The following is a 63140-nucleotide window of genomic DNA, read 5'->3' as shown; positions in this document are numbered from 1 at the left end:
TGTGCCAAAGCTTTCCTAAAGGTAACAACATTATCAAGTTTCTGTCCTACAAAAAAATTTGACTTTGTACTATCACTCCGAACAACTCTCTGCCTTTTCTCACCTTGGGGTGGCATATGGTAATCAAAGTCATCATCATCCTCATTCTCACTAGGACTGTCAACATCACTTTCTCCTTCCCAATCATTGCCAAAGAAATCAACTTCCCTTCCTTAGATTCTGCTGCCCTTTTTAACATATCCATCTCATCTTCATATGTCTTCTCCTCCAACTTCTGTTGGCTTACCTTACTCCTAGCATTGAGGAGTTCAACATCATCCTCATCTATCCCTTCACTATCATAGTCCACATCAAACCCAAATTGTTCATTAACCCTTAGTAATAAACACCCTACCCCACCACTAGTAAGCAACTCAATGAAAGAACCATGACCCAATCCCATACCAGTAGTGTGTAATGTAGGCCCTAACTCATGTTCAGCGTAGACATGAATCACTTTGAACTCCAACAAAAGTGACAAGAAAGGATCAAATGTCTTACTATCAAAAGCCAAGAACCTATGAAAATAGTATAGTGCACCCGGGTGCACCATGCGCATGGTGCACCCGGTAAAACTAAAAAAGGCAGAAAGAACATACTACTGTTTGAAAAAGAACATATTAGTCAATTAGTGTTTGAAAGAGAACATACTAGTGTTTGACAAAGAACATATATGTATTCGACAAAAGAACATGTTTGTGTTTGACAAAGAACATGGCATTACAAAGATGATAAGTGGCATTTATGCCACTATTTAGATCCTCTAATCACGGTATTTTTCTACGTTTGTCCCTTGTTTGTACCCCTTTTGCTCCGTTTATCTCTTTATTATGTTTTTGTGCTTTTCCTCGTGTTTTGTAGGATTTTGGAGTTGATTTTAATAGAATGAAGAGCTTGGAGAATTGGAGTTCATTTGAAGAGCTACAAAGGAAGTTAAGGAGCAAGCAAGCAAGGCCATACGGACAGCGCGGGTCGCGCTTTCAGAATGGCGCGGGCGCGCCAAACCCAGCGCGGGCGTGCCTAACATTGGGGTCGAAAATATTGGAGGCAGAATGTAGGCGCGATTTGGGTGCGGCTTAGGCGCGGGCGCTCCTAAGATAGGCGCGGGCGCTCCTAAGATAGGTGCTGGCGCTCAAGGGCCTGAACTCCAAAACTAACCTTTGTTCACTCTTTTAGCCATAACGTTTGATCTACAAATTGGATTGAGGTGATTCAAGTTGCATTGGAAACTAGACTTAAAGAGCTTTCCAACGGTAGGTCGCACGCCCACAAAAGCCTCCTAGAACAGAAGTTATGGCTATTTGAAAATGAATGTTGCTGCCAGGCCAATCCCAGTGCGCGGGCGCGCAGGCAAATATCGCGGGCGCGCACGAGCAGCTACGGGTCTTTTAAACGCTTCTTCTTCTCCTCTTTTTGGAAGTTTTGATGGTGGGTTTTCTTTGGGGTTTTCTCTCTCCTCTTTGAGGGGTTAAACCCTAACATCTCTCCATCAATCTTCACATAAATTAGGCTTAGATTTAGTTTTAATCTTTGTTTTTATATTTTGTAATGTAGATTAAGAGTAATTTAGGGTATTTTAGAGAGAGACAGTGAAGAGCTTCAATGGTGGATTGAAGAAGATGAAGATGCAAAGTGACATTGTTTTGGATTCCTTTTCAATACTTCAATGAGCATTCTAAACTCTATCTCATTTATTGCTCTTTCTTAATTTCTTGCTTGATTAGAGTAGTTATTTAGTTTAATTGCTTCTCTTTGTTCTTCTTGTTGGGTTTTGTGTTAGTTGTTCATGATTAGTGAGTAATTCCCTTTACTAAGGGATTGGTGATAGCATGTGGTGAATCTTGAATGTATTAGGCTAGACAAATGTTGGTTATATGTGATTAAATATACCTTGTAACCATGTTTTACTAATTACTCCATGTGAATGGCCAATCATGTGTTGTAATTGGGTGGATTGAACTAAGTTATGACGATAGTGTAACTTAGGGATATCCATTAGGTGATCGATTCTATGCAAAAACCTTAACTTTCATAGCTTATGACGATAGTATGAGCATGTGTTAAGTTGGGAAAGCCTTTGACCCCGATAGGTGGTTAGATGGTATTGTTGGTATTGCCTTATATGAGATATTTGGTTTGCATGTAAACTCATTTCCATTGCCTAACTTTATTGAATATCATTGTCATGTTTGACCCTCTCCCTTGGTGTAAGTTTAACTTAATATTAATCTCATTTTGTTTATTGTTCTATCCATCCTATCTCTTTGACCTAGCTTAATTGGTGGTGGTGTTGATAGTGTTTATGTCGTCTCCGTGGTTCGACCCTCTACTTACCACTAAACTTGTTTAGTGTAGGTGTAGGTTTATAAATATTGTTTGGTTTAGGGTAGTTAGTCCAACGACCTAATTATCCTTCACCAAAATGGCGCCGTTGCCGGGGACGGCTTCCGTTATTGTTGTATTACCTTATTGAGTCTAGGTCTTTGCGAATATTTTCTTTTCTTTTTGTTTATTTTTTGTTTAAAAAAAAGAAAAAAAAGGAGAAATTCCAAAAATATTTGAGCTTTCTTATTTGGTTGCTATTTGTTTTGACTCATTGAGTCATGGATCAATTTGTCCAAAATGAAATGTCATGTCCTTCTTTGCCTCAATTTGAATATGAGCCCTTTTGGGTATACTTTAATAGGTTTGAAGACTTCTCTAATTACCTTGGTTGTACTTTATGGGAGTCTAGTGAGATAATTTATTGGGGTTTGAATGAGTACACTAGGGGGGTGGTTGAAAACATATTTAATGGTGAATTTCGAGCCACATCTTCGGATGAGGCTTGGGATTTCTATTTGTGGTTTGCTCGGGATAGCAATGAGCAAGATAATTATGATAATTGTTGTGATTTTTCTAACTCTTGCATAAACTCTAATGATGATTCTTATGTTCCCCATGATGATCCCTTGATGCGTGATGGCAACCCTTCCCTTTTGTATGCTAATTGTGATGAGATGCATCCCAATGTTGATAATGTTCATGATATTTTTCAATGTTCATCAATTATGTGCATGAATTCCAATGATGCTTCACACACCCCAAATTCTCAAATGCATAATTCTTCATCTTCCTTTCCTTTTTCATACACGATTCCTAATGAGTTCCCCTATGTGTCTAATGAGCCTTTTTGTGAGGGTAATTCAGTGGGGAGATCGAAGGAAGAAGAGTGTATGGAGATGCTTAAGGAGTTTATGAGAAAACAAGATGAAGAGAGGAATGAAAGGGAAGCTTGGATTAAAATTATGGAAAGTAAAATTTCCCAACTAGCCTCATCCCAAGAGGATGCCTTTCCTTCTTCTCCCTCCTCCCATTTGAGTGAGCCTAAGGGTAATCAAGAGAGTGAGACAACTCATTTGGACTTTGAGAATGTGATTGAGGATGATGATTTTGAAAGTGATGGAGGGAGTATGGATGGTGAGATTTTTCATGACTTCGTGAATACCAACCCCTCCACCCAATTTGAGCCTCAAAACTCTTCGCAACCCATTGACGATACAAAATTGATGCAATTAAACATTGATTTGAGGTTGCTTAGAGAAAAGTTTGGTTTAGGTGATGATGAGATACCGATGTTCATTCATGGTGACTTGGGGAATGTTAACAATGATGATCATGCTCTTGTTGAGAGTGAAATATCCCAATTGGTGATTGAGAATACATCGAAAATCTTTGAGGGTATTGAAGATGAGTTGGAAGAGAAAGCTTGTGATTCAATGCTAGGTGGTGTAATTGAGGTGGTGAGTGTGATCCCAATTCAAACCCCTTCAACTTACATCCCTTTTTCAAGGAAGTTTAGCAATATTCCTTCTTTTCCCATCTCACTACCATATTTTCTCAAAAATAAACCAATTGAGGAGCCCCTTGCCTCTCTATACCACCATGGCCTTACTTTTGATTTCAATGATGAGCTTTCACCTTCCAAAATGCAACTAAATGAGTTTGTTCCCTCTTTTTCTATTTCTTATTTTAATTTTTCTTTTGATTCTTTTTATTTTTCTTTTCCCCCTCCCCTCAAGCATAGAGTTTCTTTTAACTTTGTGCTTGCTTGTCATATGAGCATCACTTATGCTCTTTTTCATTAAATATTTTCCGATGCATATGACAAGCTTTTGCGTTCTTTGTCCGGTTATTTACTAATAAGGTCAATCTTGGACCTTAAACAAGACTTTCTCGGGAAGTAACCCGTGTTTTTATTGCTTTTACTTTTCCTTATTTCTTTTAATTTTGTTTTCCTCTTGTTTCTCTTTGTATATAGTTACTTGATGTCTATACTTTTGCTCATGACCTTGGATCGGGAACCATAAGAAGAAACAAACCAAGGAATGCTTGTGATTGGAAGTTGAAGCATCAAAGAAGAGTAATTAGATGGAAATGATGAAAATGATTTCATTTGCGGGTTTCACACCCACCTATCATTTGGTTCACTCTTTCCATTTTCTTTTTTTTTTATTGCTTTACCTTCTTATTTGCATGTGGTTTGAAAGATACATGTTTGTGGTTTTGTTGTTTCCTTCTTCCCTTTCTTGATCTCTTGATTGCTTGATTTACCCCCTCCATACATACCAAGGTTTATTTTTGACTTTGGTTATTCTATATTTGGATGGCCATGAGCGCCTTATTGATTTGACTTTTGGTATACATGGATTTGTTGATCATGCTCTCATCTTGCGCAACTGTATAAACATTCTCAAGTTGTTCTTGTCGTGTGAATATTTGCTTGTATGGAGTCTTTTCCTTTAAAAATAAGGCAAGTTTTCGTATGTGTTTTATTCATTCTTGTTTTGGACTTAATGTTTTAAGCTTGTGTCCTTGAAGGCTTTCCTTCCTAATTGGTAATGGTATGCACGGTTTGAGAGTGTTTTGGGTTGAGTTAAACATATTTTAATGCTAAGGTAGCGGTTTTAAGAACTTTGGGATACTTGTAGCCTTAATCCATGGTTGTGGTAAGACGGTGTCGCTCTCCATAGTGGATATGAACCCCTTAGGTCGGTAATTGCTATACAAATCCCGCGTGAGGTTTATTTGTTCTAGCCTTCATCAAAAGAACATAAAGTCTTTACAAAAAAAAAACATGATACTACATAAAAGAACATGTTTTTTTTATGGTTAATGGTAGTTGAATATGTTTGAAAAAGAACCCTATGTTTGACAATAGAACATATTTGTGTTAGACAACGAACATGGCATTACAAAGAACATAAAGTCTTTACAAAAAGGATATGATAATACATTAAGAACATGTTTTTTTTCATGGTTACTTAGATGGTTGAATTTAACATTTTTTTTATGTATATACATTAAAGATCATATTGTATAATACTATAATGTAAAGAACATATAACTCAAACTCAAAGAACATAATGATCAAACTCAAAGAACATACTATGCTCGCGTTCTTTATAAATGTCTATAATGTTTATTTTTTCGCCCATGTTCTTTAAAATATGCCAAATGTTCTTTCCAAGTGCACCAACCACGCATTAAGAACCTAATACCATCATTCATTGTTTTCCAAGGATCTAAGTAATGCATCTTCACAATGTCATCATGTCCAAGTAACTCAATTATGTTCTTCACATAAGTTAAATCCACACACTCAAGTATGTCTTCAAATACATTAATCCTACCCCCACTATATAACATTTCACCCCTAACCAACCATTCCCCACCATGATGAACCACAATGTAAGGGTTAAAGCCATATTTTATGTCAAAAAGCAATATAACACATCACACTCATAATTCAGTTTTGACCATAACACATCACACTCATAATTCAGTTTTGATCACACTCACTCCTAACCAAACAATACAACCAAACCATGATCATCAAACATATCCATAAACAGAATTTAAATAATCAAACATTTATGTAAACATTAACAAGATTGATTTATAAACAAAAACCATTAAAACCATCATATATAAACATCCACAACTAAAGCCAACATTGTTAATTATTTACAGAACCAGAGACAAATAAACTTAAACTAAACAATGTCATGGTAGTGATAAAATCACATGCACAAAAGGCCCTACATTTTGTCACTCCGAAAAACTACCTCCAATGACATTGAAGATTGACATAAAAACACCTTAATTATCTTAACAAAGAAGCATCATGACTATACATCCATTCCTAATCAGCTGCTCCAAAAACAGACCCCCCCTAGCTGCCCTACCCCCTTCCTAATTCCCCTCCTCCTCCTTGAACATCAGAGGGCATCCATCGAAGTACACCGTCATGTCCTTCGTCATCCATTCATGGAAGTCCCTGCCTCCATTGAAGACGATGTCCTGTAGAATCCACTTCGCCACATCCACAGCCGTTTTTGACATTTTGGAGGCCTAGAACAAATTGATATTAAAAAAATCATTTATTTATATAATTGTTAAATAGTTATGTAATTTGTTAATTCGTAAATAATTTTATATAATTTGTTAAATACTTTCTCCATTTCTTTAATTGTACCCTTTGGACATTTTCATTCACACATCTCTTTTGATCTTCTTTCGTGATTTATTCGTTAGAAAAAAAAATGAAATATCATATTTTTATACTACCTCCGTTTTTTGTTATTTGCAACAATTACTAAAATTGGGTGTTTCGTATTATTTGCAACAAACAACTTTATTTCCTTTTGTTGTAAGTTTTATAATGGTAAAATTACCAAATTACCCTCACTTAAAAATTATTAACACATAATACTACTCATAACTACAAATTATTATAACCATAATCTAACTTAATTCTTTAAGCTTTTTCCCCCAAAAAAATCAAATCAATCTCTCAGTTCATCATCAAATTCTTCATGTTCTTCGATCTTCATCTTCTTCCTATCATCATCTCTCATCTTCTTCCTTCTTTATCTCTCATCTTTCATCTTCTTCCTTCTTCATCTTTCATCTCTCATCTTGTGAATTTCGGTGGATTTTGGTGGTTCATCTCGTGACTTTCGGTGATTTGTGCGGTTCGTGGGTGGTGGTTTGGGTAAATCTCCCTTCGTTCATCATCAAATTCTTCATCTTCTTCCAGATATATGGGTTTTGTAGGTTTGGGTTCGTCTTTTTTGTGGGTTTGAATTTGTGGAATTGGGTTCGTTTGGTTCGTGGGGGTGGTTTAAGGGGTTTCAGATATAATTCGTGGAGATGAGTCTTCGTGGTGGGTGGGTTTGGTTTTGTGGGGGTGGTGTGGGTGGTTTCGTGGTGGTTATGGGTGGTGTGGTTCTGGGTTTCGTGGTTATGGGTGGTGATGGTTCTGGGTTTTGTGGTTCTTCTGGGGGATGGTGGTTTTCAGTGGTTATGTGTTTCGTGGTGGTTTTCGGTGGTGTGTTATGTGTATTGTGGTGGTTGTCGGTGGTGGTTCTGGTGGTTGTCGGTGTTGGTTCTGTTGGTGATATGCTTTTGTTTAAATGTTTGTTTGTTTTTTTTGTAAGTTGAATTAATACTTAACCAAGTCCCCTTATTTTTTAATAATCATGCCTTAAAAGTTTTGCCTAGGCATGCGTGAAAAGTACGTTTGTTGCAAATAACAAAAAACGGAGGTAGTATTTACTTAAATAAATAACTAGTAATCATCAATAAATAATAACCAATCAATAATCCATAAGTATATATTTCAATAACTATATACTTAATGACACACTAAAAATTAAAAATTCATTCGTGTTGATTCTTGGTGAGATAATGCACCATTCTTTTCATGCTTTTTTTGTCATTCTCGTATGGAAAATATTAGTGTAAAATAGAAATGTATATACAGATAATTAGTAAAAGGTAAGTCTAATATAATAAAGTAAAGAAAAAAATAACTGTAATAAGTCGAACTTTAGGTGATCTTTCAATATTAAGTCAAATTTAATGAATTAAAAATAAGTCTAACATTGATGTCTATATACCATAAATAATTTAAGTACTAGATTTGACTTGTGACCGATCAAACAAGTCATCAATTGACTTATACTATAATTAACTCTCAATTAACTAAGAATTGACTTAATTAAAAACAAAATATATCTTAAAATTAATTTTAAGTATGAAAAATTATTTTTAATTTTAACTATAATAAATTATTTTTTAAAAAGATTGGGGTGTCAGGTTTGGTGTGGAGGGCTGGGTGGTCATAGGTTCATGCCGACTAGGGTGGGTGGGAGTTGTGTGGGTTCGATCGATCGGCTAGGTTAGGGCTAGGTGAGAGTTCACCACATTAGGGTTTGGGTGGGAGTTTGCCATATAAGTGGGGTTAGAGAGTTAGAATTACGGTTTGGGTGGGTGCGTGTTCGCTGGACTGGTTGGGGCACTAGGGTGTAAAGTCAAAATGTATCTAATAAAAGGAATAGATGGAGTATTAGAGCAACTCCAATGGTAAGCTAATTAGCAAATTACTTTTTTTGGCCACATAAGATTTAAAGCTAATTTTTTTTGTAGCTAGTTTGTGCCCTGGCTACTAGCTTATGGTGTTTGCTAGAGAGAAGAAGAATGGATTTTGGAGTAAGTTCAATTATTCTATGGTTTTGTCCCACTCTCTTCGTAGTTTGGGTGACGGGTGGGAACATTGTTTTGGTAATTTTGGAGAGGATATGGTGAGATTAATTACCATGTGTTTGGCTATGTGGGGCGCAAGGAACAAATGGATGCTTGAGGGTGAAAATCCGAATGTGAAGCAAATTGTTGCCTATGCTTTGAAGATTAAAGGTGGAAAATTTGAATAGCATGGGGAATGGGGGAGTGGAAAGAGTGTCTCTGTGGGCAGGTCTCCTCCGGCATTTGGTGTGGTTAAAATTATTATTGATGCTGGTGTTTTGGGGAGGTGGGGACGGGGTTGGGGGCAGTTTGAAGGAATAGTGAGGGGGTGGTGCTTTAGGGAGCTACGGTGTAGTGGAGTGAAAAAATGAGAGATTAAGATTACAGAGGTGAAAGCGGTATTTTGGGGTATGAAGATTGCGAGACACAAGGGTATGAGCTGCATTGGGATCGAGAGTGATAACCTGGTGGTAATTGAGGCAATGAGGAAGCATTTGTATGGCTCCAATTCCTTTCATCTAATTATAAAGGATATTTTAGATTTTTTTTTCGTCTAATTTTACTAGTGATTCATGGTCTTTTGTAAAGCGATGGGGTAAATGTAGCACACAAATTGACTTACTTTCAACCATGGGAGTTTGGCCAATGGGTGTGGAGTGATGTAATCCCTCCTTGCATTTTGGAAATTTCTTCGGTTGATCTAGATGGTTTTTTTTCAAAAAAAAAAAAAAAAGTATTAAATTTGGTCACTTCTAAAGTTATTGACTAATAATTTTCTGTTTTACACAGATCACTAACCAACTCATACAATTAACTAACCCATACAATTCTACACTTGCTAGTTTGCAACTGTATTTATAATAAAATGTAGGTGACGATTAGCTAATGTTAAAACCGTAAAAGTAACACTACCTATACAATTGCATAGTTCACACTTGACATGACACAATCAATTTGCCATAATGGCCATGACAAAACAGTCATCCTAACCACATTTTTTTTAGGAAATTTGGCCTCATCCTAACCACATTTAAGACATGATAACTTGTAATTGACTTATGTTACCATACTTTCCCTTCGTTTATTGTAAACTCAGTTTAATTAATGTAATTTCAGCCGTTTTCAAAACTAAAAAAAAAAAAAAAACTTACAAACAAATTATACAAGTTTTGGTGTGTGAAGATAGTATTTGAGAAATGGAAGTGTAAAGATAAACTAATACTTTTTAAAACAGGTTTACTCTTAACCCTTAAAAGGTCTGCCCAGCCCCTTAATTGGACAATTGTATAAAGACTCAGCCCATTTATTTATTAGACAAATCTAACCCATTAATAACTGTGGCGGGTCATGGCTTTTAATAGGGATCCAAGGTGTCCAACCCATTGAATTGCTTTATTGAAGCGCATTCAACGTTCTCCATTGAAGCGCAGTTGCCGTTCTCCGTTGAATCTAGCTATTGTATCCCCCATTGAAGCAGCTTTCGAGGTAAGTTGTTTATATTTGTTATCATCTTATCAAATATCCCTAAAATTATGAGATAAGTGAGTCAAATATCCCTAAAATTAATGTTTTTGCACAACACTTTAATGTCAGCATTCAACTATGAAATCAGAGCTCTTTTCCATGGCCAAGGCTGCCGCTCCTCATGCCTTTCCTCAGCCGTATTTGCAAAGTATTTTGCAAAATGCATCCCAAACCATCTGAAACAACAACCCCACTCAACTTAATTCCAAAAAATGCACAAACTCAACGAAGAAGAGGATGCCGACTATGAAAGGACTTCACCATCAACAACAACAGCTTGGTGCTCTTCTCTCCGTTGCCCTCGCTAAAGACGACACTGCCTCTTCTGCCGCCGCACCATCTTCTTCTTCCTCTTCGTCGACGACTCAGGAAGCTGACGACTCCAATCGACTCGCCGCCATTAACTCGCTTCATCGTCTCCTCCTATTTCCTCCTAACTCAGTTCTCGTTTTTTTTTTAAAATCAGAAATTAATAATTTAAAAAATATTTATCCTAAAAACGCTGACTCAGTCAACGTTTTTAGATTTAGTTTTTTATTTTTTTTAAAAAAAATCTAAAATTAATATTTTTTTTAAAAAATAAAAATTATACTAAAAACGCTGACCGAGTCAGCGCTTTTAGTGTAATTTTTTTTTAAAAAAAAATTAAAAATTACGATTTTTTTTTTTAAAAAAGTCAACATGTAAAACGCTGTCTCAGACAGCGTTTTATACTTTGATTTGTTTTTTAAAATCCAAGGTATAAAACGCTGTCCGAGACAACGTTTTACCTAAAAAGCTTAGTTTGGTAAATAGTTTGCCACGCATCCATTTTGCAAAATACTTTGCAAATATGGCTTACTTTGGAAAAACGTCCGAGACGGAAAGCAAAGTGAAGGAGGCGCCATCAAATTCTCCACTTCTTGCACACCAGCTGGACATTCACTTCGTCCTCCCAGTCAATTTTTGTGAAAATTTGGGTGACAAGGAGGTCCTATTGGCTGAAGATAGGGTGAGCCTGACCAAGTGCGTCCATACCTAAGGCCACATGTAGGTACATATCAGTTTCTAGCTAGTTCAAGTGTTAACCCCTATTTTACCCACACACCCATTAACTCAAAACCCTAACCTAAAGTGCAGATCATATTACTCTAATTGATACAAATGAAAGGTTGGTACCTTATGTGATACAAATTGCAAAGTTTAGTACCTAGAAGTGTATATTACTGCTTATTGTTGTAGGGTAAAATACGGAATACTACTTATGTAATTTTTACCAATTGTAATTAACTTATCTAATTTTTGTCTAGCTTTCCAATTATAGTTGAATAAAATGCGCCATAAGTTAAAACATGAAATAAATTATTATTGCATACTTAACTACTTAAGTAAAGTTAAGAATGACATATTTCCTCATTTTTAATAGAACTAGATTAGTGCCCGTGCGATGCATGGTAGTAATAATATTTTTTCCCGATGAAATAATAAGGTAAAAATTATTAAAACTACAATTGAGAAAAAAATAAAATATTATTGCTGATTAGTTATGTTGAAAATGTTTTTAAAATAATATGCATTATATTACATTTAATGATACATGTTATCCTCAATAAAACTATACAATGTATATGCCGCATGACTTTTTAGTTATGAATTAATTTAGTTCCAAATAAAAAAAAAACAAAAAAATTATACAATGTACTTCCAAAAAATAAGCTAAGTAGAATAATAAAAAGTAAAATAAAATTAAGTTGTCATATATTGTATTGGCGGAAATTTTTTTAATGATAGCTTGACAATGTCCAAAATGATTGATGTAAGCATGATCTGTTTTAATAATAAAGGAAAAAAAAAAGTTATAAGTTGGTAAAATTATTACAGAAATATTGAATAGAAAACTAACTCAATTATTATTGTTTTATAAGAATTCAAATCAACACCATGAATAAAGATGTTTTTTTTTCCTCCATTGAACCTCATTATTGTAAAACTATGTATATAATGGTAATTTAAATGTTAATATTGTATTTTAGGCTCCTTTATTTTATACTCTCCACCATATTTAAAATGTCTTAAAATATTGTGCAACTATTTTTAAGTAAATAGGCTACGAAATAAAAAGAAATACAATTACTATAAAGATAATATATAAGATTATGAATAATATTATTATATTTGTATTATAGAAATATTTCAAAAATATAAGATTTTTGCTAAAAAAGAGGGGGGGTTTTGGAGGGAAAAAACATCACCAAGAAGTGATACATGTCAATTCTAATGTTTATTTTAGTATTATGTTATTGATTGTATGATGTCAGAGCAAACAAAAAATCACTATTTTTTTTTTTTTTTTTTTTGGGTGCAAACGAGGGGCGAAGCCCCAGAAAAACAATTAAAGAAAAAAAAGACTAAATGGGAACTAAACGTGGCATAGCCACCCCAACAACATTATTATACAAAATTCGACTCAATGGTAATGGGGGGACTTGAATCAACTCGATCTTGTTGTTCTGAGTAACTCCTTGGTTAGCTAGCCAGTCTGCCGCTCTGTTTGCTTCTCTATAGATATGTTGGACTTCCACTTCCCACTTCTCATCCTCTAGCATCTCTTTGCATCTGTTAATAATATGTATACTTTCACCTCTATAATTGCTATCCCCCCGTAATGCCCGTACTAGGCCTGATTATCAACTTGCACTTGGATTTTTAATGGACTAAGTCTTGAAACTAAGTCTAGACCAAATTCTACCGCACGAGCTTCGTCCACGAACGCATTAAATGTTCCAAGATTAAGTGGGAAGGCATACAACAATTTTCCTGTACAATCTCTGATCACCCCTCCCCCTCCGGCTGGTCCGGGTGTTCCTTTTGCAGCCCCATCCGTATTTATGGCTAGCCAGCCTTGAGGGGGACCAACCCACTTAACTAGCATCTCACTTCTTCCTCTAGTTACGGGATCACCTGAGCTTCCTCCATCACCTAGCACTCTCCATGCTTCTTCAAACTTTGCGAGTAAAAATTGACTAGCATTTACGGGGTTCTCATTGCTTCTTCCAAACGTGATGTTATTTCGCCACTTCCATATCCACCAACATACAATAGCAAAGTAGGTTGGCCAAATTTCGGGGGAATGATCGTTTCTAACCTAGACTTTTATATTGCGCATAATCCATTGTTTCAAGTTCCCCTCTTTAAAACTTCTTATACTAGCAGGACCCCCAACTTGGTTCCATATGTCCCTAGCCTAGTACAATCACGAAGAAGGTGAATAATGGTATCATCGTGCCTATTACATATTTTTCATCTGGGGTCATCCGTGAGATTCCTCATAAATCTGTTGACATTAGTCATGATACGTTCATGGAGCACCAACCACATGAATACCCTTATGCGTTGAGCTACTCTTAATCTCCAGACTAGCTCCCAACTACCATCATCTACCCCTTCATCTTCTTTCTTGATGATCCTCATGGCCGACTTAATAGTAAATTTAGCTTTGGGTGAACCTCCCTAGTAGAGGAGATCTCCTGTTCCGAAATCCGGTTGGATAATGTAAGCTTCAATCCTTTGAAGAGATTCATTAGGCAGTAAATCCGCAAAAAGTTCCCATTTCCAACCAAGATTGCTATCCCACATCTCACTTACCGTTGCCCCCTCTATCTCTGGAGGTACAGTATCAATGGCAAGACTTCTTAAAGTTCGGTCTCACACCCATTTATGATCCCAAAAAAGGGTACTAGTTCCATTATTCACAGCAACTCTTGCACCTTCATAAATATGCACAACATTTTCTGTTATCCCCTTCCACACATTAGACATGTTCGATTTTGTTTCGAACATGTCAAGATCACATCTCCCTTTACAATATTTAGCTCTCAAGACCGAAGACCATAAGGAGTGAGGCTCTGTAAGAACCCTCTACCCTAGTTTTGTCAAGAAGGCAGAGTTAATATTTCTCGTTGAATGAATATCAAGATCACCTTGCTCCTTTGGTAGTTGAATTTTATCCCAAGAGATGAGATGTATTTTACGTTGTTCTTCACTGCCACCCAAAATAAAACGCCTCGTTCTTTTGTCAATACCATCACAAATGCCTCTAGGAATTTTGGCAGTCTGCATAGCATAGATGCTCATGGTACTCAATGTTGACTTAGCTAGTGTTATTCGCCCCGCAAGTGAAAGGAACTTGGATTTCCAGCCCGACAATCTCCTATCGATCTTTTCACATAAATATGCAAAAGTTTTTCTTGTTACTCTACTAGTAAGGGTAGGCATACCAAGATAATTTCCAAAGTCCTCTGTTTCTGCAATTCCCATGGCTGAGCTAACTCTTAGTTTGTCCTCCGGGGACATGTTTCTTGAGAAATAGGTGCGAGATTTACCATAGCTAACCTTCTGGCTAGATACACCGCAAAAACGGGCCAGGCATTCATGGATAATAGTAGCTTGCTCAATCGAGGCTTCTGCAAAGAGAACAATATCATCTGCGAAGCACAAGTTAGATAATTTTGGGCCCTTCCTACTTGCACAAATCGGTTTCCATCTATTCCTTATAATGGATTCTTCAATGATGTGATTGAGACGCTCCATACAAAGCACAAATATATAAGGTGATAAGGGGTCCCCTTGTCTAATGCCCTTACCCGGATTGAAGGCTCTAGATGGTTCGCCATTCCATAATACGCGCATTGAGGTTGTAGTAATACATTCCATAATCATCTCAGTGAGGACAGGGGGAAATCGGATTTCATACAAGGTGTCACGAATAAAGTCCCAACGAAGTCTGTCGTAGGCTTTTTCAAAATCAATCTTTATAGCCATAGAGCCTACATTACCAAACTTGTTCTTCATGGAGTGAATAACCTCTTGAACAATAACTATACAGGGTGTCACGAATAAAGTCCCAACGAAGTCTGTCGTAAGCTTTTTCAAAATCAATCTTTATAGCCATAGAGCCCACATTACCATACTTGTTCTTCATGGAGTGAATAACCTCTTGAACAATAACTATATTATCAGTGATCTGCCTTCCTGGTACAAAGCTAGTTTGTTTGCTAGAAGTGAGATTGGGCATCATTGGTCTTATACGATTGACAATAGTTTTAGTTATGATCTTGTACGCTACATTGCAGAGGCTAATCGGTCTAAATTGAGAAGCCAGCTCCGGGGCTTCCACCTTCGGGATCAGCACTAAAAAAGTCTCATTCAAATTTTCTAGTAAGCCCTTCCCTGCTAGTACATCCAAAGCCATCTTGTAGACATTATTAGCCACGAGATCCCAGTGCTTCTGGTAGAGTAAAGCCTGGAAACCGTCTGGTCCAGGGGTTTTTAAGGCTCCCATCTCCTTAACCACCTTTTCAATTTCGCACTTAGAGAAGGGACGGGCTAGGAACTCCCAGTCTCTAGAGGAGAATTCCTGGAAGAAGTCTGAAGGCAGCTCTTCTTGACTAACATCCTCGTCATTCATAAAGAGATGTTGGAAAAAAATTAACAAAGAGTTCTTGAACTGCTATTTTGTCATGAATCCACTCTCCATCAGCACTTGCTTTAATCGCTGAGATTTTGTTCCTCCATCTACGAGCCACGGTGCTTAGGTGAAAGAATGTAGTATTCCTATCCCCATCCCTAATCCAGTTAACTCTTGCTTTTTGGTACCACAAGAGTTCTTCTTGTTCGAGTACCTCATCCTCAAGTCTTAATTTTGCTTCCAGTTTGATTAGGTCTCTTGATCTTTGATGTGAAAGGGCTTTTTGAACCCCTGCTATTCGAGCCAGCAGGTTTCTTTTTTGCTTGAATATATTATGAAACACTGATTTATTCCAACCTTGAAGGTCATTTGCAATTTTGTCCAGGTGAGGGACTAGAGGAGCTTGTTTATCCCATTTATCTTCAATATATGACCTAAACTTCTCATGAGTTAACCAAGCTGCTTGAAAGCAGAATGGCTTGTTCACAGAGGCAACCGGAGCAAAACCATTAGGTGAAATTAAAATAGGGTAATGATCCGATTGAACTGCTGGGAGGACTTTAGAGGCTGCATTAGCAAATCTAAGACTCCAAATCTCCATTACATAAGGCACGGTCGAGTCTTGCACTAATTCTCGTATTGTGTCTGTTTCCCCTAGCCCTATACGAGGGACCACTAAACTCCAACTCTAGGAGTCCTATATCCTCTACCCATTCATTAAATCTTGCAGCTCTCCTCGAGGTCTCAGCACTACTTGAGCTTCTTTCCCACGAGAATCCAGTGTCATTGAAATATCCAGCAATAAGCCAAGGTTTATTATGCGTGGAAGCAAATTCCTTAAGGTCACGCCACAATTCTACTCTTTTAGTCGGGTCTGGGCTAGCATAGACTGCCGTGAAGTACCAGGGAGTTTCTCCAATTCGTTTAATTTCCATAGAAATATGTTGGCCATGTTTTATAATAGGCTCAACAGTAACAAGGTCAGTTCTTCAATATATCCAAATACCTCCACTGAAACCTTGAGCATTCACTCTAGTGTGCCCTTGGTAGTTGATGCCTTTAGCTATAATCTGATCAGCTTGTTGCCCCCCCCCCCCCATATGGGTTTCAACTAAGGCAAGAACACACAGTTTATTAACACGGATCACTTCTTTTAGAGCCGAAAGAAAAGCTCGATTGCCAGCCCCTTGCACGTTCCAAACCTTGCAAGAAATCGGAGTAGAGTTTAGGCCTAAATTTGGAATTGTATCTCCCATAGAAACTGGAATAGAGGTGAGGGAGCTTAGATATGCATTAGAAATTAATCGGATTAACCGATTAATTTCATTGGGAATTTGTAGGGTGATTACCAATTCCATTGGTTCTGGAATCGGTTCCACCCAGGTGTCCATGTTGACCTCCAATATGTGAGTCAGGGGGTTTGCTATTCCCATGTATGGGATCTCCATTAGCTGTCCAACATATAGTATTTCCAATGGGGGAATCACATTCAAAGGTGGGGGAAATATGTGATTGTTCATTGTCAGAATCTGTTAATGGTACAATCTCTTGACTTCCTGAAGTTGCTTCTAAGGCTTCTTGATTTGACTTCTCACACTGACTGCTTGTTATGTTCTCTTCACCAGACAAAGGGAATTCTCTTATCACTTCTCGCGTGGCATCTTGGTTCGTGATAGTGGCAAGAGGTAATTTTTTATTTTTTGATACAATAAGTGTACTTTTTTGAGAACTTTTCGAGTTGTTTTTTGAAGGAGTCCAAATCTTTTTTCCATGGATATCTTTTCCCATAATAAAAGGATTATCTTTTGGGATTGAATCAAGATGATTTTGAGAATTATCTCCTAAACAGATTGTAGCAATATGCGGATGTTGGTTAGTCATAGGAAATAATTCTGTTTCCTTATTTTCCTCCCTTGCTTCTATATTTTTTTCCTCTTGGCGTTGAGGAGTCAACTTAGAATTATATTGGGATTGCATTTTATCAATATCTTCTTGATTAAGTGCCCTAAATCTTGACCCCAACCTAATCGGATTTGCTTGCTTTCCGGGCTGGCTTTGATCCTGTATTGGTAAATCTTTTTTTGAATTGCTACCGTCGTACTTCCCGATCACAGGAGCTGACTTTTCTGGTTTAGTGTATCTTTTACGGACCGGCTTTTTAACAAGCATCCACGAGCCAAAATCGTCAATTTCTTCAGGTTTTCGTTTCGGTGGTTTACGTTCCAGGCCTGAGAGGCTCAGTTGATCATTGGGCTTATCAATAACCATTTCTTCAGTTTGGTGCTTCAATTCACATTGGTCCTCAGCATGTCCTATCAAACCACATTTGTAACAGATCATTTTTATACCCTCATATTGAATCCTCCAAATTTTTCCCCTTAGCCAGAATTTGGCTAGGAGTGGTTTGGATAGATCGATTTCAACACTTAAGCGTGTGAATTGACCCCGTTCAGCATAAGCAGTTGAACGATCTACTCTAAGTACTTTCCCAATCTTATCTCCTATCTTTTTTAGAAATTCCGTATCAAAGTATTCAACAGCCAGATTAGGGATTCTCACCCACGCTGTAAGAACATTTATGGAAGCCTCCTCTGGGATAAAATTCGGTGTCCATTTCCTAATTGTGAGATATTTATCATCAATCAGCCATGGACCTTGTGTTAATACAAAATTGTAATCATCAGCATTATTAAATCTTGCTATGAAATACTTACACCCTATATCAGTAAGATTCATCTCCCCCTTGAGTTGCCACTTCTTCTTTAGACGCTTGATTAGACCCATATATCCAAGGCTGCCATTAGCACTGTCAAAACGGTTTGACAGTTCGGTTTCGGTTCGGTTTGAAATCGGTTCGGTTTGAAATCGGGTCGGTTTGAAATCGGTTCAAATGTCTTACGGGTCGGTTTCGGTTCGGTTTAAATAATTATCGGTTCGGTTCGGTTTCGGTTTATTCTTGAACGGTTTAAATTCGGTTCGGGTTATAAACGGTTCGGTTAGTAAACGATTCGGTGCAAACGGGTTGCGGTTTGTTAACGGTTCGGTGTAAACGGTTTTTAACCCGGTTTAAATTCGGTTCGGGTTGTAAACGGTCCGGGTTGTAAACGGTCCGGGTAGTAAACGGTTCGGTGCAAACGGGTTGCGGTTTGTTAACGGTTCGGTGTAAACGGTTTTTAACCCGGTTTAAATTTGGTTCGGGTTGTAAACAGTTCGGTGCAGACGGGTTGCGGTTTGTTAACGGTTTGGTGTAAATGGTTTTTAACCCGGTTTAAATTCGGTTCGGTTTGTAAACGGTGCGGGTTGTAAAAATTCCAGGTAGTAAACGGTTCGGTGCAGACGGGTTGCGGTTTGTTAACGGTTCGGTGTAAATGGTTATTATCCCGGTTCAAACAGTTTCAGGTTGGAAACGGTTCGGTTGTTTTTTGGTTTAGTTTTATTTTAGTTCGGTTATAACTGGTTCGGTTCGTTCACGGGTTTGGTTCTTCTACGATTTAACATTATTTAGATCGGTTTTATTTCAGATTTACTAAATTACGGTTCGAGTCTGTTTTTGATTTCAAAAAATTTTGTACTACTTTCTAACTTTTTGCTAGTTAACAAGTTTTATATCAAGCCGAGACTTCATCACTTCATATTGAGGCATCATATTATATGCAAATTCTCATTAATTTTATAAATACATATATGTTATGATTTAAGTTTAGCTATACTGATCAGAGCTCTTTAATGTCAGCATTCAACTATGAAATCAGAGCTCTTTTCCATGGCCAAGGCTGCCGCTCCTCATGCCTTTCCTCAGCCGTATTTGCAAAGTATTTTGCAAAATGCATCCCAAACCATCTGAAACAACAACCCCACTCAACTTAATTCCAAAAAATGCACAAACTCAACGAAGAAGAGGATGCCGACTATGAAAGGACTTCACCATCAACAACAACAGCTTGGTGCTCTTCTCTCCGTTGCCCTCGCTAAAGACGACACTGCCTCTTCTGCCGCCGCACCATCTTCTTCTTCCTCTTCGTCGACGACTCAGGAAGCTGACGACTCCAATCGACTCGCCGCCATTAACTCGCTTCATCGTCTCCTCCTATTTCCTCCTAACTCAGTTCTCGTTTTTTTTTAAAATCAGAAATTAATAATTTAAAAAATATTTATCCTAAAAACGCTGACTCAGTCAACGTTTTTAGATTTAGTTTTTTATTTTTTTTTAAAAAAATCTAAAATTAATATTTTTTTTAAAAAATAAAAATTATACTAAAAACGCTGACCGAGTCAGCGCTTTTAGTGTAATTTTTTTTTAAAAAAAAAATTAAAAATTACGAATTTTTTTTTTTTTAAAAAAGTCAACATGTAAAACGCTGTCTCAGACAGCGTTTTATACTTTGATTTGTTTTTTAAAATCCAAGGTATAAAACGCTGTCCGAGACAACGTTTTACCTAAAAAGCTTAGTTTGGTAAATAGTTTGCCACGCATCCATTTTGCAAAATACTTTGCAAATATGGCTTACTTTGGAAAAACGTCCGAGACGGAAAGCAAAGTGAAGGAGGCGCCATCAAATTCTCCACTTCTTGCACACCAGCTGGACATTCACTTCGTCCTCCCAGTCAATTTTTGTGAAAATTTGGGTGACAAGGAGGTCCTATTGGCTGAAGATAGGGTGAGCCTGACCAAGTGCGTCCATACCTAAGGCCACATGTAGGTACATATAGGTTTCTAGCTAGTTCAAGTGTTAACCCCTATTTTACCCACACACCCATTAACTCAAAACCCTAACCTAAAGTGCAGATCATATTACTCTAATTGATACAAATGAAAGGTTGGTACCTTATGTGATACAAATTGCAAAGTTTAGTACCTAGAAGTGTATATTACTGCTTATTGTTGTAGGGTAAAATACGGAATACTACTTATGTAATTTTTACCAATTGTAATTAACTTATCTAATTTTTGTCTAGCTTTCCAATTATAGTTGAATAAAATGCGCCATAAGTTAAAACATGAAATAAATTATTATTGCATACTTAACTACTTAAGTAAAGTTAAGAATGACATATTTCCTCATTTTTAATAGAACTAGATTAGTGCCCGTGCGATGCATGGTAGTAATAATATTTTTTCCCGATGAAATAATAAGGTAAAAATTATTAAAACTACAATTGAGAAAAAAATAAAATATTATTGCTGATTAGTTATGTTGAAAATGTTTTTAAAATAATATGCATTATATTACATTTAATGATACATGTTATCCTCAATAAAACTATACAATGTATATGCCGCATGACTTTTTAGTTATGAATTAATTTAGTTCCAAATAAAAAAAAAACAAAAAAATTATACAATGTACTTCCAAAAAATAAGCTAAGTAGAATAATAAAAAGTAAAATAAAATTAAGTTGTCATATATTGTATTGGCGGAAATTTTTTTAATGATAGCTTGACAATGTCCAAAATGATTGATGTAAGCATGATCTGTTTTAATAATAAAGGAAAAAAAAAAGTTATAAGTTGGTAAAATTATTACAGAAATATTGAATAGAAAACTAACTCAATTATTATTGTTTTATAAGAATTCAAATCAACACCATGAATAAAGATGTTTTTTTTTCCTCCATTGAACCTCATTATTGTAAAACTATGTATATAATGGTAATTTAAATGTTAATATTGTATTTTAGGCTCCTTTATTTTATACTCTCCACCATATTTAAAATGTCTTAAAATATTGTGCAACTATTTTTAAGTAAATAGGCTACGAAATAAAAAGAAATACAATTACTATAAAGATAATATATAAGATTATGAATAATATTATTATATTTGTATTATAGAAATATTTCAAAAATATAAGATTTTTGCTAAAAAAGAGGGGGGGTTTTGGAGGGAAAAAACATCACCAAGAAGTGATACATGTCAATTCTAATGTTTATTTTAGTATTATGTTATTGATTGTATGATGTCAGAGCAAACAAAAAATCACTATTTTTTTTTTTTTTTTTTTGGGTGCAAACGAGGGGCGAAGCCCCAGAAAAACAATTAAAGAAAAAAAAGACTAAATGGGAACTAAACGTGGCATAGCCACCCCAACAACATTATTATACAAAATTCGACTCAATGGTAATGGGGGGACTTGAATCAACTCGATCTTGTTGTTCTGAGTAACTCCTTGGTTAGCTAGCCAGTCTGCCGCTCTGTTTGCTTCTCTATAGATATGTTGGACTTCCACTTCCCACTTCTCATCCTCTAGCATCTCTTTGCATCTGTTAATAATATGTATACTTTCACCTCTATAATTGCTATCCCCCCGTAATGCCCGTACTAGGCCTGATTATCAACTTGCACTTGGATTTTTAATGGACTAAGTCTTGAAACTAAGTCTAGACCAAATTCTACCGCACGAGCTTCGTCCACGAACGCATTAAATGTTCCAAGATTAAGTGGGAAGGCATACAACAATTTTCCTGTACAATCTCTGATCACCCCTCCCCCTCCGGCTGGTCCGGGTGTTCCTTTTGCAGCCCCATCCGTATTTATGGCTAGCCAGCCTTGAGGGGGACCAACCCACTTAACTAGCATCTCACTTCTTCCTCTAGTTACGGGATCACCTGAGCTTCCTCCATCACCTAGCACTCTCCATGCTTCTTCAAACTTTGCGAGTAAAAATTGACTAGCATTTACGGGGTTCTCATTGCTTCTTCCAAACGTGATGTTATTTCGCCACTTCCATATCCACCAACATACAATAGCAAAGTAGGTTGGCCAAATTTCGGGGGAATGATCGTTTCTAACCTAGACTTTTATATTGCGCATAATCCATTGTTTCAAGTTCCCCTCTTTAAAACTTCTTATACTAGCAGGACCCCCAACTTGGTTCCATATGTCCCTAGCCTAGTACAATCACGAAGAAGGTGAATAATGGTATCATCGTGCCTATTACATATTTTTCATCTGGGGTCATCCGTGAGATTCCTCATAAATCTGTTGACATTAGTCATGATACGTTCATGGAGCACCAACCACATGAATACCCTTATGCGTTGAGCTACTCTTAATCTCCAGACTAGCTCCCAACTACCATCATCTACCCCTTCATCTTCTTTCTTGATGATCCTCATGGCCGACTTAATAGTAAATTTAGCTTTGGCTGAACCTCCCTAGTAGAGGAGATCTCCTGTTCCGAAATCCGGTTGGATAATGTAAGCTTCAATCCTTTGAAGAGATTCATTAGGCAGTAAATCCGCAAAAAGTTCCCATTTCCAACCAAGATTGCTATCCCACATCTCACTTACCGTTGCCCCCTCTATCTCTGGAGGTACAGTATCAATGGCAAGACTTCTTAAAGTTCGGTCTCACACCCATTTATGATCCCAAAAAAGGGTACTAGTTCCATTATTCACAGCAACTCTTGCACCTTCATAAATATGCACAACATTTTCTGTTATCCCCTTCCACACATTAGACATGTTCGATTTTGTTTCGAACATGTCAAGATCACATCTCCCTTTACAATATTTAGCTCTCAAGACCGAAGACCATAAGGAGTGAGGCTCTGTAAGAACCCTCTACCCTAGTTTTGTCAAGAAGGCAGAGTTAATATTTCTCGTTGAATGAATATCAAGATCACCTTGCTCCTTTGGTAGTTGAATTTTATCCCAAGAGATGAGATGTATTTTACGTTGTTCTTCACTGCCACCCAAAATAAAACGCCTCGTTCTTTTGTCAATACCATCACAAATGCCTCTAGGAATTTTGGCAGTCTGCATAGCATAGATGCTCATGGTACTCAATGTTGACTTAGCTAGTGTTATTCGCCCCGCAAGTGAAAGGAACTTGGATTTCCAGCCCGACAATCTCCTATCGATCTTTTCACATAAATATGCAAAAGTTTTTCTTGTTACTCTACTAGTAAGGGTAGGCATACCAAGATAATTTCCAAAGTCCTCTGTTTCTGCAATTCCCATGGCTGAGCTAACTCTTAGTTTGTCCTCCGGGGACATGTTTCTTGAGAAATAGGTGCGAGATTTACCATAGCTAACCTTCTGGCTAGATACACCGCAAAAACGGGCCAGGCATTCATGGATAATAGTAGCTTGCTCAATCGAGGCTTCTGCAAAGAGAACAATATCATCTGCGAAGCACAAGTTAGATAATTTTGGGCCCTTCCTACTTGCACAAATCGGTTTCCATCTATTCCTTATAATGGATTCTTCAATGATGTGATTGAGACGCTCCATACAAAGCACAAATATATAAGGTGATAAGGGGTCCCCTTGTCTAATGCCCTTACCCGGATTGAAGGCTCTAGATGGTTCGCCATTCCATAATACGCGCATTGAGGTTGTAGTAATACATTCCATAATCATCTCAGTGAGGACAGGGGGAAATCGGATTTCATACAAGGTGTCACGAATAAAGTCCCAACGAAGTCTGTCGTAGGCTTTTTCAAAATCAATCTTTATAGCCATAGAGCCTACATTACCAAACTTGTTCTTCATGGAGTGAATAACCTCTTGAACAATAACTATACAGGGTGTCACGAATAAAGTCCCAACGAAGTCTGTCGTAAGCTTTTTCAAAATCAATCTTTATAGCCATAGAGCCCACATTACCATACTTGTTCTTCATGGAGTGAATAACCTCTTGAACAATAACTATATTATCAGTGATCTGCCTTCCTGGTACAAAGCTAGTTTGTTTGCTAGAAGTGAGATTGGGCATCATTGGTCTTATACGATTGACAATAGTTTTAGTTATGATCTTGTACGCTACATTGCAGAGGCTAATCGGTCTAAATTGAGAAGCCAGCTCCGGGGCTTCCACCTTCGGGATCAGCACTAAAAAAGTCTCATTCAAATTTTCTAGTAAGCCCTTCCCTGCTAGTACATCCAAAGCCATCTTGTAGACATTATTAGCCACGAGATCCCAGTGCTTCTGGTAGAGTAAAGCCTGGAAACCGTCTGGTCCAGGGGTTTTTAAGGCTCCCATCTCCTTAACCACCTTTTCAATTTCGCACTTAGAGAAGGGACGGGCTAGGAACTCCCAGTCTCTAGAGGAGAATTCCTGGAAGAAGTCTGAAGGCAGCTCTTCTTGACTAACATCCTCGTCATTCATAAAGAGATGTTGGAAAAAAATTAACAAAGAGTTCTTGAACTGCTATTTTGTCATGAATCCACTCTCCATCAGCACTTGCTTTAATCGCTGAGATTTTGTTCCTCCATCTACGAGCCACGGTGCTTAGGTGAAAGAATGTAGTATTCCTATCCCCATCCCTAATCCAGTTAACTCTTGCTTTTTGGTACCACAAGAGTTCTTCTTGTTCGAGTACCTCATCCTCAAGTCTTAATTTTGCTTCCAGTTTGATTAGGTCTCTTGATCTTTGATGTGAAAGGGCTTTTTGAACCCCTGCTATTCGAGCCAGCAGGTTTCTTTTTTGCTTGAATATATTATGAAACACTGATTTATTCCAACCTTGAAGGTCATTTGCAATTTTGTCCAGGTGAGGGACTAGAGGAGCTTGTTTATCCCATTTATCTTCAATATATGACCTAAACTTCTCATGAGTTAACCAAGCTGCTTGAAAGCAGAATGGCTTGTTCACAGAGGCAACCGGAGCAAAACCATTAGGTGAAATTAAAATAGGGTAATGATCCGATTGAACTGCTGGGAGGACTTTAGAGGCTGCATTAGCAAATCTAAGACTCCAAATCTCCATTACATAAGGCACGGTCGAGTCTTGCACTAATTCTCGTATTGTGTCTGTTTCCCCTAGCCCTATACGAGGGACCACTAAACTCCAACTCTAGGAGTCCTATATCCTCTACCCATTCATTAAATCTTGCAGCTCTCCTCGAGGTCTCAGCACTACTTGAGCTTCTTTCCCACGAGAATCCAGTGTCATTGAAATATCCAGCAATAAGCCAAGGTTTATTATGCGTGGAAGCAAATTCCTTAAGGTCACGCCACAATTCTACTCTTTTAGTCGGGTCTGGGCTAGCATAGACTGCCGTGAAGTACCAGGGAGTTTCTCCAATTCGTTTAATTTCCATAGAAATATGTTGGCCATGTTTTATAATAGGCTCAACAGTAACAAGGTCAGTTCTTCAATATATCCAAATACCTCCACTGAAACCTTGAGCATTCACTCTAGTGTGCCCTTGGTAGTTGATGCCTTTAGCTATAATCTGATCAGCTTGTTGCCCCCCCCCCCCCCATATGGGTTTCAACTAAGGCAAGAACACACAGTTTATTAACACGGATCACTTCTTTTAGAGCCGAAAGAAAAGCTCGATTGCCAGCCCCTTGCACGTTCCAAACCTTGCAAGAAATCGGAGTAGAGTTTAGGCCTAAATTTGGAATTGTATCTCCCATAGAAACTGGAATAGAGGTGAGGGAGCTTAGATATGCATTAGAAATTAATCGGATTAACCGATTAATTTCATTGGGAATTTGTAGGGTGATTACCAATTCCATTGGTTCTGGAATCGGTTCCACCCAGGTGTCCATGTTGACCTCCAATATGTGAGTCAGGGGGTTTGCTATTCCCATGTATGGGATCTCCATTAGCTGTCCAACATATAGTATTTCCAATGGGGGAATCACATTCAAAGGTGGGGGAAATATGTGATTGTTCATTGTCAGAATCTGTTAATGGTACAATCTCTTGACTTCCTGAAGTTGCTTCTAAGGCTTCTTGATTTGACTTCTCACACTGACTGCTTGTTATGTTCTCTTCACCAGACAAAGGGAATTCTCTTATCACTTCTCGCGTGGCATCTTGGTTCGTGATAGTGGCAAGAGGTAATTTTTTATTTTTTGATACAATAAGTGTACTTTTTTGAGAACTTTTCGAGTTGTTTTTTGAAGGAGTCCAAATCTTTTTTCCATGGATATCTTTTCCCATAATAAAAGGATTATCTTTTGGGATTGAATCAAGATGATTTTGAGAATTATCTCCTAAACAGATTGTAGCAATATGCGGATGTTGGTTAGTCATAGGAAATAATTCTGTTTCCTTATTTTCCTCCCTTGCTTCTATATTTTTTTCCTCTTGGCGTTGAGGAGTCAACTTAGAATTATATTGGGATTGCATTTTATCAATATCTTCTTGATTAAGTGCCCTAAATCTTGACCCCAACCTAATCGGATTTGCTTGCTTTCCGGGCTGGCTTTGATCCTGTATTGGTAAATCTTTTTTTGAATTGCTACCGTCGTACTTCCCGATCACAGGAGCTGACTTTTCTGGTTTAGTGTATCTTTTACGGACCGGCTTTTTAACAAGCATCCACGAGCCAAAATCGTCAATTTCTTCAGGTTTTCGTTTCGGTGGTTTACGTTCCAGGCCTGAGAGGCTCAGTTGATCATTGGGCTTATCAATAACCATTTCTTCAGTTTGGTGCTTCAATTCACATTGGTCCTCAGCATGTCCTATCAAACCACATTTGTAACAGATCATTTTTATACCCTCATATTGAATCCTCCAAATTTTTCCCCTTAGCCAGAATTTGGCTAGGAGTGGTTTGGATAGATCGATTTCAACACTTAAGCGTGTGAATTGACCCCGTTCAGCATAAGCAGTTGAACGATCTACTCTAAGTACTTTCCCAATCTTATCTCCTATCTTTTTTAGAAATTCCGTATCAAAGTATTCAACAGCCAGATTAGGGATTCTCACCCACGCTGTAAGAACATTTATGGAAGCCTCCTCTGGGATAAAATTCGGTGTCCATTTCCTAATTGTGAGATATTTATCATCAATCAGCCATGGACCTTGTGTTAATACAAAATTGTAATCATCAGCATTATTAAATCTTGCTATGAAATACTTACACCCTATATCAGTAAGATTCATCTCCCCCTTGAGTTGCCACTTCTTCTTTAGACGCTTGATTAGACCCATATATCCAAGGCTGCCATTAGCACTGTCAAAACGGTTTGACAGTTCGGTTTCGGTTCGGTTTGAAATCGGTTCGGTTTGAAATCGGGTCGGTTTGAAATCGGTTCAAATGTCTTACGGGTCGGTTTCGGTTCGGTTTAAATAATTATCGGTTCGGTTCGGTTTCGGTTTATTCTTGAACGGTTTAAATTCGGTTCGGGTTATAAACGGTTCGGTTAGTAAACGATTCGGTGCAAACGGGTTGCGGTTTGTTAACGGTTCGGTGTAAACGGTTTTTAACCCGGTTTAAATTCGGTTCGGGTTGTAAACGGTCCGGGTTGTAAACGGTCCGGGTAGTAAACGGTTCGGTGCAAACGGGTTGCGGTTTGTTAACGGTTCGGTGTAAACGGTTTTTAACCCGGTTTAAATTTGGTTCGGGTTGTAAACAGTTCGGTGCAGACGGGTTGCGGTTTGTTAACGGTTTGGTGTAAATGGTTTTTAACCCGGTTTAAATTCGGTTCGGTTTGTAAACGGTGCGGGTTGTAAAAATTCCAGGTAGTAAACGGTTCGGTGCAGACGGGTTGCGGTTTGTTAACGGTTCGGTGTAAATGGTTATTATCCCGGTTCAAACAGTTTCAGGTTGGAAACGGTTCGGTTGTTTTTTGGTTTAGTTTTATTTTAGTTCGGTTATAACTGGTTCGGTTCGTTCACGGGTTTGGTTCTTCTACGATTTAACATTATTTAGATCGGTTTTATTTCAGATTTACTAAATTACGGTTCGAGTCTGTTTTTGATTTCAAAAAATTTTGTACTACTTTCTAACTTTTTGCTAGTTAACAAGTTTTATATCAAGCCGAGACTTCATCACTTCATATTGAGGCATCATATTATATGCAAATTCTCATTAATTTTATAAATACATATATGTTATGATTTAAGTTTAGCTATACTGATCTTACTAGTTTATTATGAAGTAGATTATAAAAGTTTAGTGCATTAATGTATTATTGTTTTACTATCAGATTATTATCTGCTTCTGATTTGATCATTTAGTTAATAGTGTCATAATCATGATTTGATGAGTTGTTGTGACATCGAAATTTGCAATTTGGTATTCGATACTTAATTAGTCAACAAGACTGATAATTAAGACTCGTTTATCATTATATATTTGCATAAAGTTATACATGAAGATATTACAGAGTAGTTTGATTTGTATAATGAAAGAAAACATTAATGAAGAAGAAGGTAATGTTGATTCCTTCAATCGATTATACAGATACATAACATATAACCATCTCATATTCTCATAGTTAGATATTATTAGTATAAAGGGATGAGAAACATAAGATTATTATATTTTTGTATATCCTTTACTGGTTTACCCTTAAGGCTTAAGTCACTAATTAGTAATTAGTAATTACTTAATTAGACTAACAAGTTAATCAGAAAGAGTAACTTTTAACTTGAGTCTAGTAGATCAAATACTGAAATGGTATTAGTATATTACCGAGTATGATAGTCTAGTACGCTGCTAATCTGTTATGCAGCTATGCTAAATTGACAATTGCTCATATAGTCATATTAGTCAATCACTCATGTAGACATAACTCATATCTAATTAAGTAATTTGTATTTATGTACTAATCTACTAGTCAACTATATCATTTATAAGTTTACACGATTACAAGTGTATTGCTTATAGGTACAGCTAAACTGATATAAATATAACCATATAACAAATCCGTAGTACTTCTAACTCTCTAAGATATGACATCATTATTTATTGAACAATTTTCGATTTTTTATTAATCGCAACGCCTAGAAATTACACGCTAACCGATTCACATTTTATAATTTAAAGAACTTAATATTTTAATGTGTGTGTTAAAAAAAATTATAAAAGCTGATATTATGAAGGTGAATATCGTTTTATCGGGATCCGAGAAATGTAATTAGTTTTTTTTTTAAGTCATGTAATTAATTAATTGTATAAAAGTTTGTTTAATGTTATTAAAATAAAATTAAAAATTTTGATTTTTACAAAGTGGAAAATTAATTTCATTTTTTTGGTTGACAATTTCAACAAAATATGGTGGGAAATTTCCCTCCAAAAACCAAAAGGAAAAACACATTTTAGATTTAGAATTTAGATATTTTGATTCTTTAATAATTAAATAAACATGTGGTTCATATATTATGCAAAAGAGAAAAAAAAAAAAAGTGAAACGTGAAACTGTGAAAGACTGAAAGGCAATTAGGTTCTTCATTCATCCTCTTCATTCATCCTCTTCATTCCACAGCATTCACCGTTCTTCTTCTTCATCCTCAAATCGAAGCGTTGAATCCTCACTCACTCTCAAGTTCTCAACTCTCAAGCTCTGAACTCTTAGCCTTCAATAGCTCAAAGGTAAATTTTAGTTAATTGTTTTTGTTTTCGTTTCGTTTTTTTCGATTTTTTTTTCGATCTCTCCATTCTCGTTTTTTTTTCATTCTCCAGTTCTCCATCTTCAAATCTTCCTCTCCTTCAAGTCGTCACTGCTCAAAGGTAATTTTATGTTAATTTTTTTGTTTTCATTTCGGTTTTATGTTGCTGATTCGTTGTTTGCAGGATTTGCATGTCTTTATTTTTTGATTTTTACTTCTGATTTGTTCATATAATTTCATATAATTTCTGATTTGTTCATATAATTTCTGATTTTTTGATGTTGTTCATGTAATTTTTAATTTTATTGTTCTTGTTGTTCATTTAATTTCTGATTTTTTAATTTTATTGTTCTTGTTGTTCATTTTTTGTTATATCTATTTGTGAGGTGTTCTGGCCTTACCAGCTTTGGCTATGCTCAGTTCTGATCAGGGTTGTGGTTGTAGTACCATGAGCAACAATTGAGTTGATTTGGTTACCTTATTCATGCTCGTGGTTTCTTTTCGTGTTATTAATTGTGCTTGGTTTTTTTCAGGCTGCTGTGTTGTTGTTGGTCTGCCTTTGTGACTGTTTGCTGTTTGTTGAGCATTTAAAATGTATGGCTTTGTCTATAATGCTCTATTAGTCTTCAAATATACTGAATGCTATCCTTTGTTCTATCAGCTGCATTGTTCTCTCATTAGTGTTTCTGTTTATGTGGGTTAATGCTGAATGCTAGCAGGATTTTTTTATTTAAGTTTGGGTTTTGTTTTGTTGCAAAAGTGCAAGTGCATTCAGATAGGAGTTGTCTAATAGTGTTTAGTATATTTTAGGACTGAATTGTAGATGGACTACCTCAGCTTAGAGCATGTAGTACTAGCTAGGGTCTGTCCTGTGCTGCTGCTGTTCTAATGTCTGGCCAGATCTGCTAGATGTACAAGGCTAGATTGTAGGATCTGCTGGGTGTTTTCTGCCCTGTTCAGAGCAGAGTCTTTCTGGCCATGGTTTGTGCTGTCCTAGTTGATGTCTCTGCTGCAGGCTGGGTGCTGGGGTTGGTTGCTGCTGGTTTTCTAGGGTATTGCAGCTGTGGTTTTGCTGTCGTCTTGTGTTAGCTGGGCTGTGTTGTCTGTCTGTTGCTGGGCTAGGTTGCTGGTGTGCTCTTTTGGAGTTGTATAACTTTTATTCTTCTTTGTCTTCCGGTTTTACATCAAGTACAAATGCTCCACCCTCCATCCCAGCTGTTATCGAAAATTCAAATAGTCACTTGGATGATGATATATTCAAGGTAATCAATTTCTGATTATTGTGGTTTACAAAATTAATAATTTTATGTTTTAATTTTATTATTTAATAAAAGCATTTTGTTTGAACTTTTCTAGTATGTTGATAATGATGATGATGAGGAGGATGACACATCAAATCGGCCATCGATGGAGATTGATTCTTATTTGTGTACTCCTCGACAACCAATTTATGAAGGGCAGAAGTACGATGTTCTTAAGTATTGGGAATCTCAAAGTAGTGTGTACCCCATATTAGCTGTTATGGCTAGGGATGTTTTGGCCATTCCTATTACATCGGTAGCCTCAGAGTCTTCTTTTAGCATGGGTGGTCGTATTTTAAACAAGTATAGGAGTGCGCTTTTGCCTAAGAATGTTGAGGCGTTGGTGACCACACAAAATTGGTTACGTGGTTATGATTGTGATATTGAAGAAGACGTCCTTGAAATTGGTAAAGTAGTGATAGATGAAAGTTTTGCATCTAATTAAGAAGACATGGATGTTGTATTGTAGTGAACTAGTGATGCTTAATATATATTGTGTTGCTTCATTGCTAAAATGTTTTAATCTCATAGAACAAGTATTAATAGTTTTAGTCACATTACATATTGATATGTTGTTCCTTTTTTTATCTCGAGTTATTGGTTATTATTTATGTCCCGCTAAATATTCATCTTGACCTGCAACCGACTCACTTCGTAAATGATCTGCATCGACCCACACTGACCCACCCAATAACCACTCCTAGTAGTAAGTAGTTTGTAAACGGTTCGATTTATAAGGATTCGGTTCATAAACAGTTCGGTTTATAAATGGTTCGGTTTATAAACGGTCCGGTTTATAAACGGTTCGGTTTGTAAACGGTTCGGTTTATAACGGTTCGGTTTATAACGGTTTTTATGCCAGTTTAAACGGTTTCGGGTTAGAAACGGTTCGGTTTATTTTCGGTTCGGTTTCCTTTCCAGTTCGGTTTAGATTTGGTTCGGTTCTAAAACGGTTTAACATTACTCGGATCGGTTCGGTTTCGGGTTTACTAAAATGCGGTTCGGGTCGGTTTTCGGTTTCAAAAAATCGGTTTTTAATCGGTTCGGTTCTCATTCGGATCGGTTTGAATCGGTTCGGTTTCACCGGTTCGGTTTGGTTTTTGACAGTGCTAGCTGCCATCAAACATTTGAATGATTAACGTATGCCTCCACGGCTTGATTAGACCCATATATCCAAGGCTGCCATCAAATCACTAACTATGACACTACATAATATAGTAGTCACCGAAAGTGTTCGTTTTATTGTATGATCAAAATATTATTTAATTAAAATAATTTGAATAGCCATCAGATAGATTAAACGTGTTTTTATAACTTTTTGTTTTGCATTAACATTTAACAACATTCGTCAACTTGTCCCCCCGACTTTTCACAAGTTGTGAATCTTGTGATGTTGTCTTTACTTTTTCTTTCCTTTTTCATATATTTTTTTTTATATTAATTTAATTTAGTTTGTAATTTTATTTTTAGTGGATAATGATATGATCTTTACCAACTTCATCAAATTTTCAAATGTTTAGTGGAATTTAAGCGGTACACCCGGAAGGAACGAACATTAGCCACGCATTGTTTATGGTTTTACTATTCTCTAGTTGAGCTAAAAACACTATTTGACCAATTGTGCATTTGAGCATTGGAGATATTATTTTTATAAACGATAATAATACCTCTCTCTTAAAATAAAATTCAGTTGACAAATGAAGTGTTTAACAAAATATAGTTGTGGAGGTATATCAACACTTCCCTATTTAACAAAACATATTGTAAATAAGGTATTTTAAAATAAAATAAAATTATATTGTGATAATAAAAATGAAACATGATATGATCTTGAGATATATATTATCCTAAAATTTTACGGGGCACTATGTATATTTTTATATTTTTCTAGCAACACGTCTTGTGTGTGGCTGGCCACACGGTGTGGCCGGTTGTAAAAGAATTAAGTAACTACTATAACATTGACCGAGTAACCCCTACAACATTGACAAAGTAACCCTTGTAACACTGACCAAGTAATCCATGTAACACTGATCGAAAAACCCCTGTATTACTGACCGAGTAACCCCTATTATGTCTGGTCACACTATGGGACTAACCACACATAATTAAGAATTTGTGTTTTTCTAGATTTTTTGGGAGATCATTCTCTTCCTTGAAAATCTAATCTGTTGAATAAGATTATCCGCTAAATTTGAAAAACTATAATGTTTGTTGAGCTTAGAGGATCAAGTTACACGAACATGTAGCAGGAGGGAAGAAATCTCGGAAAGTAGGTGAATCAATTACGTTGTTGTTTGAAAACTTAAACTCTTTCCCTCCCAATAAATAGTTTCTTATAGTAATATATATGACTAATATGAGGTTATGACTATGAGCCTATGAACATTGAAAACTTTATCCTATACTCCGTAACTAGGATCATGATGCACATCGTGTTTTGAAGAATGAACATACAGTTCAAAAATATGAACATTTATTTGTAGGAAATTTTGTCAACAACTAAAAATTTAAGTCCCTATTTTGAAAACAACTACCTTTTAAGAAAAAAAATTTAAAACAAGGAAATTTTCACTTTTGCTACCACTAAAACACCCCTGTTTCACTTTTGCTACTCCTCAAAAATTTTATTTTATTTTGCTACCACCTAAATCACATAATTTAAATTTCACTACCACTTAACGGAATCTATTAGGGTTCCATTAAGTTTATTAAAAAAAAAAAATTAAATGTTTACAAAAAAAAAAAAAAACCCAGCCATCCCCTTCCCCCGCCCGTCAGCCACCCTCCTCCATCCCTTTCCTCCACCTATGCAGCCCACCACCCCTCCCGTCAGCTAGCCTCACCCCTCCCCCCTGCCGGCGACCGGCGCCCAAAGCGTCGGCCGGCGCCGACAACCCTAACAACCACCCCCCTCAACCCCACCACTAGAAAATGCGTTAGACTAGCTAACTCACCAGCCCACCACCACCACCGACTCCCTCCTAAACCCAGACTAGCCATCACCACCACCGACTCCCTCCTAAACCCAGACCAACCACCATCACCCATCACTGACATCCCCAAAATCAAAGCTCACCATCGCCAACAACCCCTAAACCTAAATCCACCATCGTTGAACCCAAATCGAAGGTCGCCATTGCCGAAAACTCAAACCCACCCACAAAACCCAACCCAAAACCAACCACGAAATCCCCCACTCATAGTCTCCCACGATACCCAACCCAAAACCACCCGCAATACCCAACCCAGAACCACCCACGATCCCAACCCAGAACCACCGTACCAAAAACCAAACCACCAACCCCTCAAACAAGAGAGAAGGGGGATGGGGTTTCGTGATGGTGGAGGAAGGGGGGTGGGGTTTCACGGGTTAGGGGTTTGGGCTAGGGTGGTGGCGCGACGGGGAAATGGGAGGGGAAGGGGTTAGGATCTGCCAAGGGGGATGGCTGGGCTGGTGGTTGGAAGGGGTGATGCGGGCCAGGTGGCTGTGGGATGGAGGGGAGTGGCAGGGGAAGGGGATTGGTGGCTGGGGAAGGAGGAGAGAGAGAGGCAGGGTTGAAGTGGGGCCCACAAACGGCAATAGTAACAAATTTCGTCAACTGGTTGCAAATTTTAACAAATGTGATTTTAGGTGGTAGCAAAATAAAATAAAATTTTTTAGGGGCAGCAAAAGTGAAACAGGGGTGTTTTAGTGGTAGCAAAAGTGAAAATTTCCTTAAAACAACTACCACAAACTTGTAAAAATTTAGAATAGCACTACCACTCTTAAATTTCCGGCAAGAATCTCCGGTGAGCGGATCCCACTTTCTACCTTTCCCTCCAATTTTTGTTGCTCTCTTCTCTCTATATAACTGCTAATGTTCGTTTTCCAATTGAACAAAATTTCCTAATTTTTTCTTCCAAATTTCTTCCTTTTTTCACCAATTGAGCAAGAGGAATAATTTTTGGAACATTACATTAGGTAATTTGAGAATTTTATATGCTAATTAGGGTTCTTAATGACTAAAAATTAGGGAAATTAGGGTTTTGTAATTTTTTGCTTTTTGGGTAAACTGAATGGATTTATCGACATTAGGGTTTATTAATTGGTTGTTATCCATGTATTTGCAGGATTGTTGCGAATTGAATCATGTCCAATTCATCCTATGAATCAGCTCGTCCTTTTCCTAACAAGTGTTATTGTGGAATCCCCGCAAAGTGGAAACTTCTTGGACCAGCACCAATCTTGGAAGAAGGTTTGTTGCCTGTAAGTTTTACGATGCCTATACTGGTAGGCGTGGATGCAAGTTTTTTGAATGGATTGATGTAGAGATTGTGGAATGGCAAAGGGTCATTACCAACCAGCTTGTGTTGGAGAAGAAGTTGATGAAGGCAGAAATAGCTAATTTGAAGCAAGAGGTTTGTTTGCTGCAAGATCAAAAAGCAAGCTTGGTTGAGCAAAATGAAAAATTCAGCAAGAAATTGAAGGGTTCATCCTTGAAATTAAAGAGAAGGGAAGGTAGTTGGGTCTGGAATAAAAGAGGGGCAATTAGGTAATTTCGGATGGTCAAATTGGAGGGAAAGGTAGTAAGTGGGACCCACTCACCACAGATTCTTGCCGGAAATTTAAGAGTGGTATGTAGTGCTACTCTAACTTTTTTACAAGTTTGTGGTAGTTGTTTTAATTTATTTTTTTAAAAGGTAGTTGTTTTCAAAACAGAGGCTTAAATTAGTAGTTGTTGACAAAATTTCCTTATTTGTATAATAATTACGAACATTGAGAGTGAGGGACAGTTTAAGTGGTTAGAGCTTCTCTTCCGATTTTAGAAGATCTTGGGATTGATTCTCACCCCTGCCCATTGTGGCTCAAAAAAAAAAATTACGAACATTACAGTCAGTCTATTTTTCTTACTTACTTCATCAATGAAAATGAACACATATATTTATTCTAAGAAAATAAAATAATATATGTTCCCAATTTTGGAGCTATATACATGTAATCATTTGGGACAACGGCCAATGGTGTGCATCGTAGGCGTATGATTCTATATACTATAGGATTGTGTTAGAAAATACATAAAAACACAATGAAGATCTGTAGCATAATTTACACAATCCTCTAAAGTTATTCAATTTATATTAGGTCTCGTTCTTTTAGATTACAATAATATAACTAAATAAACTAAACTTAAATATTGTTGTTGTTGTTGTTAATTTAATTTTCTGAACTAAAATTTTGAAAAACAACTCCAAAGAGCAGGACTAAACAGACATTTATATTCAAATTTTGCAAAACAATAAAAGTTTTAAAACAAATCCATTTTTTTAGTGTCGAGTCATTCTCCGTAGTTATTAAAATCCCGATCGATTAAATCTTAGAATCATACTATTTTATGATTAAGGTATATCCATACAATTTGATTTACTATTCTATCCGATTTTACACATTCCTCTTACTTAGTGAAAACCTTACAAGTTTAAAACATGCATATAAGGCTATTTATAAATATATATGGTCAATTATTGGTTGTTTAGTGGGTAAACAACTATTTTCTTAGTAATTAGGTAATTTTAACTTGCAATTTAAATATATTCAATTAAATTTAAATATGACATCTTGATTATGCATGTCCGTTGAATCTTATGATTCTACATTTCGATTTTGAATCCTCTTTCGATTCAAAGTAGAATCTCGATTTTGAGTGAGACACAAAAAGCAATGATATAGACATAATTGAATCACTTTTTTTTTTTTTTGATATAATAAGATTTAGTTATTGATATAAAAATCAAAAGACATATACTTAGAGATTTAGTTTTATAACATACACATATAACAATTGAATTGAATAAAATAAATATTTTTCTTTCTACAAAGCTACGATCATGCTTACATACCAAACGTTGTTTATACCCTCTTTCGAATTCATATCATGTTTTAAAATCGTGTTCAAAGAGGGTGTTTCTCAATCTATGTAATTGTGAAGATAAATTTCATATGATTCATCTGATGTAATTAAAAGATTAACTTTTTTTTTTTTAATTTGCATAAATCTTGTTAGATAATGTAAACTCCTTGGGTTGGAGTGTATTCCATTGCTCCATATATATAGGGTTAGAGCCATGAGTCCTATTATCATAGGAAATCTCAAAAGATATCTATCGAATATTCACAAAACTATATCCTTCTGTACAAGATAATATCTAGAATATTTATCATATTCTATCACACCTCCGCAGTCTTAGCGGGAGGAGGACGGACGCTGAGACTGGATCTAAACTCCAAAATTAGCTGTTAAGGGAGGCCTTTCGTGAAAATGTCTGCAAACTGATAACGAGATGTAACGTGCAAGACCCGTACATGCCCCAACGCCACCTTCTCACGAACGAAATGAATGTCCATTTCGATGTGCTTGGTGCGTTGGTGCTGTACGGGATTATGAGATAAATAAATTGCACTGACATCATCACAATAAACAACAGTGGCCTACCGAAGAGGGCAGTGTAACTCCAAAAGTAGATTACAAAGCCAACATGCCTCAGAAACAACGTTAGCGGCGCCTCGATATTCAGCCTCTGCACTAGATTTTGAAAAAGTAGGTTGACACTTAGACGACCAGGAAATGAGATTATCCCCTAGAAAGCAACGGTAACCCGAGGTCGAACGACGGGTGTCTGGACACCCGCCCCAATCTGCATCAGTATAAGTAATCAAGTGCATGGATGAAGAAGGATATAAGTGTAACCCGTGATCAATGGAGTCCTGAATGTAACGCAGAATGCGTTTCAATGCATCATAATGAGCCTGTCTGGGATCATGCATGAATAAACACACCTGCTGGACTGCATAAACTATGTCAGGGCGAGTGAAAGTGAGGTACTGTAGTGCACCTGCAAGACTATGATAGAGTGTTGGATCACGAAACTGAGGGCATGTCTCTGCACAAAGCTTGGATTAAGTATCCACTAGAGTCGCCGTAGGTTTACAACTAGCCATGCCTGCGCGCTCTAGAATCTCCTGTGCATATTTCTTCTGAGACAAAAACATATATGAAGGAGTACGAGTAACAACAATGCCCATAAAATAATTGAGTGGACCTAAGTCAGTCATTGGAAATCCAGTGCGTAAGTGAGAAATGATGCGGTCACATAACAGATTTGAGGAAGTAACCAACAAAATATCATCAACATATAATAGCAAATATGCCATGTCTTTCCCATGTCGGAAAATAAATAATGAATTGTCACTTTTAGCAATGACAAACCCCATCTGCAAGAGAAATTTAGCAAACCACTGATACCAAGCCCTTAGAGCTTGTTTTAAACCATATAGAGCCTTGCGAAGCCTGCAAACATGGCCCAGAAAACGCTTGTCAACAAACTCGGGAGGTTGATGCATGTACACACACTCATTCAGATCGCCATGCAAAAAGGCATTTTTCACATCAAGTTGGTGAATAGACCACTGACGAGCCATAGCCAAACTCAAAAAGTGCGTATAGTGGCCGGTTTAACAACCGGACTGAAGGTTTCATCACTATCAACACCTTCTACCTAAGACCTGCCATCACAAACTAATCGAGCTTTGTGTCTTTCAAGATCACCATTAGCATTCATTTTTTGACGAAATAACCACATACAGTTATCAATGTTCACCCCTGCAGGCCTAGGAACCAAATCCCATGTCCCCGTTTCAATTAAAGCACTATATTCATCACGTATCGCAACATTCCAATTTGGGTCGGAAATGGCTTGTTTGTGATTTTTTGGAAGCGGGGAACGAATGATGGCAGATAGACCGAACTTCGGGTTTGGTTTAACTATTCCGTGCTTAGACCGAGTTTGCATGTAAGGTGATAATGGCGGTGGTCTAGTTGGAGTAATTGGCGTTAGGCCGTGAAGGGGAGTTGGTGTGTATTGGATGAGGTGCTTGGAGAAGGGCTTGGGCTGATTTGAGTGGTGTGAGGTAGTTGGCAAAGTGGGTTGTTGGGGTTGTTGCTGGGCCGTAGGTGTGTGGTTTGTGGAAGTAGCCTGCCGGGCCGTAGGAGGGGATGGCAGTGAAGGCCACAGCCCAGCTGTGGCTGATGGAACAGCGCCACAACCGGCATGTGGAGTGGGCTGCTCTGTGTGGCGTGCTGGCTGGGTTGTTGGCCGCAACCCACCTGTGGCCTGCTGAGCAGTGCCATAGCCCGCCTGTGGAGTGGGCTGGTTGGGTGTGCGTGGTGTGGGTTGCATACGGATGTGGTGTTGCAAGATTGGTGAAGGGTCATCCGACGCTAGAAAATCATAGTCATTCGATTGAAACTTAGTGAGATGAGTAAATGGAAGAGTATTTTCATCAAAAGTGCCATGACGAGAGATTATGATTTTATTGGTGATGATCTCCAAACACCTATAGCCTCTATGATCGGGAGGATAGCCCAAGAAAACACATGGGGTGGAGCGAGGTGCAAGCTTATGAGGCATTGTTGCTGATAAGTTCGGGAAACAAACACACCCAAAGACCCTAAGATGAGCATAGGACGGGACAACCCCAAATAAAGCTTGAGCCGGAGTGATTTGATTGAGAGTTTTGGTAGGCATAATATTTAGGAGATAAGTGGCCGTTTCTAAGGCATAATGCCAAAAGGCCGGTTGAAGTGATGCATGAAACAATAGAGTACACTTAACATTGTTAAGAGTACGAATCATGCGTTCGGCTTTGCCATTTTGAGAAGATGTGTGAGGACAAGAGAAGCGAAAAACCAATCCATTTTTGACACAAAATAATTTGAACGGGTCATTGTCAAATTCTCGACAATGATCACTTTGAAAAGATTTAATAGAACGTTCAAATTGGGTTAGAACATATTGTCGAAAATTGAGAAAGGTTTGAAAAGCTTGAGACTTATATACAAGAGGAATAGTCCACACATAATGAGTATAATCATCCAATAGAACTAGATAATATTTGTGACCTTTATCACTACGAATAGGAGAAGTCCACAAATCGGCATGAATAATGTCAAAAGTAGAATAAGTAGTGCTATTGGAATTAAGAAAAGGCAAGCGAGTATGTTTTCCTAATTGACAACCTACGCAAATAGTGGAGTCGTGCTCCTTATTACAATCAATCAAATTTTTACTTCTAAGAAAATTAAAGGTGGGTGCCCCTGGATGTCCTAAGCAGTTGTGCCACGTGGATGAAGACAAGGTTGTGACTCACCCGACCTGAACCCAACCCTAGACCCGAGTTAACCCGAGTATTTGAGACCCGAACCGAACATGAACTGACCTGGAGATGACTCGACCTAAATATAATCCGTAAAATATTGACTTGAACCGAACCCGACCTAAACCGAAATTGAACCAAACCCGTTTTAACCTGAATTTAACCCGACCTGAATTCAACCCGACCTATTCCTAACCGGACCCGAATTTAACCCGACCTATTACTAACTCGACTCGAAATTAACCCCAATCTGTCACTAACCCGACCCGAATTCAACCCGACTTGTTATTGACCCGAAATTAACTAGAAATCTAGGATTACGTCATATCATTTTTTCCCCCTAATTCTATGAGTTATTTTCCTTTTAAAGCTTATTCAAATATTTTTAATAAAATTCTCTATTATCAAATGTATTACAATTTATATGTCTCAAAAAAACCTATAAAAATTTATGAATACCACTACTTTTTGGATGCATGTGCATTCTTTATTTAAATTTAGTAACTACGATTTACGAATACTACCACTTTTTAGGTGCAAGTTCATTCGATATTTCAATTAAGCAATTATGATTTACGAATACTATTACTTTGTAGGTGCATGTGCATTAATGTAGTCAATTACGGTTTACAAATACTATTTGACCTTAGGCTTGGTTGTTTTATTTTATATTTTATAAAAAAAAAATTCAAATAAAAAAAAGTTAAAAAAAATAATAATTTCGGATAATGATTGAATTGAATGTGATAATGATTGAATGCGAGCATAAGTATATGACAATGACCCGATGATAATCTGACCCAAATAATTTACCTGTACCCGATCATGACTTGACTTGTCTGAATTCGAGAAAGTGGTGACCCGAACTAGAGTTGTTAAAAGGCTTTTATCGGTCTTTTATTTTTCTAATTTTATTATTCATTTATCTATTTAATCTTATTTAAATGTTTTAAATAATGCCATTTAAATGTCTTAAAAACATGCCATTTAAAAAAACGTGAACTCGGATATGAACTTATAAAAAATAAATAAGTTTAGATATATAATTTCAAATAAAATAAGTTTAGAAAAAAAAATTATTGTATTTTAACTTATATAAACTAAACCTAATTTATCCGCATTTATATGAACTTATTGTATTTTATCTAAACATGTCATCTCGAATATGAACTTATTTAAAATTGTTATCCCTAAAATAAGTGGAATCAATGTGAATAGATTAGAATAGGGTTTGAACTTATCTTCTACAAATCTAAACTAAACCTTTTTTATTGGAATTAATATGAACTTATTATGTAGATCTTATCTAAACTTATTAGAACTTATTACCTCGAATTTAAACTTATCTGAAATTATTTCTCTTACAATAAATGAAGTAATTGATAATGATTATTAAACGTGAATGTCATTACATGAACTATTAACAAACCGACCCAAAAAATGTACCCAAACCTGATATGACCCGACCTGAAATCAACCCGATATCCATATCAATAACTATATACTAAAATACACACCAGCAATGACACGTGTCATCTCCTGGTGTGTCCTTATTTAATTTTTTTTTTAAGAAAAACATATTTCAAAAAGATCTTATACTAAATTAATGACTATTTTCATTAATATAGTAATTACTTTTAAAAAAAAAGATTTAGTATATTCTGTATCTTTAAACATACAAGATTGACAACTATAAATAAAAAAAAAAAAAATACTCCGTAATCAGATTTAACATATTTTGTGACTTTTGTACTACAAGAAAAATTATCATTGTTATGATTTACCTAAATATTTATCTAATTGTGTAACATTAACTTTATACTAAAGAGCAAATTTTGCTTGCCAAAATAATTTATTTCAATATATTTTTGTCCCTTCCCATTTACTTCCTGTTATTATTATGGAAACTCTAAATAAATTGGTAATTTTAACAAATATGACAAGAACTAATATTTAATTTGATTAAAACAAATATGACTTCATAGTGCGATTTCCACTCGCCAATTTTTTTCCCCCTGCATATTCTAATTGCTTTTTTATTTGTTATTGTGTGAAATAAGGTTTGAAGTATGAAACATTATACCCCTCTATTTTGTAATTGAATGAAAACCACATATGCATTGAGACGGTAGTATCTGTATGACTATATTTAAATTCATGTATATATCACAAACATTAGTCAATGTGGTGTATGTAATTTACGCAAAAGTTAAATTGAGAAAATTGACAGAAATTCTTATATTTACATACTTTTTACTCATTTTGATAAATATTATTCATTTAATTATCAATTAATCAAGAAACACTTTTGGGTGTATTTTGCTCCTTTGTGTAAACAATAATTTTCATAAAAATGTGATTAGTGATCGTGTAAGATGTTTTGTTAAATATTGTCAAACGGATTAATAATAACTTTCACAATATCGTGCATGGTACGGGATCTAAACTAGTTAACCCAATATTTGAGACCCGAACCCGAACATCACTTGACTTGGAAATGATCCGACCTGATTATAACCTGCAACTTTTTTACTTGAACCAAACCCGACTTGAACCCGAACATGACCGGACTTGTAAATGATCCGACCTGATTGTAACCCGTAAATAATTGACTTGAACCGGACCCGACTTGAACCCGAGAAAGACCCGACCTGATTATAACCCGCAAATTATTGACTTGAACCGAACCCGAATCAAACCCGAGAATGACCCGACCTGATTATAACCGCAAATTATTGACTTGAACCGAACCCGACTCGAACCCGAGAATGACCCTAACCCGTTTTAACCCGTGAAAACCCGAATTAAACCCGACCTATTATTCACCCGACTCGAATGTAACCCGACTTGTTATTAACCCGACCCAGACCCGATAAGATGTATGACCCAACGTTACCGAATTAAGCATGACCCAACCAAAACCCGAGCCGTATAGGTTACAACATTAACTCGAAATGACCCGACCTGAGTTTACCCGACCCAAACCCGACCTGTTTACTCGAATTGACAGCTCTAGCTATGAGAGAAGTGGCTAGACATGTTGTCGATGCTGTGGTCACAGGATAAAAGGTCCCCGGTACTATTGCATCTGGTTATTAGATTCCCCGTTCGTAGATCCTTCACAGAAAAACCATTAGGATCAACCTTGATTGACACAAAATTATCAGAAGTAAACTTTCTAACAGAAATTAAATTTTTGTTAAGTTGGGGGGGCTAAGTAAACATCACACAAGGAAAGATATTTATTAGCAATAGTGGAATGACTATAACCCATAATTGGAATGCGTTGATCGTTACCCACTTGAATATAATTAGATGTGCTTAAATTAAAAAGGGGTAAGAGATTACCTGCATTATTTGTCATGTGGTAAGTGGCTCCAGAATCCATGTACCATTACGGATCGTAATTGGGAAGACTCATCGTTGCGAACGCATTTCCAAGCTCGGTTGGAGTCATTGTCGAACCATACTCCGATCCATGAGAAGAGGAAGCTGCATGGGACTGTTGAGGAGGCCCAAAGAAATAGGCCTGCTGTGGCCTTGTTTGCTGAGGCGGGTATGGAGGTCGTGGGCTAGCCCATTGTTGAGGATAAGGGAATGGCGCCTAACCCCATTGTGGGGAGGCTTGCTGGGCCTGATTGGGTGGGCCATTCCACTGTGAAGGCTGTTAAGGTGCGCCCCATTGTGGGCCTGATTGTTGTTGCTGCTGTTATGGAGAACCTTGGGCACGACCCCTGCCTCGTCCTCGGCCGCGACCACGACCACGGCCACTGGAGCTAGGGGTGAAAGTTCGGTTTGTGGTGTGGTTTATAGCCCAAACCGAAACCAAACCACATTAATTCGGTTTTAGGATTTTTCAAACCACACCGCACCATATTATTATTGAAACCGAACCAAACCACACCGTTTTAAATTCGGATTTTAAAAATAAAACCAAACCACACCAAAATTTTTCATCCTCTTCCATTTTGCTCCATCTAACTGGTCGTTCACTCCAACATCGCCCACATTGGTTGATATTGTAGGACATAAAAAAAACACAAGTTTTATTATTTTTTGGCTTTATATATGTAGGGTAGAAATTAGTTTTGGGCTAAGCTATAATTTGGATATGGGCCATAGTTCGGTTTGGATTTCAGTTTTTGGTTTTTCAAATCTTAAAGCCGAAACCAAACCATATTAATTCGGTTTTGGGATTCCTCAAACCGCACCGAACCATATTAGAAAAAAAACCGCACCATATTTCTAATTCGGCTTGGTTTGCAGTTTGGTTCGGTTTTAAACCGCATTAGTTTCACCCCTAACTTGAGCCGCCACCCTAACTAGCCGGTGCCACTTGCTGCTGTTGTGTGGCCGTCGAGTTCGTAGTGGTGCCGGATTGAGCCACAAAAGAGGATGCCTGTGATGATGAGTTATTGGCTCGCCATGACTCCTCAAGTAGCAACCGAGACCTCGCTGTTTCGAATGAAGGCAACGGGGTTGTTTGTTGTATCATTGCAGCAACAGTATCAAAATCCGTATTCACTAGTCCCGAAACTAGCCAAATGACGAGTTTTTGCTCTGACACAGGTTGATCAACATTAGCTAGTTGATCCTTCAATTTTTTTTAATTCTCGACAATAAGAAGAGATGTTAGAGGATTTTGATAGATGCAATTGATTAAATTGATTTTCCAGATAAACCGCCCTAGTGGTTTTGTTATCATGGAAAATTTCCTTAAGTTTATCCCAAACTTGTTGTGTTGTATCCCCTTTGCACAAGATTGTTTCTAGCAAATCAGTGGAGATAGTACCATAAATCCAATTCTTGACAATGGAATCAAGCCTTTTCCACATTGTGTCAGAAAGGTCTGTAGGATGTGGTGTTTTTGGGTCAATATGATCAAGAACATCAAAAGCATGAGCATGACACTCAAATAACTCAACCCAATTGGAATATGGGACTTTTTCACGATCAAGAATTAGAGGAATAGCATTCTTAATGTTATTAACACCAAGAACCGGATGAAAGGCTATGGATTCACCGTCCTTGACCATGGTGGAAGACGGCAGTGGTGTTAGGGGTGGCTTGGGGGGACGCCTAGGGCACAAAAGAAAAATAAAAAATTCAGGAAAAGGAAAAAAATTTGCGGAAGCTAGGTTTGATCTAAAACCTAGGCTGTGATACCATGTGAGATAATGTAAACTCCTTGGCTTGGAGTGTATTCCATTGATTCATATATATAGGGTTACAGCCATGAATCCTATTATCATAGGAAATCTCAAAAGATATCTACATAATATTCACAAAACTATATCCTTCTATACAAGATAATATCTAGAATAAATATCATATTCTATCAAATCTTTACCTAAAAACAATATGTACAATTTCCACCACAAGGGAACTTATTGCACTTAGAAAATCATCTTTTTCTTTTTTCATTATACTACAAAATGTGTTTTCTTTTTTGCAAAAGCAAGAAAAAAAAATTTAAAAAATCCATTGAAACCTTCAAAACAATGAAAATTTTATAGTTTTCGTTTGAAATATGAGTACCATAATGTTTTCATGATTATTTAGTTCATAATTGATAATTTTGTTCCAAGTAATCAATTATATTACTTTATTTTTGGTATAAAATAATATTATCAACATTTTTTTAATTTATCAAATTTTAGTTTTATATAAGTAACTTTTATTCTTATTTTATAGTTTCTCGAAAATTATTTATTTTATGTTGGATTAAAATTTTCAAAAATTATATTTGCATTATTATAGATATTAGAAGAAAAAATGTGTCCATTTTATAATGTGAAAAAACAAACCGATTACATTATTTATCATTAAAATAAAATGGTAGTCATTTTCAAACGACCGCTGTAAAAATATCCTCACAACATTTACATAACCTTATTTCTTAATTTTTTCTTAGAATTTTTAATTTTATTTCTTACATTACTAATGTTATCAATATATTTCGTGCATTATTTACATGGTTACATGTACTCCAATGATTGTATATACATAAGTCACTTAAAGTGGAAGTTACAATAAAGATTGAATAACTCTAAGCATTTATTAAAGCCCTAGTGGGTGTCTTCTCACCAAAAACATGAAAAAAAATCAAGTCGTGTGTCTACCATCCGTCTAACGCAATAGTGTATAAAATTTACCTAATGCAAAGGATAATAGGATGAAATAACTCCTAAATCCTCGCGCAAGCTAACTAGCTAAGTCATCAATAATATAGAATACAGACAAAATATACACTTAGTCAATATCAAAATTTCCATCAACCACCGAATTTTTATTAGTAGAAAAAATTGATCTATTTACGTTAATGTTCATTATTTTTCTTATATATATGGTCCCATGCAATGAACCATGTCTCACAAGTCAAAAACAACTAACTAGAGTTATACAAGAGAAAAAAGAGATCATAAAAACAATGGCCTCTTCAAAAGTTGTCCCACTTTTTCTAGTATTGTCATCATTAGTAGTAGGAATCTCAAAGGGTCAAAGTAGATGATTTCAAAGTAGTGAACCATGAGTCTCTCATACTCATTCTGCAAACACGCACAAACCCTCTTTCCTGGAGGGCTTAACTCGAGTTCTATGAACTTCCACAATAATCACAAGGATGAAGTGGTGGTTGTAATGGGTGCCACAGGTACAGGGAAGTCGAAACTTTCGATTGACTTGGCAATTCAACTTCAGGCTGAGATTATAAATTCCGATAAGATTCAAGTGTACAAAGGGCTGGATATTGTCACGAACAAAGTGACAGAAGAAGAGTGTAGGGGTGTACCCCATCATCTGTTAGGGATAATCGATCCTGATGTTGAATATAATGCTAATGATTTCCGGCATGATGCCTTGCTTGCTATTGAATCCATCATCGAACAAGACAAGCTTCCGATTATAGCAGGTGGATCGAACAAGACAAGCAAGGCAAGCTTCCGATTATAGCAGGTGGATCGAACAAGACAAGCAAGGCAAGCTTCCGATTATAGCAGGTGGATCCATCATTGATCCACCTGCTATAATCGGAAGCTTGTCTTGTTCGATGATGGATTCAATAGCAAGCAAGGCATCATGCCGGAAATCATTAGCATTATATTCAACATCAGGATCGATTATCCCTAACAGATGATGGGGTACACCCCTACACTCTTCTTCTGTCACTTTGTTCGTGACAATATCCAGCCCTTTGTACACTTGAATCTTATCGGAATTTATAATCTCAGCCTGAAGTTGAATTGCCAAGTCAATCGAAAGTTTCGACTTCCCTGTACCTGTGGCACCCATTACAACCACCACTTCATCCTTGTGATTATTGTGGAAGTTCATAGAACTCGAGTTAAGCCCTCCAGGAAAGAGGGTTTGTGCGTGTTTGCAGAATGAGTATGAGAGACTCATGGTCACTACTTCTAGTTGTCCGAGTTTAGATTCCATTATTAGAAATCATCTTTCGCAAGTTTTTCAAAGTGATATAACCCAAGCTGCAGGCTTGCTCCGCCTTCATTTTCATGATTGCTTCATTCAAGTAAATATTAATTTATAAAATTGTAAAAATTATGCGTATATCTTGTTGACTTTTCTACCTTTTTGTAGTCGTAATAACCTGATATGAGGTTTAAGGCAAAGACAACTTATTAATTATTATTGTAGCATATCTTAGTTACAATAATCTTGTAATTTCTAGTGGTTTCAAAGTGGATTTTATTAAATTATTGCTAATCATGACTTTTCATTAATTCTTAACAATGTAATTATTTTGTAAGGGATGTGATGGTTCCGTATTGTTGGATGGATCAGCTAGTGGTCCAAGTGAGAAGGATGCTCCTCCAAACTTGACGCTTAGGTCTCAAGCATTTCAGATTACAAATGATCTTCAATTCGTGTGCTTGTGCATCAACAGTGTGGACGAGTTGTGTCTTGTGCTGATATCACTGTCCTTGCAGCTCGTGACTCTGTTTATCTGGTATAATTACTTTTACATCCCCTATGGTTTATTGAATTAGGTGATAAATATTTCTATGCTTTCAAATTATAAGACAATATATTTTGAAACCTACATCTGATCTTTATTTGAGCATATTCATGGTTAATATGGAATTACTTGCTCATGTTCCTTTACTATTATTACACTTTACACGGTTTTGAGTTTACGATCATGCATGCAATGTTGATATGGAATTTCTTGCTTATGTTCCTTTACTATTATTACACTTTACACGGCTTTGTATAGATATAAATTTCCAAACCAATCGAATTGACAGTACACATACCTCCAGAGAAGGGGAATCATTCAAGGAATCAATTCTTTTAGATAGAAGAAAAGATAAAAGCTTCTTCTATCTAAAAGAATATATGTACAAATTTCTAGTTCAAATCCCCTAAAGATAAACCATAACATGACGATTTAACATTCAGCAGCCGCACATACCTTAATTATATAGCCAAGATATTGCACTATGATGTCCAGCGTTAATCTCTCGTGATCAAGATTTTTCTTTTCTAGTAATTCAGAGAGGAAAGAGATTAGCTGATTGGTTATCAATTGCATAGCCAAATTGTCCAATGCTTGCAACTATAATGTGTCAGATGGTTGAGTTGAGTGATGTGCTTAATTCCCAAGTTCCATCTGATTTGTATTCTGCATATAAGAGTTTGGCTAGTGTATGAGTAAAAAACAAAAGGTGTTGCTATACTTCTGAAATGATCCATGCAATTAATGGTTACTAAGTTTTCATGAATCATGGGACACATTCTGGCAAAGACATTCCCCACTTCATGCAAAGGAACATTATAATATATGACAGCAGCACAAGAAAAGCAAGACAAAGAAAAGGGAACCAAAGCTGTGCTAAAAATAGTTCTTGGATTATTTTAAGTGAAGATATCAGCATCAAGCAATAAGAATGAGCTATTGTTCAAAGTTTGATGATAAATTATCTGAAAGATTGGCTAGTATCCAAAAGACAGAAAGCAATTGCAACGATTGATCTTCATTCAGCTTCATCATATAAGTTTCCTGCAATAATTCAAAGTCATTAGAAACACCTCAATAAAGGTTCCTGCATTACTTGAAAATCAGTCCACGATACAATTTGAGATTTCTAGTATTTCAGAATATGCACTATACAGTATATAAGAAGAGAGGGGAAAAACAGAGCAATGAATTTTACTACAGCACAAAGCATAACACAATTTACACTTCTTGACGCTTTACAATTGGAAAATCATGGAAAAGACTAGACACCCTAGCATCAGCAGTTAATTTACTGTAATAGAAATATAAATAGATACCTCACGAAGAACAATTTGATTAATATCTAAGGTCCAAAAAAAGCTCCAATCTTAGCAAACTTGCCCTACAATTCATTTGATAAACTTCTGAAGCAGGCCCTTGGGCGAGTCACTTATGTTATCAGAAGACAAGAGGTCAACAAATAATGCGAAAGTGTCTGCATCAGCTTCAAACTCTTTACCTACCATAAGATCACGATAGTATAATGCTTTTGCATCATTATTGAGAATATATCCTCTGATGATTGTATTATAGGTGATACCATCAGGGAAACAACCGTTGTCCTCCATTATCCTCAATAATCGAGCAGCTTCAGTCATGAGCCCTTTCTTGCAGTAGCCTTTAACAAATATATTGTATGTTTTAGAGCTAGGCTGCAGACCCTTTGACACAAGATCAGAGAAGAATTTTGCTGCATCTTCAAGTTGCCCAGCCTCACACAAGCTGTCCATAAGGATACTGTACGTGACAGTATCAGGCTTAATACCTTTATCCTCCATATCTTCAAGTAATGCCACTGCCTCATCAAGCCGTTTACATTTACATAGGCCATCAAGCAATGAACTATATGAGACAACATCAGGAGTAACTCCGTGAGCTTGCATATCAATGAACAACTGGCGTGCAAGTGTAAGTCTATTGGCTTTACACGAGCCATCAATAAGGGTGTTAAAGGTTACAACATCTGGTGTTATTCCTTTCTGAAACATATTTTCTAATACAGTAAGAGCCTTATCAGTGTTTTTGAGTTTGACATATCCATTGATCATAGAATTGAAGCTCACAACCATTTTGTTCCATGAGGTCAAGTAGCTTTTCAGCATCTTCCATCTGACCACGCAAACAATAACCATCAAGTAAAGCATTGCAAGTAAAGATGTTTGAAGTAACACCTTTATGAGTCATGAGCTGCAATGTGGCTTGTGCTTCCTTAACAAATCCATCTTTACAAAACATGTCAACCAGTATGCTGAAGGTTGTAACATCAGGTGCTATGTAGTGAGAGCACTGGCATTGTCGCCGATACTACAAAGGCCTTTGAAAATAGCACCATAGGTAACTATATTTGGTTGGAAACCTAACTTGATAATCTTATTCAACAGCTGAGTAGCAAGGGGAAGCTTACCACAATGGACATAGCCATTAATCAAGGAATTATAGGTAACACAATCAGGGGATAACCAAGCTTGAGACTTTTACCAAGAAGAGAAAACCCAAAATCGATAAAGCCCAAGTGGCAGTAAGAATTGGCGAGAATGGTGAGGGAATAATTGTCAGGAGGAAGGCCAAGTAAGTCAAGGCGTCTGGAGAGAGAAATAATGGTGGAATGAGGATGAAGCCATTTCAATTTGGAAATGGCAGTAAAGAGTTGGCAGAAAACAACGATTGAAGGAAGAGGGCGCAAAGCAGTCAATTGATGGAAGAGAGATTGTGGAAGTTTAAGATCGGAAAACCCTAAATTGCATGTTGTTTAACAGAATCGAGAAATAGGTGACGATCATCAATTGCAACAATTCTTTTTTTAGTGGAAAAATATCGAAAATGAAAAGGAAAGGGGGGAGAAATTAAGGTAAAAGGAGGAAAGAGAACAGTACCGCCATTAAAACCCAGAGCTGTACTCTTCATCATCACCATCTTCATCTTCATCTTCATCTTCTCAATTGTTAACGAAAATAGTGCAGGGACTCGGGAGCTTTTGGGAGGTCGAATGAGAGTTTACAATTGCTAGACGTTGCACCCAAAGTGCGTGCCATAGATGTTCACCTTGGAATAGTTTTGCTAGGATATGGCTCGGACCGGACCGAAACGGTTAATTTTTTTTTTTATACTACGTATATGCATTTAGTCACATAGAGTTTTTCCTTAAATAAAAAAAGGGAAATTCTACGTGGTGGTCTCGTGGTTTTGAGTTTTATACGTGGAAGACGAATTTTTTCGCAGCTCTTTTAAGTGGCACCAGGGTTTAGAAAAATTGACATAGTGACCTTTTTTAGGTTTATGGCTAACCTTTTAATTAAAATGATTAACCTTTGATTTTTTTTTTTATTAAAAAATTATATAAATTATATTTTAAAATAATAAATTTTTTAAAAAAAAAATTAGAAATCCCAACCACATCCTCCTTCCCTTCCCTGATTACCCCATCCCCACCGCCCACCGGCCAACCCACACTGCACCACCCCTTTCCCGTCACGCCAGCCACCCCGCTCACCCACCGTCGAATCCCCTAACCCTCGAAAAACCTGCCTACCTGAAACCTAGCCCATAAAACCTCCCCGACCTGCCTGAAACAAAGCTCGAAGCAATCGCATGCACAACCAACAACACCAAACAACCACCATCACAACCAACCTGAACTTCGAATTATGCTTCAATTTGAATGTAGGGATGGTGAGTTCACGAGGGTGGTGGTTCAAGGGGAAAGGGGAAGGGCCGACAGGACGGTCAAGTGGTGCGGTCGGCCAATTTTCGTTGAACTTCGTGTGCTTGTGCATCTACGGTGTGGACGAGTTGTGTCTTGTGCTGATATCACTGCCCTTGCAGCTCGTGATTCTGTTTATCTGGTATAATTACTTTTACATCCCCTATGGTTTATTGAATTAGGTGATACATATTTCTATGCTTTCAAATTATAAGACAATATATTTTGAAACCTACATCTGATATTTATTTGAGCATATTCATGGTTAATATGGAATTACTTGCTCATGTTCCTTTACTATTATTACACTTTACACGGTTTTGAGTTTACGATCATCCATGCAATGTTGATATGGAATTTCTTGCTTATGTTCCTTTACTATTATTACACTTTACACGGCTTTGTATAGATAGACTAATAGAGAATATTTCCATATAAATTATGTAAAGATATATCTTGTGTCACTTTGTGAAGTTATATCATTCATCTCATATCTGGGTTGTACACCTACTTAAATATATTGCTTAATTAAAATATTACACATGATAGAAACCTACATAGATACACAATTCTACCGGAGTGTTAGACTACCATAGTACTATTATTATCCTTACCAAGTACAAAAGTTTTACTTTTGTTATTACCTTGTATATTTTTTTAAAGCTGCTGTACCTTTGTAATTTAGATACCAAATGAGGACAATTTCAGATACTTTATTATAGTACACGCTTTAAATAAATAAGTTAACCTATAATTTAATTCAAGTTTTTCCCTCTGAAAAAAGTTCTAAAGAAGTCCATAGAAATAAACAAATAAAGACGACGCTCCATTTTTAGAGTCTAAGACGTGCTTGGTGAGTATGTCATGTGTATATAGTCGGATACTGAACATATCACCTACTGAACTATTTGCTATAATATTTGCTTGTCTTGCTAAGCACGTTACCAACTCGTTACTTAGGACTAGTTAGGAGGGTGCCCAAGAGTCAACATTTAGATGAATAAGATAATTGCTTGTTTTAAAGTCAACTAGCGGAAATGGTGTCTAGCGTGAAAACAATTGGCTTATCCAAAAGAGTAGAGGACTCACCATTAAAATATACTTTGTACTTTTAGTAGAACTACAATAACGAATAAATTTGACATTTTTTTAATTTCTAATATTTGATTTGTACGATTTTAATCATACAAACTAATGAAATATGAGGTAAAATTTTATATCTTTTTCCCTTGAAAGAGAGGGCGTTTTTTTCCCTGCGACTAGGGTTTCCCACCTTTCGAAGAGAGGTGTATCCACCACCGAGTGTGGTTGATTCAGGCAATTTCAATGGCGGAAGAATTAGCGGAACAATACTCGAATTTAAACATTAACATTGAAGAGGAAGAAGTTATTGACGTTGGAGATGTTCAATCATCCGATCATATCTCTAGGGTTTCATTGATTCTAGTTGGTAAACTCTTGACAGATCGTGGAGTTAATTTCGATGCTTTTAGACGTACAATAACCCAAGCATGGTCGATGATGGACAAGGTGATAATACGTAACATTGACTCGAACCGGGTTGCTTTTCAGTTTTTTCATTGGAAATATATGGAGAGGGTTCTCAATGGCAGACCTTGGAGCTTTGAACAGAACTTATTAATCCTCAACTCTATCCAAGGGGATGAACAACCCTCTGAGGTAAAACTAACCCACTCTCTTTTTTGGATAAGTATTGAGGACTTGTCGTTTACTTGCCGGACTCATGAGCACATTAGAACCATGGGGGCGAGGCTAGGTGAGATAATTGAAGTAGAACTGATACTATAGCGATTTGCAAAAGCAGGCGTGTTAAGGTGAACCTTGATGCGCATAAACCTTTGCGTAGATTTTTAACTGTGAAAACTAGGGAAGGTAACATTGTGAAAGCTGGCCTGAAATATGAGAGACTCCCTTTTTCCTGTTTTGCGTGTGGTTTGATGGGGCACAGTGAAAAGGATTGTTTAAATGTGGCGGAAGATTCTATTAATAATGGCCATGGTTGGGGAATATGGCTTAAAGCCTTTCCAATGAAGGGGAGGAAGCAGGAAGGGGAAGAATTGCGGGAGATGTTTGAGGTTAAGAAGGTTACTTTTGTTCCAAAATCTCTTTCTTTCGATAAGGTTGAAAGTGCTGACAGTCAAGGTGGAAAGCAGACAATAGAAAACCAGAACAAGTCTATTGTGTGCAGAGAGATAGTGGAGACGAATGACTTGGAGGGGAAAGGGAGGAATACAACAAATCATCAGTCTGATGTTAATGGTGCTGGGAAGGTGCAGGAAGGGGTATAAGGTCGGATATGCGCACTAACTCTTCTGATTGGAAGGAGGATCATGGTGCTTTAATAATGGTTGAGCAGGGAAGGGCGGAAGGCGATCTTAATAATATCATGACGAATTCCCAGGAGGGACAAGGGGGGATGGAGGGTAGTGTTAATCAGGAGGCTGCGTTAAATTATGACAGTGTGCTTCATGATCCTATTAATACACTTAATTTCACTAGTGGTGTAACGGGGGGTGAGCAGATGGATGGTTTTGTGAATGCCCAGGAGGGAAAAGGTGGTTGGTGGGTGCTGTTATTCAGGAGGCTTGCTTCAATAATAACGTGTTACATGACTCTTGTAACAACCAAAATTTCAGTATTGGTGTTAGGGGGGGGGGGGGGGGGGGGGACTGGTTTGGTGAATAAAGCGAAGAAGCAGACTGGAGGCAGAAAGAAGGCAGCGAGCACATTTATTTTATAAGATTGAACATCTTTTACTATAAATATGAACATTTATACAACTGAACAAACATAATAATTTGTATTAAATAAAAAAAATGAACATTTATTTTATAAGATTGAACATCATACGGCATGAAAATGAACATTTATTTTATAAGAATGAATATCATACTGCATGAAAATGAACATTTGATTATTGTGAATTACAAAATTATTGTAAAATATATTTTGCTAGAAAATATTCATTTTTGTTATAATAAATATTCATATTTATGACGACCTCATAAATAGGTAGCTGGGCTTGGCCTCAGTTATTAATGGTTGCTTAGAAATTATTGTCAACCAGTTTGTTTGGGCTTGAAGTATTGTTTAGGTACAATTCAATTTGGATTTTAATGAGGCCAAGTCAACTTGTATTGGGCCTTATTTAAGGGTGTATAATAACTTTAAATTTGGTTTTGAAATATTGCTTACAATCTAATCCATTTTCTATTAAATCCAATTTGATTGTGAATCTTTGCAATGCCAAGTACTTTTTTTGGCCTAATGGCCCTTAAAACTAAATCACTAATTTTAACATTGGCTTACCATTTTAACTTTTTTTTTTCCTTGTGCAATAGTGTAAATATATGGTTAATGTTTAATTATAAAAGGTCAAATTAAAAAATTTAGACAAAACTAAATTGGACTATAACATTTTCAAGTGAATAGAACAAGTTCTTAGAATCTAAACCATCTATTTTTATACATTGTAATTGAAATAGGTTAAGGTTGATTTTGGATTACTTTATCGGACTACCTACCTTGGATTAGCTTGTAAATTGAGACACTTTAAGTCATAAAGCTCATGATTCATAAAAACCTTGGACATGTATAAAAGTATAAGCTAGTAAAAATTAAAGGTAATAATATTTTGAACTTTTTCATTCCCTTTTCCAAATTCATTGAATATTAAGTGTTCTTTTCTTAAGTCATTTTATAATATGACTTCGATCTAATCACCATAAGTAATGGTAGAATTAATCAATTCATAATTTAAAGTCAATAAATCATTAATTAAAACAAGTACACCCATAATAAAAGATGGAAGAAAAATAAAATTGTAGCTGCCTCAAATCCTACCTGTCATAATCTTCATGGATCATTTTTCTAACAGTTGACGTGGATTATTAAAAAAAACATATAAATAATTGTCGGAGCCAACTTTTTGACGTGGTCGATTATTATCAAAAACCTAATCTTACCATATAATTATCATCTTCTTGATTAAGATTTAAAGTTGAAAGCAATCAACTTGAGGGATTAAACAAAATCATTTAATTAACCATATCAATACATATCACATCCATGGTTTCAAGGAATTTTTTAAATATTATACTCCTTCACTTTTTGTACTCAATCACCATTTTAAAGTTGTTTCTATTTATTAGAGTATAAAACCAATCTTGTAACTCGTTTACACATTGTCACTACCGGTTTTAATTATATTAACTCCTGTTTTAATATTTTAAATAAATAGTTTCTCACCTCTTCTTGTGGAGCTAGATTGCTTTGATTAATGTCTTACTTTCACACTCTCTCAACCTAAAAGTCAAATCAACTATATACTTGGTTGATCATTTAAGTCAACAGAGTAAAACACAAGTTAGTAAAAGAAAATTATGAACATTAATTTAATTAATTAATATCTCCATTTGTAACTCTTTGTTTACACTTTAATTTTGGTCATCAATATTTGAAAACTTGATAAGTAATTCACGCAGTACAATTGACAAAACGTGCAATATCATATGAGAACATATAAATTGGATATGTTAGATTGTGTATTTTAAAAACCATTAAATCAATTATAATATATCTTATGTAATACTTTGTTTGTTTTAAATTAGATGACACTTTTTTTTATTACGTTTGCCAATGCATAAATTTAATTATAAATATCTCAATTTATCAAGAATTAAATGTTAAAAAAATGATATTTTGAAAATACACATTAAAAGAATTCCAACAAGATTATGACTATGTTTTTTTCTTTTTATTTTTTAAATATTGATAATTCACAAATAATAACATAATACTAAAACAGACACTAAGAATGACACATGTTACTTTCTGGTGCTGTTTTTTCCCTCCAAAATTCCCCCTCCCCTTTTGGCCAAAAATGTTTGTATTTTTAGAATATTTGTATAATACAACTGTAATAACATTGTTCCAAATCTTATGCATTATCTTACATAAAATGTATTTTTTTTCTTTATTTATTTCGTGTTCTTAATTTTTCCATACACATTTACCGAAAGTATTATTTCAACTCTTTTTAAATTATACTTCTTCCATTTTTTTTTAATACCGTATCACTTGCCTTTTAGGGAAGTTTCACAAATATTGCATCACTTCCATTTTAGGACAAAAAATATCTATGTTCACACTGCAAGTACCCAACATACCCTTACTATTTCACACTTACTTTTTATTTTATCTTTACATTACATGGTTGATTTTGTATTTTTACATTTCTCTCTCTTACTTTTTCCCACTACCAAATTTTGCATCCAATCTTTTATGATGCAATAAAAAAATGGAGGAAGTAGAAAAAGTGAGCCACTGGTTCAGATACAAGATACAATCATTACCGCCTGAACATCTTTTAGACAGTGTATTATTGAATTTTGCCCAAAAAGTAATACGAAGTAATAAAATTGATTCATATAATTGATATTAAAGAAATTACTTTAAAACATCACTTTAATTTTTTTTAAATACCTCTAATATTTTATTTCTTAGACTAATGGAGTATTAAATATGACTATGAAATAAATTTTGTGTTTGACATCTATATCATATGTCTAATTCTAGGAAAATATCAATCAATTTTTTGTTATTATGTGATTAAATATATTAATATCTTAGTAAATACAAAAAAAAAATATTCTCTTTTGCTCAAATATTTGATTGATATAATAAATTTATTACATTCGACATTATAAATAAGTTGCATAGTAAAAGATATATTGGACGTAGTGACAAGTGACATCTTCATGTGTTTCCTTTTAATCGATAAATAGCTATCATGTACAAATACACTTTTAAGGCAATAAACAAACAATAATTATTGGATAGCTTCAAACACAAATTTATATAATAACAAAGAGCGACAATATCATGTTCATGTAGAGCATCAATTCATAAACAAAAAATGTACTATTAATAATATAGGTTAGTGTTGCCTAATTGTGGATTATTATTGTCTTTAATCGTCTGAGTAGTATTTGTTTCTATTGAAATTATTTTATTAGATATAAAGGTGATACATTATTTCTAATTTATATATTTACATGTTGTTGTGCTAATAGTTTTACTGTAGATTTTATTATGTTATTTGATTAATATCATGTTTATTAAAGGGCAGTTATAAATAAGTCTTTAGTCATATAGTCATTAGATTGTATACTTTTATTGGAAATAATATGCATTATCATTAACGTAATATAATGTATATTACTTTTAAATATTTATAATACAACTGATCAACAATAACTTTTTTTCTTTCTCAATAGTAATTATAATAATTTTTTCTTATTATTACTTTTCTATATGCGTTGCATTTGTTTATTCCATATGGGTTACCTCATTTTTATATTATATCACAATTAATTATGGGAAAAAGATTATTACTATCGTGCATCGCACGGGTACTAATCTAGTACTAATCAAAGTAGAATTTGAAAATAATGTTAAAAGTCACAATGTGTCATCTAATTTGAAAGGAGGAAGTATTGAATACATGGTAAGAAAAATTGTGTGGTAAGAAAAATTGTGTATTAGAGAATGTAGAACCAAAATGGAAAAAGGGGGCGAGAAAGAGGGCCAGAGGGGCAAGCCCCTAAAAACAAAAGTTCTCCGCATTATAGTTAATGAATTTTCGTTTTAAAAGTCAAATGAGACATGAATATCTTGCATTAGTATGCTTCTAGATAGTACTCCAATTTCCCTTAAATAGTACTGCATCCAACTTGAATAGTTTGAACATTCAACATATGGAGTTCTAATTAAGCTTAAGTGATTAAATTAGAGTAAAATTTTGTTGGATATATATGCACACAAATGTATATATAATGACTACAAAGTACTCCATATATTTTAATTTTGATGGTAAACAATTTTGAAATGGTAAAAATTGATTAATACAGAGTAATTGTGAAAGAAGACCAAAAATTGATTAATACAGAGTAAATGTATATATAATGACTACAAAGTACTCCATATTTTTTTTTTTTTTTTTTTTTTTTTTATACCTTATAGATTACTCTAGTTTATTTCTTGTTGTATATCCCAAACTTACTCACAAAAATCGATTGGGTAATGCTATATGTTCTCCTTAGGGTCATGAATAAACATTTAATACTTTTATTATTTGGTATTAATTTTGAAATGCATGGCAAAATCATGCACAAATCAGTGTAATTATTGTTATATTTTCATTTTTATTCCAATTTTAACTAATTATAACGGGTTATATTGTTGTTATTTTATGAATTAATAATAATATCATTACTACACCATAGTTATTGTTATGAGTAATATACACTACTGAGTACTAAACTTTGCAATCTGTATCAGGGTAGGTACTCAACTTTCATTTATATCACGCAAGGTACTCAAGGGAGAGTACTAAACTTTCCCACTTACAACAACGGTTAACAACCAAAAAAAAAGGGAAAATCTAAAATTTCGACAAAATTAAAGGAAGTAACTGAACTTTCAATTTATTCAATTCCAAAAATGTTTGTCGTAACTAGCCTTACATTTAAAAAAAAAAATCAGAGGATATATATATTTGGCTCCATATTTCATCTTGAACACTCTTTAACATCATCAGAATCACTTCATCTGCATTCAAAAAATTGAGGAAAAAAGATTAAGTGGCCTAAAAAAATTTTGCAATTTGATTTTACAGAAATAAATGATGCTTATGAGCAGTTCTGGTGTGAGTGCGGGTTCAAAGAGATGTAATTGTGGGCTGTTAGTGTCCAAAAACAGGGCATGGACAAAGGATAATCCTAGTAGGAGGTTCCTTGATTATGATGCAGACACAGGAAGAAGGGGTTGCAAGTACTTCAAATGGGTTGATTAGGAGGATCCAACTAATTGGCAGTAGAGGTAATTTTAGGGTTAATGCAAGACAAGCAAGAGTTGAATAATGAGGTCCTTAATATGAGGAAGGAACTGAGGCAATCTAAGCAACATTTAAGGAAAATAGAGAGTGACTACCTGCTGCTGAAGATGAGAAGGGTTGCATGCTACACTAAACCTTGGGGTCAATTGTGATTTGTGGAAGTTGGTTGTTCTTGTGTGTGTAGGGCTTTGTTGGCATATGTTTAGGAAGTAATGTAATGACAAAAATCAATGTAATGTAGATCAGGTTTACCTTAGTGCTTGCTTTTTCTCTTAGATCTTGCAAGGTCCTTTAATGACCTTATGTAATCAATGGCTTGATTAATGAATGGAAATGAATTTAATTTAATTAAGTGAATATGTTTTTACCTACCTTGGAATACTTAGAGTACTTGACTAGAAATAACAGTTGATTGGATTTGTTGGTTTGACAGTGGATACTCTTGACTGAAAGAGTAGACTGTTTGATCTCCCTCACAGTCATTGTAAAATGCTCTTTAAACTGGTTGTCTTGGTGGAGCAGGCTGGGCTTGAATGTTTGCAGACTTAAAAAACAAGTGTTAATGACATATTATCAATAAATTAAAGAATTTACAGATTGATAGGCTAGTGTACTTACAATAGTAACTCTTTGATATTCATTGGGGTAAGTATTCACCCCAACACCTCTCATAGGAGTTGTAGTTGGTTCCTGTTGGGTGGTTGTTAGTGGAACACTGCTGCCTATCCTGACTAGAATTTTTGCAACCTCTTTTGTTATGGTCTGTGACACCACACATTCTGCATCTCATAGCTGAACCAGTCTTTCTCAACCTGCTAGTTACTTCTCCCACCTGATACCTCCTGTATTTCTTTGGCTTTCGTTGAATTTTCCTCAACTTTGGTGCTATAACAACACCATAAGCTTCAGGCCACTATTAGTTCCCATTTAGTGGCTCAAGAAGAAAGTCATAGGCCTTGAAATAACTCTTCTTTGTGAAGTACTCATTCACATAATGCTCAGGCTCATCAACTTTGTTTCACACTACCACAACAACATGTTTGCAAGGAATTCCACTTATTTGTCAAGTATTGTAACTACATGTTCTGTCTTGTAAGTTGACCACAAATTTCTCTTATGTAGCACCTTGCCTCACCCCATAACAGAAACCTCCATCCCAAAAAGCATTCCACCCCCTTGCCCATATCTTATTTCTCTCAAGAATCTTTTGAATCCTAGGGCATAACAATACATCTCTCTTGCCTATTTCATCTCTCTTTTTGTGCAACCTCTCCATTCATTCCTCTCTAATATCTTTTAACATAGTGATAATGGGCTTCTGCCTTGAGGTGAGAATGTAGGCATTGAACACTTCACTCATGTCATTGTCCACACTATGATAACAAGACATATGAATGTAGAATGCCCTACACCAATTTTTTCTCTTTAGCAAATCCTCTGCTGAATCTTCTGATATTGCTCTCATCTAAGCAATGTTAGCTTTAAAGTCATTCCCTGTGTTCCTCTTAGCAATATACATGCTTGGCACAAACCCTTGTCTAAGCCTCTAGGAACACATCAACAACAGCAGCTAGTAACCCCTTTGTTGGTCTAACATGAAAGTGTAACCAGCCCCTTGTTGCGTTCCCAAGTCATCTGCAAGGAGGGAAAGAAACCAGGTCCAAGTATCTAACCTCAACTACAGACCATGTAATGGGGAACATTTGATTGTTCCCATCCATTCCCACTGCAACAAGTAATTGACCACCAAAAGGCCCTTTCAGGAAGGCATCCATCAAGTGAAATAAAGGGCCTGCAGCCTGCAAGGAGAAAACCTTTTTTCAAAGCTTCAAAACAAATTTACAATCTCTCAAACACATTTGCATCCAACTGCAATTTCACTATATTTCCCATGTTACTCCTCCTTATTTCTGCAACATATATACCTAGGCAGGAAAGAGTATTACTCTTCATACTCCCCTACAATATTAGCCTGCCCCTTTTTTCTTGCCCTATATGCCATCATTCTGCTCACTTTCAGTCCTTTTTCTAACCAAAGAGTCTCAATTATGTCATGGACCTTCGTATAAGGGTTCACTCTAAACCTGTTACCAAAATAATCTGCAATCCATTGTCTTAATCTTCATAGACCTCCCACAAGTATGCTCCCTAGTGTGAAGTTTCACTTGAAAATTCCTTTTACCCTGCTTCATTGATGCCCATATCTTCTAAGGATAACCCTTTGCAAATTGCTTGCACATAGCCCCAACCCTATTTGGATCATTCTTATAAAAATGTAAGTTCCTTCCACACTCTATTGTGTATAGTGCCAAAGCTTTCCTAAAGGTAACATCATTATCAAATTTCTGTCCTACAAAAAAATTTAACTTTGTACTATCACTCCCGAACAACTCTCTGCCTTTTCTTACCTTGGGGTGACATAATGTAACTAAAGTCGTCATCATCCTCATTCTCACTAGGACTGTCAACATCACTTTCCCTCCCAATCATTGCCAAATAAATCAACTTCCCTTCCTTAGATAGATTCTGCTACCCTTTTTAACATGTCCATCTCATCTTCGTATGTCTTCTCCTCCAACTTTTGTTGGCTTACCTTACTCCTAGCATGGAGGAGTTCAACATCATCCTCATATGTCCCTTCACTATCATAGTCCATATCAATTCCAAATTGTTCATTAACCCTTGGTACTGAACACCCTACCCCACCACCAGTAAGCAACTCAGTGAAAGAACCATGACCCAATCCCATACCAGTAGTGTGTAATGTAGGCCCTAAATCATGTTCAGTGCAGACATGAATCACTTTGAACTCCAACAAAAGTGACAAGAAAGGATCAAATGTCTTACTATCAAAAGCCAAGAACCTATGAAAATAATATAGTGCAACCGAGTGCACCATGCGCCGTGCACGTGGTAAAACTAAAAAAGGCCGAAAGAACATACTAGTGTTTGAAAAAGAACATATTAGTCAATTAGTGTTTGAAAAATAATATACTAGTGTTTGACAAAGAGCATATATGTATTTGACAAAAGAACATGTTTGTGTTTGACAAAGAACATGGCATTATAAAGAACATATAGTATTTACAAAAAGAACATGATACTACATTAAAGAACATGTTTTTTTTCATGGT

At 36.2% G+C, this 63140-nt stretch overlaps 7 protein-coding genes across 7 annotated transcripts; 1 reads left to right on the top strand and 6 right to left on the bottom strand.

Annotated features, from left to right (window-relative positions):
- Positions 1-16900: 16900 nt before the first annotated feature.
- On the bottom strand, positions 16901-18361 carry LOC110735612. The gene has a single exon (XM_021915801.1). It carries the CDS (start codon positions 18359-18361, stop codon positions 16901-16903), a length of 1461 nt encoding a protein of 486 aa, XP_021771493.1.
- A 7652-nt stretch (positions 18362-26013) lies between these two features.
- On the bottom strand, positions 26014-27474 carry LOC110735611. The gene has a single exon (XM_021915800.1). It carries the CDS (start codon positions 27472-27474, stop codon positions 26014-26016), a length of 1461 nt encoding a protein of 486 aa, XP_021771492.1.
- Positions 27475-37647: 10173 nt separating this feature from the next.
- LOC110735610 (uncharacterized mitochondrial protein AtMg00810-like) lies at positions 37648-38637 on the bottom strand. Its single transcript, XM_021915799.1, has 2 exons — positions 38160-38637; positions 37648-38051 (listed from the first exon to the last, which is right to left on the bottom strand). The coding sequence occupies exons 1-2, from the start codon at positions 38635-38637 to the stop codon at positions 37648-37650; spliced, it is 882 nt and encodes a 293-aa protein (XP_021771491.1).
- Positions 38638-44951: 6314 nt separating this feature from the next.
- LOC110735608 lies at positions 44952-45407 on the bottom strand. The gene has a single exon (XM_021915798.1). It carries the CDS (start codon positions 45405-45407, stop codon positions 44952-44954), a length of 456 nt encoding a protein of 151 aa, XP_021771490.1.
- A 1355-nt stretch (positions 45408-46762) lies between these two features.
- Positions 46763-47364, top strand: LOC110735555 (adenylate isopentenyltransferase 5, chloroplastic-like). Its single transcript, XM_021915747.1, has one exon. It carries the CDS (start codon positions 46900-46902, stop codon positions 47320-47322), a length of 423 nt encoding a protein of 140 aa, XP_021771439.1. The 5' UTR covers positions 46763-46899; the 3' UTR covers positions 47323-47364.
- Positions 47347-48803, bottom strand: LOC110735607 (adenylate isopentenyltransferase 5, chloroplastic-like; the record flags this gene model as incomplete). Its single annotated transcript, XM_021915796.1, has 1 exon — positions 47347-48803. A coding segment is annotated over exon 1 (462 nt), but the record flags the coding sequence as incomplete, so codon positions are not given.
- A 479-nt stretch (positions 48804-49282) lies between these two features.
- On the bottom strand, positions 49283-50376 carry LOC110735606 (putative pentatricopeptide repeat-containing protein At1g12700, mitochondrial). Its single transcript, XM_021915795.1, has 3 exons — positions 49751-50376; positions 49589-49640; positions 49283-49390 (listed from the first exon to the last, which is right to left on the bottom strand). Exons 1-3 carry the CDS (start codon positions 50374-50376, stop codon positions 49283-49285), a joined length of 786 nt encoding a protein of 261 aa, XP_021771487.1.
- Positions 50377-63140: the final 12764 nt, after the last annotated feature.

Source organism: Chenopodium quinoa, unplaced genomic scaffold (assembly GCF_001683475.1).
Source record: "Chenopodium quinoa cultivar QQ74 unplaced genomic scaffold, ASM168347v1, whole genome shotgun sequence".
Taxonomy (NCBI): domain Eukaryota; kingdom Viridiplantae; phylum Streptophyta; class Magnoliopsida; order Caryophyllales; family Amaranthaceae; genus Chenopodium; species Chenopodium quinoa.
Note: the sequence above shows the minus strand (reverse complement) of the source record. Positions and strands in the feature narration are given on the sequence as shown.

Excerpts from the sequence above, each read along its gene's own strand:
- LOC110735608 (XM_021915798.1), bottom strand. The coding sequence starts at position 45,407 with ATGGTCAAGGACGGTGAATCCATAGCCTTTCATCCGGTTCTTGGTGTT.
- LOC110735555 (XM_021915747.1), top strand. The coding sequence starts at position 46,900 with ATGAGTCTCTCATACTCATTCTGCAAACACGCACAAACCCTCTTTCCT.
- LOC110735610 (XM_021915799.1), bottom strand. The coding sequence starts at position 38,637 with ATGGCTCGTCAGTGGTCTATTCACCAACTTGATGTGAAAAATGCCTTT. Across the intron at positions 38,052-38,159 it reads GGAGATTCTAGAGCGCGCAG|GTGCACTACAGTACCTCACT; the intron begins GCATGGCTAGTT and ends ATAGTCTTGCAG.
- LOC110735611 (XM_021915800.1), bottom strand. The coding sequence starts at position 27,474 with ATGGGTCTAATCAAGCGTCTAAAGAAGAAGTGGCAACTCAAGGGGGAG.
- LOC110735612 (XM_021915801.1), bottom strand. The coding sequence starts at position 18,361 with ATGGGTCTAATCAAGCGTCTAAAGAAGAAGTGGCAACTCAAGGGGGAG.
- LOC110735606 (XM_021915795.1), bottom strand. The coding sequence starts at position 50,376 with ATGTTTCAGAAAGGAATAACACCAGATGTTGTAACCTTTAACACCCTT. Across the intron at positions 49,641-49,750 it reads CCCAAGGGCCTGCTTCAGAA|TAAATTAACTGCTGATGCTA; the intron begins GTTTATCAAATG and ends TTTCTATTACAG. Across the intron at positions 49,391-49,588 it reads TTTTCCATGATTTTCCAATT|GAAACTTATATGATGAAGCT; the intron begins GTAAAGCGTCAA and ends GAATTATTGCAG.